The sequence below is a fragment of the Mytilus californianus genome, unplaced genomic scaffold (genome assembly GCF_021869535.1).
Source record: "Mytilus californianus isolate M0D057914Y unplaced genomic scaffold, xbMytCali1.0.p SCAF_2, whole genome shotgun sequence".
Taxonomy (NCBI): domain Eukaryota; kingdom Metazoa; phylum Mollusca; class Bivalvia; order Mytilida; family Mytilidae; genus Mytilus; species Mytilus californianus.
This window is the reverse complement of record NW_026262668.1, coordinates 28833552-28900060: the sequence shown is the minus strand read 5'-3', so window position 1 is coordinate 28900060 and position 66509 is coordinate 28833552. Positions and strand designations below refer to the sequence as shown.

Sequence of the window (66509 nt, the reverse complement as noted above, 5' to 3'; positions counted from 1 at the left end):
AAAAATACTTTTTTTCTTTATTTTGGAAAACCTAATGTTATTTATGAACATCAATTTTAAGTACAATGTATACACTCAAAAATCTTTAACAATCTAAATGGGAGGGTTTGCAAGGGGCAAGACTGTTTGTTGATAGAAGAAAAGAGCATACCAAATTTGTAGTAGACTGCAAGGTAAAACATGAAAAATCTATTGCTCTTTTTAGATCCTCGTGGGAACAATTAGCAATGACTGTTAAAAATAAGCCGGTCCGTTCGGAGGAATTTAATTCGTTTAAATTTGAAAGGCTTGAGTGATATGAAAATAAGGAGATGTGGTATGATTGCCAATGAGGCAACTAACCACCAGGGTTCAAATGAAATGGATGCAAGCAACTAAAGGTCACCGTACGATCTTCATAAATGAGAAAACCCCATAGTCAGCTGGGGGTTGGATGAAAAACTGAAATCACATTTCCATCTGCTATGTCAAACTTTACAGTTTGTTGTTGAAGTTTCTCGTAGTCTGTCTGATCATTTGATAATGTAAAAGAGTAGGTGTTAAGTGTTGATTCAAAAAAGGACTTTCATAATTTATTGCGTTGGTGGTGTCGTGGTGTCATGCTCGGATGGAGTGTGGTAGGTCTTGGGTATGATCCCCGTCCGGGTTGAGCTAAAAACTTTAAAAAAAAAAGTGAATGCTTCTTCTCTGGTATCGATGTGGCTGATTCATTGTAGGATGACATGTCTTCCTGTGTAATATGATCTGTAAGCAGCACGTTATAAAACGGGTAGACGTATTAAAGCTGATTGAAAGTTTTTAAATAGAGTGTAGTGATTAAGATTATAGGAAGAAAGTGGCAGATGAGTTTTGTCCTATTTGTCCGTTTTATGACACCGGAGTATTGTATTTAATATATATGTTCCAGACCATATGAGTGTTTGGATCATATGGTTATATACCCTTTTGGTTATTAAAGGGTTGGACCAATGAGTATTTAGACCATATAGTTATTTTTCGGATAAATTACAACTTCCTTCATAGGAACACATAGCTCGTTCTCCGATCCAAAATCGGCACAAGTAACTTACTGAAATACTTTATCTTTCAGAACTACAACAAAATAAGAAACTACATTACATCGAAGGGATGATTTCACCTTTAAGACATGGAACTTTTGGTTCAATAGTTTGCAATCCACCTAACACGAAAATCATGATAGGAAACTCAATCTCTGGAATATTGTGTCAACTGGGAGATATACTCAATGTGAGCTCTACTGTAATGTTGTTATATAGACATGAACATGGAAGGTGAATTGAGAAACTAAAATCATCTCTGTTGTTGTAAAAGTTTTTTTGTCAACCGATCCTCATTGTCAATGTTTAGATGTAAGTTAAGTTATGAGGCAGACTTATCGGTATCTTTGGTATCCTTATTTTCAAGTTCACTGGGATAGATTAGTTCACATAGTCATCAACCTTTGAATTATTTAGCGGGAGGACATCATCTATATGGCGAACGTGAATTTAAATGATAATGCTAGCTTCGTTTCATTCTTCCTGCGAAGCATCGGTAAGTAGTTTGTTTCAAATAAATAAAGTAACAAGTTGCCAAGTAGAGGAACCCAACTGTTTCCCATAGGAAGGCGGATTATTTGTTGAAAAATATGTCCACTAAACGTAATAAATATGTTGACAATCAAATGATGTCAGCTTCATAGAAATGTATGTCCGAAATTTGCACTCTAGCCGTCAGCGTTGAAGAAGTCCTTCCCTAGCTCAGCCGATAACGACTGGTTAAGAATATACTACTCAAGGGGAGCAATTTCCTCACACATCCCACCTCAAAAGTCATCATACAGTTATGACTCTTCAAAACACAAACCATGGCTAGATACCAACTCTAACCATCGTGGGTGTTTATATTGGGCACTAAATGCATGATCACATCGACGATAACTGTCTGCTTCATAATAAATGTATATCAATCTAACTCTGTACGAGCACACTCCTATTAATGATGTCCGTATAGTGTGAACATGTACGAGCGAAACGTAAGATATGTAAATGCCATACGATGGAGCAGAGGATATATTATACTGCTGAGAAATGGGATATTGACAATCGGAAAGTTGAAATCATCACGTATTTCATAGATTCAAATTCTATGAAGTCGTCAATCGTTATCGACATCGGAAAAAAGATAAAGATATGAATAAGACTTCTACCTTTGGTAGTATCCTTAATCTCAAGTTCGTTGGGAAATATCAGATGTAAGCACTCATTGCAATTTGGGTTTTTTAGTGACAGAACAACATTACCAATGTATCTAACAGTGACATTATAGATTATTTGTCTTTGAGAAGGATCTGTTTGAGTTCTGCTTCATATGAATACAAAAATAAATCCTCCCGTAGTTGTGCCCAATAAGTAACCATTGGAATACCGACTGTTTGCAGACATATCAATTTACCAAACTCAACAAATATGTTGTCGATTAAAAAAGTCTGGCATGTAGATGATAGTGTCGATGTAATGTTTGTGGGATTTAGTGGGGTTCTTCACAAATTTAAGATTTTTCATGACCTTAAACAAAACATTTGTATCTATGTTTCCAATTTGTTGAAGAAAATGCTCTCTTTAATGAGACAATGTAGTCGTTCTTTTAATTGAGAATAGGAGAATAGGTAATTGTAGTGAAGAAAAAGCAAAGGTTTTGATATAAGTGCAAAATTGTAAAGATTGCAATTGACGATTTTGGAGTATTAAGAATACACACCTGATTGACAAGACATATGAATAAACCTCATGATGATAATTCTGAATGCCATCTTTTACTGTAGAACCAATGGTGGAAAGAACTTTAGAAAGATGCTTGGTCGACATATAGACGACCCGGCTAGATATCGTTCTTTATTAGATTTTTTGTGAAGCGTAGGTATCCAGTTGAAAGATGAAACTTTAACCGAGCATCCGAATGTATTCTGGTAATAGAATAAGAAGAATTTACCTTAAATGGTCGGTTGTCCATCGACGACCATTATAACACGAAACAATTCTTATTATTACTCTATTCGTAGCACAATAAGAATACTCAAGTCAGGGTTTTCTCCATGGTCATACATGAAGGTCAGGATGGGGGATTCTTCTTTTCTGTATTCCTTAATTTTGGGGCATTATTATTTATCCTAACAAATAACGTTTATTCTGTAAAATTCTGGTGACAGTTATTTTACTATTAAATTTATCTGTATTTCTGTAATTATATGATTTTTGTATTCTGCACATTGTTCATTTCTGTAATTAGTATCATATGACCTTATTCTTTTATTTTTCAAGGTTATTCTTTATACTTTTGCGCCCCATTATTCTCCATTCTTTTTCTCTTTCTTTTGCTTATTTTTATATTTATTATTTTTTGCCACTATTCTGTATTCTGGAAACCCCACCCAGACCCTCATACATATCTCATCGTTCAGATATAAAAAGTTAATAACACTGTATTTGCTTTTTCAGTATGTTGTTGTCCTTAACCCAGTAGCATTTGATCAGGCTAATCTGAAAATTTCCATTGAGTTTGTCACAGCAAATTAATTTGCTTTTCAATTGGACAAAATTCACTCTTTGTGCGCTTCTCCTTGTTGACCTCTTCTTGTTTTCATATGAGTCGGAGTTCCATCAGACACTTGTCAAAAACAAGAAGATCAAATAAGCCCGTTCAATTAATTTCACATTAGACATATTGATGATGTTCTTTCCATTAAGAATCAAAACTTTTCTGATTGGGTTCCATTAATATATCCTCTATAACTATAAATTAAAGAAACAACAGACACGGTTTCCTCCGTCTCAATTTTATACTTATACCTCGAATTTGACATAAGCGGTCATCTTAGTACCAGAATATATGAAAAACGAGACGATTTTTATTTTGAAATTATAAATTTCTGACACCTTAGCAGCAATTTACCAACTTCATCTGCATATGGGATATACATTTCCCAATTCATTCGGTATTCAAGGGTTTTCAGCTGCTACTCAGACTTTATAAAACGTCACCAGTGTCTGAGCAGAAAGTCAAAGAACGTCTCGTCCTTTTTCTAAAAATAAAGTTCATCGGAAGATACCAAGACATTGTTGATAAATATTCCGTACCAACTTCACAACTAATACATGATTGTCTTGAAGTATTGATTCTAGGTACTGACGTTGTTTATCATCTTAATTGCGTGTTATAAGTGTTCCTTTTATTTGTCTTTGTATATTTTTAGTCCATTTTTGGTAATATCCTTTTGGCGTGGTTCGGTATTTATACATCCCACCATTGTGTTATTGTGCTATTTTAATTTTTTGTATTCTTGTCTTTTTTTGGCCTCACTGTGATTTTGAGATGAAGAAAAACAAAAAATGCTCTGTTCATATGTTATTGTTTTTATGTGCATGAATTGATACACCATATCCTGTATTGTCTATTTTTACATAAAGTTCAAAAATTACCCGCCCTATTCCACCAATGCTACATTAATATGTAGAATAAAAAAAAAAAATGAAATGACGATACAAGTGTAAAAATGACAATTTCAACATAAAATGCAAAAATCGGATGAATATTTATATTTCGGTTATGAATGAAACTACAAGTGCATGATCACAGTTGCACTTATGAAATACTTATTGCCTGTTTTAACATCAATCGCAGTACATAGGTTGCTAAAATTCGTTCCCTGCTAAAAAATAAAATGAATAGTAATTATTGTAATTATTGTATAAAAAATCTGTACTAAAAATGATTAAACTCGTGCTATGTGTGTACGACCCCCCCCCCCCCCCCACACACACACATCCCCTCACCCTCCCCCCTTTCCCTCTTTGCCCACTTGATTATTATATGTGTCGCATAAAAACATGCATAGAAATGCGCCTCACTTCAGCATTACCAAGGAAGTGATGTAGGTATTTTAACTACACATGGTCATGCACAGGTACACCATTTAGAAATGAAACCTTACTTGGGTAAGAATGATTGTTATTGATAATAATATTATCAAGGTTACTGGTCATAGTGAAACTGGTTTTACAAATCACGCAGAAGGTAAGAATGAATCCCAAGAAATAGCTCGATTATAAAGACCAAAAAAATATAACGACTTGGTTTAACGGAAAAATAAAACTACAATAGATCTATGAAATTAAAGAACCGACACAAGCCGTAAATTTAAAAAAAGATAAAAACGCTAACGCATATCTCAACAGCTGCAGTCAATACCCACACAACTCAAAACAATATAGATGAATGCATACACACTAATCCCCACTCATAATGTATATTTCATAAATTTACCGTTGATAATTTTTTAATGGTTAAGAAACTTCCTAAAAAAAGTTTCTAAATTCCTTAGGCAGGTCTGATGTTAGATTGTTTTGTCTGCTCTTTTCATATGCCTTCTGGATATATGGCTCCTAAAGTTTTTACATCATTTGCTCTATTTTTGTAGCGTCACTGTTGCTGATGAAGGTAAATATAGAAAATCTCTTCGAACGCGCCAGATTGATAATGTTTTTTTTTTTTATTTATTGTAGAAAGATTTTGAAAAAAAAAATGAATATTTTGTAGCGGCTGTAGACGTGAATTTCCCGTTAGATGTAATCATATCTAATACATTTACTAACAGTATGATTAAAAAATACGTTTAAAGGTACATTAAATATGTAACAAATATTTCGAAATATTCTATGCTACTTATATTTATTGCATTTCTGTTCTTTCAGACTGCGGAGAAATATTAACAACATCAACCGGAAATAGAGCTAGTCCGAACTGGACAAGGAAATATCCACATAATATGAGATGTACATGGAATATAACAGTATCAAAGTTTAAGGTATGGACCCTGTGTCAAATGATACGGTTTTATTGGCGTTCTACTGTTTGAAACTGATTGGCTCTTTGAAATTATGAACTGAAAATAACACTATAAAAATGTATACATTTGTTAGTCAACAAAACATAAATTCATGTTTGTCCCCCGCGTAACGCGTTGCGGGGGACATGGAAATACCGGGCGTCCGTCCGTGTGTCCGTGTGACCGTCCGTGTGTCCGTCCGTCCGGTCTTGTTAGCGCTCTCACAGGTACAATTTTTGCCAGATTTTTATAAAACTTATACTATAGGTTAATATCAGCAATATCTCGGACAAGAAATATAATTATGGCCGATCGACTATTTTAAAAAGAGTAATGCCCCTTGGAAATATTAAATTTATGGAAAATGGCCTCTTTAGCGCTCTCACGGGTACAATTCTTGCCAGATTTTTATAAAACTTATATTATAGGTTAATATCAGCAATATCTCGGACAAGTTCTATAATTGTGGACGATCGACTTTTTTTAAAAGAGTTATGCCCTTGGAAATACTAAATTTATGGAAAATGGCCTCGATAGCGCTACAAAAAAACAGCGTTTTATTCAGTTATTGCCCTTTTACCTTGGATATATAAAATATGTGCAACGCGGGGGACATTGGAACTCTGATCTTCTTTTTAACATGGGAATGAAAACAATGCAATTCGATGAACTTCAAACGCGATGAGACCTGGCGCATCAACAGGGTAAGCAGTACACAGTAACCGATAAATGTCACCAATTATAAAATAAAACAATTTGTATAAGCAAATGATGATAGAAAGATTTCAAGTCATGGTGTAAAATAATAATATAACACACCATCATCAAGATGATAAATAATTGAAATTCTCCAGTAATTCGTTTTTACAGTTCAAGTTCTAACTTCGTAATTAGTAACTATTTTCATCAATTTGTCAACTATCAACACGGAGATGTACTTTGTTCGTTTATATTTTTTATTGAATTGCCATAAAATACTATTTGATATGAAAACTGATATACAGTTTCATATTCTACAGAACATAAGACATCCCAGCAATACATGTATACTTAGCTTACCTTATAAGTCACAAATATAAAAAAAAATATAATATGATTTCTTAACTATAGTCTGCTATAACCTTAATATCCTAACATATTGATTATTTTTATAAATCTTACCAACTTATTTTCTACAATGCCCGAATGATGTCCCCGTGATTCTCCTTTTTTGTTGTTTTCGCACTATGAATGACATAATTTGTGAGAAGAGTTCATAATGCATCAATTGTCTTATTGGGAATATATGGGATAAATGTTTAATGTTAAGTAGAACTGAAATGTCTGATATATCATGGAAAGGTTTTGTACACTAAAGAATCTGGTGCAATCCTCTACCTTAATTCTAAAATTAAAAGTCAATCGCTCATTTATTTCAATGAGGATTGTCTTAAACAAACTAGAAATAACGTCTTATAAATGTTATGCTTCCAATGTTATGCTTCAAGAACGCTACAATCAAACTATTTGAAAGGATGTATAAATACATGCATATGGATGTAAAGAGATGTCACAAGACTAGCAAGAGTCGGTATAAGGTATTACTATTTGTAAAATAATAGAGTATGCCATACTATATTTTATAGGTCATACGACTTACCATCATCCAATTTAACCTCGGAAAGTATACAGTGTACAGAATTTCCATGTGATTTGGTAAATGATAGATTAATCATAACAGAGGAGTACCAACACCAGAACGACACCCTTTGTGTACAACACGATGTAGACACGTATACCAGTAAAACGTATAGTATCAGCCTCACTTTCCAAAGCAATTCCAAATTTGATGCTCCTGGCTTTAAATTGTTTTATCAGGAGGGTAAGTACAAGTATTCTTTATCAGTATCTTAGCTTATCTTTACATGCTTTACTTATACGGGTTTTCTGTAAGCTTTTTTTACACCACGGATCCTTCAATCATTTGATTGATTGGTTTTGGGTGTTTCATGCCACTTTAAGCACTATTGACTATTTTGTGGCGGCCAGTTTTTTTTGGTCGAGGAAGCCGGAGTGCTCGGAGAGAATCAACGACCTTCGACAGGAAAACAACCAATCCAAGTTAGTTAAGATTAGAGTTGAACTCACATCCCAAGTGCGGGGCTCGCACTCACAACATCCGTGCTGACAGGCTAGTGGACTAGTTGAATTAGTAAGACCACTCGGTCATCGAGGCCCATCAATCATTTGACTAAAAGCTTTAAATTCATCTTAGTTTTCTGACAAATTATATTAATATATGAATAATAAATGTGTGCAAAACTTGCACATTTCACAAATACGATATTTTTCGAAAGTAACATAATGTTTAAATTAAAAAAAGAAGAAAGAATCGTTTTTAAATATTTTTTTATAGATTGGGCATGTGGTGCTGTACTAACAGACGATAATGGCGAATTTGCATCTCCTAGATGGCCATATCAATATCCATCATTATCATTATGTGAATGGACTATAAGAGCTCCTAATGGATGTACAATATATCTCAGTTTCACGTCTATAGAATTAGAAGGGCATATAAAAAGAACTGTACTTCTGCATATGATCGCGTAGAGGTTTTTGACGGTTCAACAAAGAATTCTTCTAGGCTAGCATCACTTTGTGGAAAAAAAAGAATACATGCATATAGGTCATCACTAAATGTGTTATTCGTGACGTTTATATCTGACGACAGAGTACAAGAAAGGGGTTTTCATGCGGTTTATAAGTTCTTTTATCCACCAACTTCTACAATGGAATCAACAACAGCTGAAGATACAACCACTACTTCAACAGAAAAAATGACAAAAGAACAAACTACAAGCGCAACTATTACAACTGAAACAGTGGCAAAAATTTTCCCATTTAATGCCTCACATCTATCATTGATAGCTATGTTTGTAGAACCAAGACATAATAATTCTCCTGTAGACAAATCACAACAGTCACAGATGTTGGATCAAACAACAGAATCAGGTCTGTTTAAATTCATTCAACAGTATCTCAGTCTTTATATGAGCATGTACATCAGAATTGTTTTCCTTTGACATTTTCAGTGATAATAGCAGTATAACAAATTCATTTAAAATTGCATTGCTATGTTTCGGTTACCATTTGTCGATCTATATGTTAGTTATTTCACCTTTCCAGTGTTCAATATTTAGGATTTCCATTTTCACTTCGATTATTTGTATTGTGAGTTCACATAACTACGTCAGCTTGCTAGGATTATATCTACCTTGTAGCGAGTGCTTCGGTATTTGCTTGATTTGAATGATACGAATTGACTGAAAATCTTTGCTGAAGTATAATGCTCCAAAAATACGGTTGCAAATCCCTCAAAGTTGCCCGTTAAAGATCTAATCTATAAAGGTTCTTTTGTGTGATAATCTCACAAAATTTTACTTGCTTCCCGACATTTTGATCCCGAGCGTAAATGATAACAGTTGATCGAGGAACAAATGGCACGTAAACTTGAATCGGTATTATACGTTAACATAACTTTGGAGAGATATTGTCGAAATGCATAACTAGTACTTCAAAAAAAGATAGTTTAATATTCCTCACAATGGAATGCCCTTCTTGTCTTGGCAATTCTTCAACAAGGTATACCATGGTTTTTGCAAATCAACGAAAGCGAGAGGGTTACTTTGACAGTATTTAATAACTTTATTTTTTCAAGAAAATGTAGCGAAAATGTGCACCTCAGTACAGCATTTCATTCTATCATTCGGTAATGTCATAATCGAGGAAAGGAAGACAGGTTTGTGCCATCAACTTTTCCATAACGGTCATCTTAAAGGTTACGTCCTTAAAACATTTTAAGTGATGACTTAAACTTTATTATTTGGCTCAAAAGCTATCTTGAGAGCAGCAACCCTCTTTCAAGGAAATCATGATTGGAAACGTAAGTTCTGGAATATAGTCACAATAGGAAGATACATACTACATATACAAACATACTGTTGGAGCTTTAAAATATAGAAATGGAAAATTCCAAAATATGAAAGCTGAAATTATCTCTTTTGTCGTAAACAGTCACTCATTGTCAATTTCAAGATATAAGGTAATTTATCTTTCAATGTCGTATCTTTTATCTCAATTTCGGTGCAATAGATGCGTACAACATAGTTATCATGTTTTGTACTATTCGGTGAGAGGACATCACTTATAAGGAAGAACGTGAAGTTCAAGGATAATTTCTTTCCATTTTGCCTTAGAAACTCATGTTTAATGTCTTATGTGAATAAAGGAACAGTCACAGGAAGAAGGGCACAATTAGTTTTTAATAGGAATGTCGATTGTTTGTTGAAAAACACATCCTCTAAACGTAACAAATATGTAGCCAATAAAACAAATCAAGCATCTTGATGATGTTCTTTTCAGAAAACCGTTTACTTGAATCATAGTGTTTTAACAAAGTATGATTCATTCTTAACTAAACAAGATAAGTGTATCTATGTTGGTCACGGCCACTCTTTTTATGCAACAAAATTGAATTTATTTTTATCTCTTTGTAATTTTTTATATATTCAACATTAAATTACTCATCTCATTAATCGATTAAGAAGTCAAATCAAATTAACAAACAAAAAACGGAGGGAATCGAATTAACACCAAAAGGAGAGACACCGGGTTCGTCCACAGGGTAAACCTTTCATGCTAATCATGCATCACCCGTCATACGAATACACACCCAGTCAAAATGTCACAATTGGTAAAATTACTGATTATTCTACTTAATGATCAAGATAGCGAGAACATGTCGCTGGTATATAAGACATAGACAAATCATAACAGTCAACCAATTTATGATGATGACCGTAAAAATCCTACGTAGTTTTGTTTTCAGTCTTTCATCCTCATAACTCTGATAGAGCACATTTGTTAAGGACCATACATCTATTAATGAAGTGTAGTGTAAAAATTCACGAGCGTATCAATTAAGATATGGACAAAACGTACGATGGAGCAGAGAAATTTTAAGTTGACAATTCGGAAGATGACCTCATTATGTTTGTCATAGATTCCAGCTTTAAGTCGTCCATCTGGGTAAATATCAAGGAAAAGATACAGATATGAAGCAGATCTACCATGCTCGGTAGGATCCTTAATTTCAAGTTCACTTGGATAAAGGAGATGCAACCATTCACTGAAATGTTGATTATTGAGTGACATGACATAATCAATATATCTGAAAGTGAAATTAAAGAAGTTTGCAAAACAGTTCTGTGGATTTTTGTAAGTATACACATCTCATTCACACTGCCACTTGCATAGGACGTTTCACAGTAATTCTAAATCCCGGTTTGTTTGCTGCTAAATAAATATTAAGAATTTGGAAAGAGGTTTCCTGGAGTATAAGACAGACCCAGCGATATAATGTTGTTTGTAAAGACACTTATGTGTAATTAGTATCCAGTACAGCAAATTCTTACTTGATATTATATTTTAAGATCATAAGTACATGCTTTAACTTCGCAGTTAATTTGGCTTCGAATATTTTTTTTTATTCTGGAGTCTCTGATATGTCGTTTGTGTCTATATATACGTCATTTAATCTATTTTTCAAACAAAATTCATTGTATGTTCTGTGCTGTAGTTTTTCACTGATACAGACAACATTATACAAAACATTCAATGCATTTGATAACGATGGTGTCATACAAGTATAGATCATAAAAAATGATATTGTGAAGTATCAGGGGATTATCTGGTAAGAAATAATTATCTTACAAAGTTGAACGACACTCTACTGCGTTTCGGTAGTCTTGTTCTTTGCTTAGATATCAAAACTTTGGAGGATTACTGGTATTTTTACAACTGAATGTGTCAGTTACGTCTGCATTGACAGTCTGTTACGTAATCTGCAATCTGTTTTAACACCAAAGTAAAATAACTTTACGCCTGTATATAATCACACCTTTTTCATTCGCAGACTATGTTCTGTAGTTTTTGTTTTTGTTATTATATTATCCGAAAATTGCAGTTTAATGACAATGTCTATGAAGTCTATGTTAGATGGTGTTGTTGACACGATGTGTTACTGTTGTAAATAATTTAAGGCGTGATACAATCCACACCATAACTAAGGGATGATTATTTATGGCGTTTTAACACTAAAACCCAACAGAGGTGTAAATATTAACATGTTTGTCTGGTTTTTAGCTAACCAGTGAGCTATTCTCTTCACTTATCTTCCGTTTTCCGTCGTCGTCGTCGCCTGTTAACTTTATAAAATCTCCTCTGAATCTACTGAACGAATTGAAACTAGATTTGGCCACAATCCATATTTGGATATGTGTCCAATTATCTTTGCTGCATGGTCGACATGGCTAAGAATAGAACAAAGAGGAATGCAAGTTTTGCAAGTTTTGTCTATTATCTGGAAAATCGCTATAGATAGAGACACTCTGATAATGGCAGAATTGTTCAGAATGTTGTGATCAACTTACTATCTAGTTACATCAAAACTGTTATACAATTATTTACAAGAGTTATTGACCTAAAAGGACGAGTTTCACATTTTTCTCATTTCGCCTATATTATCTAGAAAACTAATGAAGATAGTGAGACACTTTTTTAGTACAAATGATCAGCAAGACAAGATGCATAAATAAGTTAAACATGACTGCATTTGTCAGACGACTCTGTATATGAGTTATTTTAATTTTTATCAAGTTGGCTTATTATCTTGAAAACTAAAATAGATAGAGAGAAACTTTAAGTTGCAAAAATGATTAGTAAGACAACATCTACAGATAAGTAAAACAGAAATTGTCAGACGACTCTTTAAGGAGTCATTGTCCGTGAATGACGTTTTGTACAAATTGTTTGCGGTTTTTGCATATTATCTTAAAATCTTGAATAGATTGTTAGACATTTAAAATAGCAAAAACGATCAGTAAGACAAGTCTACAATTTAGTCAACATAATGGAAATTAATTTTTTTTTAATTTATTTATGTTTTTGGTAGATACTATAGCAAATAGAGAGAAACTAAACAATAAAAAATGATAAGGATTACAAGATCAACAAAAAAAAACGATATTTACGTCATGAATTATATGATAGTCTACAATTTTAGAGAGTGGCCATTGTTGAATATGCACTTAGATCCAGATGAGCGACACATGCTCTTTTTAGAGCCTGTAGTTGCATTAGTAAAAATTGGGTTTTAGCTAGCTTTCAGTAACTGTGAGTACTATTAGATCCAATACAGCATCACTGGTTTTTTTTAACAAAATATAAAATAAATATTTCGCACTTACACATAATTGATCTGAAAATTTGTGTATTATTTGCCGCTTGACATTAAGAAGTGAGCATTTAAACGATTATACATTCATTCAAAGATATATTCTGCTAATAAGAACTGCAATTAGTTATTAAAATATATATGAACAATAGCATTGTGATCTTTAAATATTTTTAGACTGATGAGCATATGTTCATGTATGTAAAAGTGTACTTTTACCTTTCAGAAAATATTGCTGTTACACAGATGGACAAAGATTTAACTTCAAGGAATGTTCGACTATGGCATTCAATAATAATAATGATAATAATATTCATATTTATTGTAACAGTGGTGGTTGTAACGTTAGTTGTTGTTTGCCGATATTATAGGTAAGGAAAACTTTTTTTCTCTCCAGGCGGATATTTTAGCCATTTATAATCCAATAAAAATTTACACAGATAATAAAAGTTGTTTGGGAAGAATCATTAGACATTTTCACGAGTACTATACACAAACCGGTAACAAATTAAAATAAACGTAACACGATGAATGTTCACACACAGACAAACATTCACACCAGTAACAACTTAAACTAAATCTTAAGTGAAAAATCGTTTGTAAATTAGTCAAAACGATCATTTGTTGTCATTTCATTTTATAATGAAATGCACATCTTTCAAACACAGTAATATGTAATCGAATATATATTTTTAGCATGACGTGAATACCATTGATTTTGTTGTTATATAAGATTCTTAGTTCTTAGGTCACAAATGACGAGTGCATGCAGCTGCAGAAAACAAATTTTAATTGGTAACCTTATCAATAAAAGAAATAGAATCACAATAAATAAACAATAATCCAATGAGAAAATGTTAAACATGCTATAGAATAACAGTTGAGATCTCGTTTTGAAAATAAGACCAAATATTCCTTGGGTTATTCAATCTGTACTGTTAGTATTAGTATTTGTGTGACTGCTCGGCAAAATTTAAAACTATTTAAGGCTATAATGATTTAACTTTTGTTTTCGTCACAGGACCAGAGTACCAAAACGACGTAAAACAAGTAATCTGCCTTTTAGTGAAGAAAGTGAAACTTTGTATCGTCATGATAAGTATGTATATTAATATAAAATGTTTCAGACTTTTTATGGTTGGTTCTTATTTAGCTTTGATGACGTGACTGACATATCTGGTTATCAATTAAATGCATTTGTAATGAACAATTTAACATTGTTACCTGAGAATTGTTTTTCTTTCCATATCAAACTATCACGGTCATCACATGAATACTTCAATTCAGTTGTATATCATTAATGGCCGATCGTTTTATCAGTGAAAATGAACGAGCTACATAGAGAAAACGATCATAACTTTTTTGCTACATTGTGTATTTTATCGCCCAACCCCGCGTTTTTCAAGAATTTTCTTATTTACAATTAAATATGTTCTAAGTTTAGTTCAGAAATATGATTTCTTTCTTCAAATTAAGTTTGAAAATTGAGGTGCCATAACCACTCAGCCTTTATTAACTTCTTCGTTAAAACTCGATAAAATTGCAATGGGACCTTCTTATAAAATCAATTTTCTCAACTTATTTATTGTAAATAATAACCGCCCAACCCCTAAAAAGGTCGACAATACATTTATTTCAAAGAAATCGAAAACCAAATCAGTTTAGGTAACAAACTTTTTGCTTCAAAATTTGATTGAAAAGTTCACATTTTGGCATTCGTTAGCAATATTTTGAAAATGGCGGCCGCTGTCGGAAGTAAACAACGACACGACATGTATTCATTTAGTTATCAATCAAAAAGTTATATTGAAATATTTTAAATGTGTCTTATTGTTTTTAAGAATTACGTACTTCACCTTCACTTAAGTACATTTATTAGAAAGAGTCTCTCGCACGCAAACTAAAGATTTAGATGCTTTGATCATGCACTGTTTACATTGACATCGTAACTCGACTTGTGAAAAGATATTTTGTGAGATTTTTACGATGAAAACGCCAAGAAGATACACATGTAATCGAATTACAAACTAAGAAATTAAAAAAAAGAAAAATGTCAAATCAAAGGTTATATGACATGCATATGTGGAAACAAGGAAACACCTTTGGAAATTAAAACAAACAAAAAGCAAAAACGTATACAAATAGAAAGCACATAACTCTTAAATATGCATGAAATATTTGCCACAGGACATTAAGCAAGGAAAGCAACAATCAATCAATCGTGTTATTTCGGAGTAAAATTCATGTTGTTTGTTTTCTTAAGAAGAAGTTTCATAGCCTAAATATTTGTCATTTCAGTCACTTAAACGACAATTTAGACAAGGGGTCATCTGAAAGCATCCATCTTCCACAACCAAGGTTGGTATCATTTTAATTGTCAGTTTGACTGTTATTCTATACATCTTTGGAGAAAAATGTTCTCATATATCCTCTTTAACAGATAATAATGTTTTCTCAATTTCTAAGGAAGTAATGTTCTGTCATTCCCTTCTCTTTCTTTTTTGTGGACCTAACTACAAATTCGAGGACCTCGTTTATTTCAATATAAATATGCAACACAAACAAAAGGAGCAACATTTTCTTCTTTAGATAAGAGATGGGTCATTTGAATTATTTGATTGCGTTTCCGACATAGTAAATTAAATCAGTTATTGTTTTCACTAGAAATGCTTCTCTTGCATTAATGAAAAAATGTACTGCGATGGGATATGTTTTGTCCATACATTCTTGAGCAAGGACTTTAAAAAATAAATGAATGCTCGTAAATTATGTGTTTTGACGCGACCAATTTAAATTCAAATTAGATTTAAATTTGAAATCAACAGCTTAACAATAATGTATCCATGTGTACAAGAATTATAAACTTACGTAAACATAATTCATTTATATCGGATTAAAAAAAAATGTGTTAATATAATGAGTGACGCTTTAATTTCATTTACGCAAAAGATGCTACTTTCGATTAAAAACAACCTACCACTCGTTTACACCTTGTCCTTTAGCTAAATTCCAAACCGAACCAAAACTAGTGGTGAATAGATTTAGTGAATTGTACCTGTAATAACTCAATTTCAAACTCCATGTTTCATAAATTAACATTTGTCCGTGTCTCTATCTCGTAAACATTAATATGTCATGCTTTTTTACAGCCCAAGTGGTCCACCTCCAGATGTAACTTTTACAAACCCGATGTACGATAGAAAACATGGTACTTCTTCGTCAACTTTAGCGTCAAGTACTTATATGGAATATACTATATAATACAAAAAAGGTTTTAAATGAATGCTGTCATTAACGTCGATCCACAGAACTTTCAGTTGAAGACTTATTCAATAAATGGATAAGTTCAGGCTAAGGAGGTGGTGTTTAGTTGTGGACTCTGGACATAACATTTCCAAACTGGCCATAAGTATAGTTCAATTCTTATTGTTTGTTTGTATAATACACCTTCACGGGATTTAGATGATTTTACATTGAGGTATATAAAAAGACATTAAAGCAATAACCATCTCTATAGTTTGGTGGAATACTACGATGCAGAATATAAAAAATGGTAACATTAGTAAAACTGGAATTGTGAAAACAGTTTCATTCATAGTTTACAATCTCCTTTAACTTGACGAAAGGAATTTAATTTTCAATGAATGGTGAAAAGATCGACAAAAAAGATTTGTGATAACAAAACGACATATATCTTTGAAATTGTATTTTATAGTGTTACAATATTGTTAACAATTGTTTGTTTTCAAAATAAAATGTTCATAAAAAAATACTAAAATTGTATTATAAGAGCATATATTTGCTATTATTATTGTTATTATTATTAGATTGTGCGTTTATGATAAATCTTCAATCGTGTATAAAACAAAACAAGACAGTTGTCTATTGTTAATGGCGGTATGTTACTGTTGAACTTCTACAAATTTCTGGACATTTTGTTAAAGTCGAGGTACCGTCTCATTGACGTATACCCCACACCTCCTTTTTTCAAAATAATTCGAACACACACACATGCTAAGAACCAAGCATAATATTTCCTAATTTTAACATTGGAAGGAATGTTAGGTATCCTCAAGAAAATACCAACATTACATATCTGAATGGACAATAACAAAGAGATATACGAATTAACCAATGTGGACATGCCTGCACATTCTAGATGAAAATCAGGGAAACAATATTTTGTTATTGAAAGAAATTCACTTGTTTCATACACGCTTTGTAAATGAATGAAGACCAACTAGTATGCATTTACGATCAGTAAAAGTAAACATGAAATATAAAAAGAATGCTAATGAAATACAAGGTATCACAGAAAACTGCAATTACAACATCTAATTCGTCTAAGAAAACAATACGATGTATGAGATAGTATGAGTATATACAGTAGAATATTTTGGGTTTTAAATAATTCTTTCGTTAACTAACCATTGTCCTTTTTCTAAATCAAATGAAAAAAAAAGGAAAAAATAAAGAAAATGAAAATCATCCCTAATGACACGGCTAATAACATAATAAAGATTAAAATAATAATAATTATTATTATTATCATTATTGTTATAAGCTCACCTGACTTTCTGGGACATTGTGAGCTTTTGCTTTCACTTTGCGTTCGTCGTCGTCTGTCGTTCGTTAACTTTTACAAAAATCATCTCTGAAAATACAGGGCCAAGTTGAACAAATTTGGCCATACTTATCGATGGAATATAATGTTTAAATATGTGTCCGATGACCCCCGCCTGCTGACAAACATGGCCGACATGGCGAAAAAGAGAACATAGCTGGGTAAAATGCATTTTTTGTCTTTTATCTTCAAAACCGCTATAAATAGAGAAAATATATATATTTTATATTTAAGATTATAATTTTATGTGGATTCAAAGGACAGATTTCTGTTGAAAGAGTTAAACCTTTAATTGGCTCCATTATATTCATTTTTATCAAAGCATATCAAATCAATATTAAACATTTACAGTATGTTTGTGGCAATACAAATTTAAACAAACAATAAACAACAAAATACAAACAAAACAGTATGCAAAAACAAACGTAAGTGATAAATTTCAGTTCAGTTCTAATGACCTTTTTAAAATAAGCCAATAATTCAAACATGTCTAAAAGGAATCTGGGTTTAATAAATAAAATTATGTTTGTTCATCAGGGAAATGAATGAAATGTTCATCATCTAATTGTATATCATTATATAGATTTTGTCTGAAATTTTCGTTGACCTTGCAATTACCTTGCAATTCAAAATAAAATGAAATTCATCTTTGATGACTTGCAGGTATTACACAGTCTTTGTTCTCGATGAATTTTCTTGTAACGAAAATTTTTATTTCAAGACCAAGGTCATTTATACGAAGTTTAGAAAAAAATATTCCTGATAGAAAAATCCTTTAGATTTTTATCATGTTGAAGTTTTACATGCAGTAGCAGTTTTACAAGTTGCCTTTCGTATAATGTAAATATACATTAAATAAAACATTCGTTATTTTTTTAATCTGATAAATCAAATCTTTCCAACTCTGAAAATAACTGACTCCTGGTCTGGATAGATTTATTGCAATATTGAACAGTTAGATGACAATCAAGAAGTTAGGAAATCGCATGAACCCCTAAAGTCTAGTTGCCGTTTCATTGACGTTTACCCCACATCTCCTTTTATCGAAATGATTTGAACACACAAATGTTAAGCAGGTGATACGATATTCCAGGGTTTGTGTTTCCTATCATGATTTCTTTGATAGAGGGTTTGTTTTTGAAAGGAGTTGGATTGTTCTGATGCACCAGCAAGTATTCATTTGGCACCGATATCAATCAACATTGAAGATAAAAAGAATGACAATAAAATACAAAAGTGCGAATACAAACATTAACTAGAGGTTCTCAAGAGTCTGTGTCGCTCACCTGTGTCAACTGTTGTTTTGGAAATCATGTAAAATAAGGTTAAAATCATAATTAATAGTATTAGACACCCTAATAATGATTGAGGCTAAGTTTGGTTTAATTTGGTCCGGTAGTTAAATTTAAAGCAGATCATCCCATTGTAGTCTTAATAGTTACCGAAGACCCCTTATCATTATTTAAATTAGCTTTCAAGTTGTGACCATTTGAAAATTGTTATTTTTACCATTTTCCCTTAGACTTCTATAGAAAACCCCTATGTTCTATTTTTTGCCTTGGCGGCCATGTTGGTTGGATGACAGGGTCATTGGATGCATTGTTCAATCAAGATACCCTATTGAAAATTTTGGCTAAGTTAAATTCTATTTGGCCCAATAGACTAAGTGGATCTTTTACAAACATTTACGAAAAATTTACTATAAAGGGCAATAATTCATTAAGGGGTCAATTAACAATTTTGGTCAATACTGACTTATTTGTAGATCGTACTTTGCTGAACATTATTGCTCTTTGCAGTTTATCTCTATCTATAATAATATTTAGGATAATAACCAAAAACTGCAAACTTTTCTTAAAAATACAAATTCGGGGGCAGCAACCCAACAACGGGTTGTCTGATTCGTCTAAAAATTTCAGGGCAGATAAATCTCAATCTGATAAACATTTTTACTCCATGTCAGATTTTCTCTAAATGCTTTTGTTTCAAAGATATAAGCCAAAAACTGCATTTTGACCCTGTGTTCTATTTTTAGCCATGTCGGCCATAGTGATTGGCAGGCGGGATCATCGGACACATTTTTGAAACAAGATACCCTAATGATGATTGTGGCCACGTTTGGTTAAATTTAGTTTCAGGGGTGAAGATGTTTGTAAAAGTTAACGGACGAGGACGACGGACGAGGACGACGGACGACGACGACGGACGACGGACGCCAAGTGATGAGAAAAGCTCACTTGGCCCATTGGGCCAGGTGAGCTAAAAAAAACAATACATAAAGAAAGTCATTTCAAAACAATTAAGTACAAGATAGTGTAACTTAAAATATTTTTGGATTTAAATAATTCTGTCGGTAACCCTCTTCTTTTTTTCAAAATCAAATGTCATGAAATTCAAAATACAGAGAAGGAAACAATACCCAAATATCATTTGTATAAAAAGTTAAACAATTTATTATTATTATTATTATTGTTATTATTATTATCATAAAAAAGAAAAGAAAATATATATGAGGTATCCCTGAATGACACAAAATAAGTACATTCATTTTTCTCCTATTGCTTCACCGTACACAAGCACAATAAAGTGCAATTAAATATTCTTGATTTGTCAAAACGATATGAAACCCACACTGTTTCAAGATATTTTAATATTTTAGGTTAAATTCAAACTATTGCAAATTCAAATTTTGGGTTTTGGTGACCTGCACTTTTGCGGTAGAATCCATTCAAGTCCAGCTCTTTTATCAATGCACTTGGTAGGTATTTCATACGTCAGCATACGATCACCTGCTTCCTGAATAGTAGTAATAGACGTGTTTTTTGCACTTTCATAAATGATCGTGCAGTTATCGTTATAAGGTTTGTTACAAGAAATGTAGTAATATTTTTTTTTCTTTCTACACATCACAATTTCCCTCTCATCGTATTTAATTTTATGTAAAAGAAAATTGGTCGGAAGTTGCACTACCATTTTTAACTTTTCTTCCCATATTTCAATTTTTAAAACTCTATCTACAATAAATGAATACGTATCTTTATTTATGAGTCATCCAATTATTTTATTATAATAATAACTACTATAATATGCATAAACGTTCTATCAAATAAAAATGTGAATGACATAGTACATACATTTCTCTGAGTAAATTATCATTATTTCAAAAAGAATCTAAAATTTAAACCACAAATTATCCATCTAAGATATGAAGATCAGTATAAAAGTCCTTAGATTAAGTACAGCAAGTAGAAAAAGATACTTAGTGCAATATCTCTGTTGTCATTAGATTTGGAATTTTTGGGGTGTTTTGTTTCTTTCCAAATTGTTGTAAAATTTATCTTCTTTAAATAAACTTAAATGCATGTGGGACAGTTTGGAATTGTGCTATTTTCACTTTCGATTTATTCATTTAGTATGAAAAGATTTAAAACCCATAATTTTGTTAATTGTTTTTATTATTGAATTGAATATTTGTAATAAAATTAATAAATCTAATGTCTCGATTCCTCGGTAGAAAAATTTGCCTGCTATGTGTATTTTGTTTAGTTTTTTCTTTTTGTGTTTGTCTCATTGACATATACCTCACATACCTTTGGTCATAATCTAGGATGGTCTTGTTTTGTGTGAACAATAATAGGCCCTTTGGTAAATCTATACCATAAATCTATCACATCTTGTCAAATTTACCATTTGATCTTGAACGACCTTGTTGAGCTTTGCATAGAACTGTTGAAAAGTGCTCCAGAACCACGTTTTGTGCTTCCTGAAAATATTTTCAAACGTGTATGTAACTTCTCTTAGTGCGTCATACTATTTATTCATCACTTACCGATGTTCTTAATACCATTGCATTTGAGCATTTGTGGGCTAGGTATATGTTGGCAGCCTTTATCATTAATACAACTCTGTTCCTGTAAAAGTAAAAATACTGCAGTTAAGTTGAAGACAAAGTTATTATCGAATATTTGTTTCAGTTCAAAAAATTCAATAAAACTATCAGGAAATGTATAAAATACGTGGTATGACAAAATGTTAAGCAATCAGACGAAACGGCACAGACGCCTGAGTCATAACAAAACAAAAAAACGTAGAACAAGTATGACAGACAGGAATCCACGACAACTACTGAATTACAGTGTTCCCTATTCAATTTTGATATTATTTATGAAACTATAAATCGATTGTTGTATAAAATTTTGTTCTTTTAAAATAGCAATAATTCGTCGAACAAATTTCCTTAAGGGGAGAATATTTCTGATTTAAAGAAAATAAATAGCTAAAACCTATTTGGCTAACCTCTTTAGACATGCAGTAAATGTTTATACATATAAATATTATCAGTGGTATAGATAGGGATACAATAATATAAAAGCATCGTGGACGATCTTTGCAATGAGCAATCAGTCTACTTTCGTTATGAGATGCTTCCGTCTTTTCACTTTCATCGGATATGAGGTTTTTAGCAACGTTTCCATCTCCTGTGGAATTCTGTCCTTTTTCTTTACTTTTTGTGCTTTCAGTCATTATGAAAATAACATAATTGTGGTCCCTTGTTTACTATAAGAATCTGTTAGTAGCAACGTTCTGATTCATGTATTTGATTTGATTTAAATGGAAATTCTCTATTATATATCATATCTTAAATTTCCAAAGGTAATTACTATTAATATCCTTTTTGTTTAAACCAAAAGCAGATTTGGAGTGTACGTCTTATTCATGTTATTTTCGTTTTAATATATTTCATTTGCAAGAGTAGCAAAAAAAAGATTGGACAAAACATATAACAACATTAGAGACGTCCTCTCCCAATACAAAAGATAAACAAATATACATTATGTCATTACGAAAACACAAAAGTGCGTATTCGAATGATAGTTATATGTTCTGAATCATTATGATATTTTTGTATGTTTTTTTTGTTAACTTATATTTTTAAATCAAAAGCTGTATTCCTAATTATAACCGTTTGATACGTAAAAACTTTCAACAAAGTAGTATTTAAGTTTTAAAAGTGCAACTATGTGAACAGTAAACCAAGGTTGTTATAAAACCTCTTTGAGTAAAGTAAAAAATGTTCATTCAAAAGACCGATCCGAATAGTTTATCATATTGAAGTTATGCACACATTAACGGTTCAATGCTCATTGTTGAACTTGTTTTGAATATCATCGTGGTGTGAAATTCGTATCATAAATAATACTTAATCATGGTCTGTATTGACAGGCATAGACAAATTTAATTGATACGTAAGTATTGTAGTAAAAACATCAGAGAGAAAGGTTGTGGTACATGTATATTTTCAAGGGTCGTCCGCACATTGAACCTCGTTCAACATTTGTTTTTATTTTTTATATGTCTGTATTGCGGAAAATAGCGTGATAGTTTATTCCTTGAATGCCTACATCCTTTGGTCTGCTGAAAAAAATATGTTGGCATTCAAGGAATAGTGTCTAATAAAAATTAAGTGTGGTCATACAAATAGCAATTATAATGTGTACAGGGAAGCTTAGTCTTCCAATTTAAATGACTGGTAGTATTACCATTTTTTGCTCACCTGGCCCAATGGGCCAAGTGAGCTTTTCTCTTCACTTGGCGTCCGTCGTCCGTCGTCGTCCGTTAACCTTTTACAAAAATATTCTCCTCTGAAACTACTGGGCCAAATTTAACCAAACTTGGCCACAATCATTTTTGGGGTATCTAGTTTTAAAAATGTGTCCAATGAACCCGCCTGTTTATCAACATGGCCGCCATGGCTAAAAATAGAACATGGGGTTAAAATGCACGTTTTGTCTATTATTTTGAAAACTGTTATCAATAGAGAAAATCTGACAAGGGCAAAAATGTTCTGAATGTTGAGCTCTACCAATTATCCAAATACGTCAAAATTGTCAGATGACTTCTTATAAGAGTAATTGCCCTTAAATGACAAATTTTACCATTTATTTTTCATTTTTGCCTATTATCTTGAAAACTTAAATCGATACAGAAACATTAAATTGCAAAAATGATCAGCAAGATAAGTTCTACAAATAAGTCCACATTGCGAAATCGTCAGCCGACTCCTTATTAGAGTAATCGCCCTTTGATGATGATTTTTCCAATTATTTGCGCTTATATCTTAAACACTATAATAGATAGATAGAAACTTAAATAAGCAAAAATAATCAGCAAAACAAGATCTACAATTAAGACAATATAGAGGAAATCGTCTGACGTCTCCTTGGAATTATGATCCTTTAATGATGATTTTTATCATTTTTGGGGGGTTTTGCCTTAGATGATAAAAATTATAATAAATGAATAGACACTTTAAATCACAAAAAATGATCAGCAAGGCAAGATCTACTAACACGTTAAATTTCGCTGATATAGGTAGTAGACAGTCACTCTTTATAGAAATAATTGCCCAGCAACTTGAATAAGGATTTTTTTTACCCTCTTTTGTGTTTTGAGCAAAAACTTAAAGGAAGATAGAGAGAAACTAAACAAAATAAATGATCAGCAATACAAGATCAACAAAACAGAGGTTTTTGTCATGAACTCTATTCTCGTCTACAATGTTGGAGAGTGGCCTTTGTTGAATATACACAGAGACCAAGGTGAGCGACACAGGCTCTTTAGAGCCTCTTTTTTCTATTTGCAATGAATAAATATTTTTTACTATTTTCTGTTTGTTTAAAATGAGGAACTCTTTTCTTTTGGAAGATTGACAAAGAAACGTTTAGTTCTTGTTGATTGTTCTGTGAAAGCAGATGAAAGGTAACTAGAATAAGGAGAGCCAAAGTTTGACTGGTGAATATAGTGACAATTGCCCTTCTTCCGACCACCAGTAAAACCCTTGTCAAAGTTGGGTGTCCGTTTGGTTTTGCAGAAAATATAAATTTGCGGCCACGTTCGGTCTGATGCCTCGTGAGTAGAAAGAGTGCCACCCTGCACGCAAAGAAGCCCTGCAACAACTTTTTGAGGGGGCAAGGCAAAATGTCAGTTCCTATCTATTTTTCAAGCCAGTTCCAAATTGTTCTCCCTTCATCCCAGTCGAGTATTATTATAGGACCTACTTATTGCATGTATTGTTAATTTGTACCTTCGTGAACATACAATATTTGCCACTAGACGTTAAGCAACCAACAATCTATCAGAAACCTGTACTGTGACGTAAGATATCTTAGTCTGTATCAAATTATAGTGCCTAACATACAATAATTTATATAATAAATTGGAGTATTGCTCCATTTAGAAGACTGTATATCTATAAAGGGTGTTGTAGACAAAAAACTAAAAAGAATTTCCAAAAACTACAAAACCTGGTAGTATTGACAACTTTGTTTAAAATAAGGATATTGAAAAGCTGATTATAATTGATGATTTTGAGATTATTTTTCTGTTTAGAAGCATAAGATGTATTTGCTGATGGTAAATTCAAGTGGTGTCATCACTTGCTTTGATTTCGATTTTTATATAACAAATCTTATAAAATATATGATATATCTTACAAAGTATATAAGATATCTAATTTAAAAAAATATCAATAAGATATCTTATAAACTTACCTCAGGGAAGGTTGACTTTAGATGAATTTGGCTATTTATTTTAGGTATTTTTGTCATATAGCTCTTCAACGGTTTCGGTATTTATACATCCTCGGATTTCAAATATTTGGCTTTGAGCGTTCCTGATGAAGGTAAATCCAGAAAAGCGCTTCGGACGCATGAAATTATTAAACGTGGTCTTTTAAATTTTTTATAAGATATATTATAACTTTAGAAAATATCTTATAAACTTTATAGGATATCTTATATACTTTATAAGATATCTTAAAAAAAACTAAATTATATTAGATATCTTATACATTATATGAGATATCATTTATATTATATGAAATATCTTATATATTATATGAGATTTCTTATACATTATATGAGATTTCTTATATATTATATTAGATATCTTGAAGTTAGAATAAATATGAAAACGGCTTGCCAGAAATAATAGTTAAAAATCATTTTATCAATCCAAGCATACCAGTATTTTGAACCCTTGAAATAAAATTTTCTGTCAATAAATGTGCAATTCAAGTGTTTATTAGAGAGTGTCATGATCGTCAAAGTTCAAAATTCTAAATATATAGTGAATAGATGAACGCATGTATGTAATTGGAAGTGTACCGTTAAATAAAGTCTTACAATACATGAAAGTACTTAGGAATTGAATGCTTCTTTTTGTCATTTTATTGGAATGTAAAAGCGGTGACCGAAGCACACTAAAAATGTATGCACTTACAACGCTTTAACAATCCTATTCATTTACATTTGTTATGCTAGAACCATGAAATCACGTGTTAAATCCAGTCTTCCTTTTAATTATATTGTAATTTTTCTTAAATTTTCTTTTCTTTCTCATTAATTTCTAAGATGTTATGGGGTGGAAATGAAAGAAGAGAGTTGAAATAAATTTTTGGATGTGTAATTTTAATTGTTCAGTGGATGTAAGGAGTGATTTGGCCAGCTGCAAAAAGGTAATATTTACAGAACATCTCTTGACTTGTTCATATCAGTAGGGATGTGTATTTGCTTAATTTGTCAAGTAGGTCAGTGTCATTTTTCTAAATTTTGGATGTATTTTTGGACTTGTACGGAACATTGCACATACTAAAAAAAAATTGCAGAATCCACTGGTGGGATATTGTTAGTATGACAAAACGTAATGTAAAAGAACAAATCGGAGAACTTAATTGTAGTCTATGGCCGATTGCATTCAATGCGGAAATTAAATTTAACTTCTGGAATGTCTCAGCCAATCAAAATTCCGCTTCTATCTAATGTAATTATCTGAAAATAACCGGAGAGGTTAGAATAGTTTTTTGTTTACCTTTGATAGATATATAAATATAAATTTAAATTCCTATCAATAATAAATGGGTCGCTAAGATTTTTAAAAATGCATAATTTTTAGGAAATCTAATTTTCATTGAATCTCGAACAAACAAAAAACGACAATAGTCGTAAATATGTGGGTCATTTAAATTTCTTCACTGTGTAAATATTTTGAAAGTTGGAAAGGTTAATATACATGGTAATATATAATTGCTTGCAATGGCATTGATATGAATTTCTTCAGATGAAAACGAAAACAGACATTCAAGATGTTTTCCTTTATTCTCTTTTTAGCGTCGTAAACACGACATATAAAATTAATACATTTGACAAGTTAATTTAAAAAGAGTATTCCTGTATTTCAGTTTAAACTTTTACATTAATGTGTTAACAATTAAAGAGAGAAACAGAACAGAGACAGACAGAGACATGATTAAAATAAACTGTGTCCTACCTTTGATGTAAAATGCACAATTACGGCGATCATAGCTGCAGTTAAAATAAATATTATCACGATCAAAATGATATTTATTATCCTCATTGTCCTCATAGAATTGCACAGTTTTGTATATCGTACATCATTATGTGTCTCTATTTCTACGGTTTCTTGTTCCTCGTTGTTTTGTGATATGTTGATTAACGGTAAATTTTCCGGAGATTGCCCGTATTGTTCCAGAGGCGGCTCTGATTGATCTTGAGATTGCCCGGTTTGTTCCTGAGGCGGCTCTGATTGATCTTGAGATTTCCCGGATTGTTCCAGAGGCGGCTCGGATTGATCTTGAGATTTCCCGGTTTGTTCCTGAGGCGGCTGTGATTGATCTGGAGATGGCCCGGATTGTTCCTGAGGCAGCTCGAATTGATCCTGAGATTGCCCGGATTGTTTCTGAGGCGGCTCGGATTGATCTTGAGATTGTCCGGATTGTTCCTGAGGCGGCTCGGTTTGATCTTGAGATTGTCCGGATTGGTCCTGAGGAGGCTCGAATTCTTTTTTAGGTTGCACGGATATGGAATTAAAGAACTTTATTCTAGTGTTAACACCAGTATCACCATTTTCAGGCTGCCCGTCGCCATTTTCTTTGGCATTGTCATCCTGGCGGCTATCAAAAATTTCTGCCCCATCATCATGAGTATCGCTTGACAATCCTTCAATAGATTCAATATCGTTTGCACTCATTTCTCCGTCTTCAGGTTTGGGGCAGTTTGCTTCAGTCGCATTTGCCATTTTTTAATAATAAGTGTTTTTTGTACAATGTTGTAGGATTATTTTGTCACATACAGAAGATATAACATATATGCTTTGTCATGATACAATATGATTTATAACGCAAAATTACATAATCTACAATAACAAAAGTACTTTCTATTTTAATATATAGAAAAATACCAGTTTTCTTTATTTTGGAAAACCTAATGTTATTTATGAACATCAATTTTAAGTACAATGTAAACACTCAAAAATCTTTAACACTCTAAATGGGAGGGTTTGCAAGGGTCAAGACTGTTAGTTGATAGAAGAAAAGAGCATACCAAATTTGTAGTAGACTGCAAGGTAAAACATGAAAAATCGATTGCTCTTCTTAGATCCTCATGGGTGCAATTGGCGATGACTTTAAAAAAAAATAAGCCGGTCCGTTTGGAGGAATTTAACTCGTTTAAATTTGAAAAGCTTGAATGATATAATAATAAGGAAATGTGGTATGATTGCCAATGAACTAGGGTTGAAATGAAATGGATGCAAGCAACTAAAAGTCACCGTACGACCTTCAAAAATGAGAAAACCCCATATAGTATAGTCAGCTGGGGGTTGGATGAAAAACTGAAATCACATTTCCATCTACCATGTCAAACTTTACAGTTTGTTGTTAAAGTTTCTCGTAGTCTGCCTGAGGATTCGATAATGTAAAAGAGTAGGGGTTTAGTGTTGATCCAACAAAGGACTTTTATGATTTATCGCGTTGGAAGTATCATGGTGTCATGCTGAGATGGAGTGTGGAAGTCTTGGGTTCGATCCCCGTCCGGGTTGAGCCAAAAACTTTAAAAAAAAAGTGAATGCTGCTTCTCTGGTAAGGATGTGGCACATTCATTGTAGGATGACATGTCTTCCTGCGTAATATGACCTGTGAACTAGCACGTTAAAAACGGGTCGACGTATTAACAGGAGAATATATTTATAGCAATTATTAAAGCTGATTGAAAGTTTTTAAATAGAGTGTAGTGATTAAGATTATAGGTAGAAAGTGGCAGGTGAGTTTTGTTCTACTTGTCCGTTTTATGACACCGGTTTATTGTATTTAATATATATGTTCCAGACCATATGAGTGTTTGGATCATATGGTTATATACCCGTTTAGTTATTCAAGGGCTGGACCAAATGAGTATTCAGACCATATAGTTATTTTTCCGATAAATTATAACTTCCTTCATAGAAACACATAGCTCATTCTCCGAACCAAAATCGGCACAAGTAACTTACTGAAATCCTTTATCTTTCAGAACTACAACAAAATAAGAAACTACATTACATCGAAGAATGATTTCACCTTTACGACTTGGAACTTTTGGTTCAATAGTTTGCAATCCACCTAACACGAAAATCATGATAGGAAACTCAATCTCTGGAATATTGTGTCAACTGGGGGATATACTCAATGTTAGCTCTACTGTAATGTTGTTATATAGATATGAGCATGGAAGGTGAATTGAAAAACTAAAATCATCTCTGTTGTTGTAAAGGTTTTTTGTCAACCGATCCTCATTGGCAATGTTTAGATGTAAGTTAGTATAAGTTATGAGGCAGACTTATCGGTATCTTTGGTATCCTTATTTTCAAGTTCACTGGGATAGATTAGTTCACATAGTCATCAAACTTTGAGTTAATTAGCGGGAGGATATCATCTATATGGCGAACGTGAATTTAAATGATAATGCTAGCTTCGTTTCATTCTTCCTGCGAAGCATCGGTAAGTAGTCTGTTTCAAATGAATAAAGTAACAAGAGGCCAAGTAGAGGAACCCAACTGTTTCCCATAGGAAGGCGGATTATTTGTTGAAAAACATGTCCACTAAACGTAATAAATATGTTGACAATCAAATGATGTCAGCTTCATAGAAATGTATGTCCGAAATTTGCACTCTAACCGTCAGCGTTGAAGAAGTCCTTCCCTAGCTCAGCCGATAACGTCTGGTTAAGAATATACTACTCAAGGGGAGAAATTTCCTCACACATCCCACCTCAAAAGTCATCAGACAATTATGACTCTTCAAAACACAAACCATGGCTAGATATCAAGTCTAACCATCGTGGGTGTTTATATTGGGCAGTAAATGCATGATCACATCGTCGATAACTTTCCGCTTCATAATAAATGTATATCAATCTAACTCTGTACGAGCACACTCCTATTAATGATGTCCGTATAATGTGAACATGTACGAGCGTAACTTAAGAAATGTAAATGCCATACGATGGAGCAGAGAATATATAATACTGCTGAGAAATGGGATGTTGACAATCGGAAAGTTGAAATCATCACGTATTTCATAGACTCAAATTCTATGAAGTCGTCAATCATTGTCGATATCGGGAAAAGAATAAAGATATGAATAAGACCTTCTACCTTTGGTAGTATCCTTAATCTCAAGTTCGTTGGGAAATATCAGATGTAAGCACTCATTGAAATTTGGGTTATTTAGTGACAGAACAACATCACCAATGTATCTAACAGTGACATAAAAGATTATTTGTAAGGATCTGTATGGGTTCTGCTTAATATGAATACAAAAATAAATCCTCCAGTAGGTGTGCCCAATAAGTAACCGTTGGAATACCGACTGTTATTATGTCATTATGGGGTTCTTCACAAAGTAAGATTTTTCATGACCTTAAACAAGACATTTGTATCTATGTTTCCAATTTGTTGAAGATAATGCTCTCTTAATTGGGACAATGTAGTCGATCTTTTAATTGAGAATAGGTAATTGTAGTGTTAAGCGTAGAAAAAGCAAAGGTTTTGATATAAGTGCAAAATTGTAAAGATTGCAGTTGACGATTTTGGAGTATTAAGAATCCATACCTGATTGACAAGACATATGAATAAACCTCATCATAATAATCCTGAATGCCATATTTTACTGTAAAACCAATGGTGGTAAGAACTTTAGAAAGATGAGTAGTCGACCTCTAGACGACCTGGCTAGAAATCGTTCTTTATTAGATTTTTTGTGAAGTGTAGGTATTCAGTTGAAAGATGAAACTTTAACCGACATCCGAATGTATTCTGGTAATAAAATAAGAAGAATTTACCTTAAATGTTCGGTTGTCCATCGACGGCCATTACAACACGAAACAATTCTTATTTTTACTCTATTCGTAGCACAATAAGAATATACAAGTCAGGGTACTCTATATGGTCATACATGAAGGTCTGGATGGAGTATTCTTCTTTTCTGTATTCTTTAATTTTGGGGCATTATTCTTTATCCTAACAAATAACGTTTATTCTGTAAAATTCGGGTGAAAGTTATTTTGCTATCAAATTTATCTGTATATCTGTAATTATATGATTTCTGTATTCTGTACACTGTTCATTTCTGTTATCAGTATCATATGACCTTATTCTTTTATTTTCCACGGTTATTCTTTATACTTTTGCGCCCCATTATTCTCTATTCTTTTTTTCTTTTTTTTTTTGCTCATTTTTATATTTATTATTTTTTGCCACCTATTCTGTATTCTGGAAACCCCACCCAGACCCTCATACATATCTCATTGTTCAGATATAAAAAAGTTAATAACACTGTATTTGTTTTCCAGTATGTTGTTGTCCTTAACTCAGTAGCATTTTATCAGGCTAATCTGAAAATTTCCATTGAGTTTGTAACAGCAAATTAATTTGCTTTTCAATTGGACAATAATTCACTCTTTGTGCGCTTCTCCTTGTTGACCTCTTCTTGTTTTCATATGAGTCGGAGTTCCATCAGACACTTGTCAAAAACAAGAAGATCAAATAAGCCCGTTCAATTAATTTCACATTAGACATATTGATGATGTTCTTTCCATTAAGAATCGAAACTTTTCTGATTGGGTTCCATTAATATATCCTCTAGAACTATAAATTAAAGAAACAACAGACACGGTTTCCTCCGTCTCAATTTTATACTTATACCTCGAATTTGACATAAGCGGTCATCTTAGTACCAGAATATATGAAAAACGAGACGATTTTTATTTTGAAATTATAAATTTCTGACACCTTAGCAGCAATTTACCAACTTCATCTGCATATGGGATGTACATTTCCCAATTCATTCGGTATTCAAGGGCTTGCAGCTGCTACTCAGACTTTATAAAACGTCACCAGTGTCTGAGCAGAAAGTCAAAGAACGTCTCGTCCTTTTTCTAAAAATAAAGTTCATCGGAAGATACCAAGACATCGTTGATAAATATTCCGTACCAACTTCACAAATAATACATGATTGTCTTGAAGTATAGATTCTAGGTACTAACGTTGTTTATCATCTTAATTGCGTGTTATAAGTGTTCCTTTTATTTGTCTTTGTATATTTTTAGTCCATTTTTGGTAATATCCTTTTGGCGTGGTTCGGTATTTATACATCCCACCATTGTGTTATTGTGCTATGGTAATTTTTTGTATTCTTGTCTTTTTTTGTCCTCACTGTGATTTTGAGATGGAGAAAAGCAAAAAATGCTCTGTTCATATGTTATTGTTTTTATGTGCATGAATTGATACACCATATCCTGTATTGTCTATTTTTACATAAAGTTCAAAAATTACCCGCCCTATTCCACCAATGCTACATTGATATGTAGAATAAAAAAAAATGAAATGACGATACAAGTGTAAAAATGACAATTTCAACATAAAATGCAAAAATCGGATGACACACACACATCCCCTCACCCTCCCCCCTTTCCCTCTTTGCCCACTTGATTATTATATGTGTCGCATAAAAACATGCATAGAAATGCGCCTCACTTCAGCATTACCAAGGAAGTGATGTAGGTATTTTAACTACACATGGTCATGCACAGGTACACCATTTAGAAATGAAACCTTACTTAGGTAAGAATGATTGTTATTGATAATAATATTATCAAGGTTACTGGTCATAGTGAAACTGGTTTTACAAATCACGCAGAAGCTAAGAATGAATCCAAAGAAATAGCTCGATTATAAAGACCAAAAAAATATAACGACTTGGTATAACGGACAAATAAAACTACAATAGATCTATGAAATTAAAGAACCGACACAAGCCGTAAATTTAAAAAAAGATAAAAACGCTAACGCATATCTCAACAGCTGCAGTCAATACCCACACAACTCAAAACAATATAGATGAATGCATACACACTAATCCCCACTCATAACGTATATTTCATAAATTTACCGTTGATAATTTTTTAATGGTTAAGAAACTTCCTAAAAAAAGTTTCTAAATTTCTTAGGCAGGTCTGATGTTAGATTGTTTTGTCTGTTCTTTTCATATGCCTTCTGGATACATGGCTCCTAAAGTTTTTACATCATTTGCTCTATTTTTGTAGCGTCACTTTGCTGATGAAGGTAAATATAGAAAATCTCTTCGAACGCGCCAGATTGATAATGTTTTTTTTTTATTTATTGTAGAAAGATTTTGAAAAAAGAAAATGAATATTTTGTAGCGGCTGTAGACGTGAATTTCCCGTTAGATGTAATCATATCTAATACATTTACTAACAGTATGATTAAAAAATACGTTTAAAGGTACATTAAATATGTAACAAATATTTCGAAATATTCTATGCTACTTATATTTTTGGCATTTCTGTTCTTTCAGACTGCGGAGAAATATTAACAACATCAACCGGAAATAGAGCTAGTCCGAACCGGCCAAGGAAATATCCACATAATATGAGATGTACATGGAATATAACAGTATCAAAGTTTAAGGTATGGACCCTGTGTCAAATGATACGGTTTTATTGACGTTCTACTGTTTGAAACTGATTGGCTCTTTGAAATTATGAACTGAAAATAACACTATAAAGATGTATACATTTGTTAGTCAACAAAACATAAATTCATGTTTGTCCCCCGCGTAACGCGTTGCGGGGGACATGGAAATACCGGGCGTCCGTCCGTCCGTCCGTGTGTCCGTGTGACCGTCCGTGTGTCCGTCCGTCCGGTCTTGTTAGCGCTCTCACAGGTACAATTCTTGCCAGATTTTTATAAAACTTATACTATAGGTTAATATCAGCAATATCTCGGACAAGAAATATAATTATGGCCGATCGACTATTTTGAAAAGAGTAATGCCCCTTTGGAAATATTAAATTTATGGAAAATGGCCTCGTTAGCGCTCTCACTGGTACAATTCTTGCCAGATTTTTATAAAACTTATATTATAGGTTAATATCAGCAATATCTCGGACAAGTTCTATAATTGTGGACGATCGACTTTTTTTAAAAGAGTTATGCCCTTGGAAATACTAAATTTATGGAAAATGGCCTCGATAGCGCTACAAAAAAACAGCGTTTTATTCAGTTATTGCCCTTTTACCTTGGATATATAAAATATGTGCAACGAGGGGGACATTGGAACTCTGATCTTCTATTTAACATGGGAATGAAAACAATGCAATTCGATGAACTTCAAACGCGATGAGACCTGGCGCATCAACAGGGTAAGCAGTACACAGTAACCGATAAATGTCACCAAACATAAAATAAAACAATTTGTATAAGCAAATGATGATAGAAAGATTTCAAGTCATGGTGTAAAATAATAATATAACAAACCATCATCAAGATGATAAATAATTGAAATTCTCCAGTAATTCGTTTTACAGTTCAAGTTCTAACTTCGTAATTAGTAACTATTTTCATCAATTTGTCAACTATCAACACGGAGATGTACTTTGTTCGTTTATATTTTTTATTGAATTGCCATAAAATACTATTTGATATGAAAACTGATATACAGTTTCATATTCTACAGAACATAAGACATCCCAGCAATACATGTATACTTAGCTTACCTTATAAGTCACAAATATAAAAAAAAATATAATATGATTTCTTAACTATAGTCTGCTATAACCTTAATATCCTAACATATTGATTATTTTTATAAATCTTACCAACTTATTTTCTACAATGCCCGAATGATGTCCCCGTGATTCTCCTTTTTTGTTGTTTTCGCACTATGAATGACATAATTTGTGAGAAGAGTTCATAATGCATCAATTGTCTTATTGGGAATATATGGGATAAATGTTTAATGTTAAGTAGAACTGAAATGTCTGATATATCATGGAAAGGTTTTGTACACTAAAGAATCTGGTGCAATCCTCTACCTTAACTCTAAAATTAAAAGTCAATCGCTCATTTATTTCAATGAGGATTGTCTTAAACAAACTAGAAATAACGTCTTATAAATGTTATGCTTCCAATGTTATGCTTCAAGAACGCTACAATCAAACTATTTGAAAGGATGTATAAATACATGCATATGGATGTAAAGAGATGTCACAAGACTAGCAAGAGTCGGTATAAGGTATTACTATTTGTAAAATAATAGAGTATGCCATACTATATTTTATAGGTCATACGACTTACCATCATCCAATTTAACCTCGGAAAGTATACAGTATACAGAATTTCCATGTGATTTGGTAAATGATAGATTAATCATAACAGAGGAGTACCAACACCAGAACGACACCCTTTGTGTACAACACGATGTAGACACGTATACCAGTAAAACGTATAGTATCAGCCTCACTTTCAAAAGCAATTCCAAATTTGATGCTCCTGGCTTTAAATTGTTTTATCAGGAGGGTAAGTACAAGTATTCTTTATCAGTATCTTAGCTTATCTTTACATGCTTTACTTATACGGGTTTTCTGTAAGCTTTTTTTACACCACGGATCCTTCAATCATTTGATTGATTGGTTTTGGGTGTTTCATGCCACTTTAAGCACTATTGACTATTTTGTGGCGACCAGTTTTTTTTGGTCGAGGAAGCCGGAGTGCTCGGAGAGAATCAACGACCTTCGACAGGAAAACAACCAATCCTAGTTAGTTAAGATTAGAGTTGAACTCACATCCCAAGTGCGGGGCTCGCACTCACAACATCCGTGCTGACAGGCTAGTGGACTAGTTGAATTAGTAAGACCACTCGGTCATCGAGGCCCATCAATCATTTAACTAAAAGCTTTAAATTCATCTTAGTTTTCTGACAAATTATATTAATATATGAATAATAAATGTGTGCAAAACTTGCACATTTCACAAATACGATATTATCGAAAGTTAAATAATGTTTAAATTAAAAAAAGAAGAAAGAATCGTTTTTAGATATTTTTTTATAGATTGGGCATGTGGTGCTGTACTAACAGACGATAATGGCGAATTTGCATCTCCTAGATGGCCATATCAATATCCATCATTATCATTATGTGAATGGACTATAAGAGCTCCTAATGGATGTACAATATATCTCAGTTTCACGTCTATAGAATTAGAAGAGCATATAAAAAGAACTGTACTTCTGCATATGATCGCGTAGAGGTTTTTGACGGTTCAACAAAGAATTCTTCTAGGCTAGCATCACTTTGTGGAAAAAAAAGAATACATGCATATAGGTCATCACTAAATGTGTTATTCGTGACGTTTATATCTGACGACAGAGTACAAGAAGGGGGTTTTCATGCGGTTTATAAGTTCTTTTATCCACCAACTTCTACATTGGAATCAACAACAGCTGAAGATACAACCACTACTTCAACAGAAAAAATGACAAAAGAACAAACTACAAGCGCAACTATTACAACTGAAACAGTGGCAAAAATTTTCCCATTCAATGCCTCACATCTATCATTGATAGCTATGTTTGTAGAACCAAGACATAATAATTCTCCTGTAGACAAATCACAACAATCACAGATGTTGGATCAAACAACAGAATCAGGTCTGTTTAAATTCATTCAACAGTATCTCAGTCTTTATATGAGCATGTAAATCAGAATTGTTTTCCTTTGACATTTTCAGTGATAATAGCAGTATAACAAATTCATTTAAAATTGCATTGCTATGTTTCGGTTACCATTTATCGATCTATATGTTAGTTATTTCACCTTTCCAGTGTTCAATATTTAGGATTTCCATTTTCACTTCGATTATTTGTATTGTGAGTTCACATAACTACGTCAGCTTGCTAGGATTATATCTACCTTGTAGCGAGTGCTTCGGTATTTGCTTGATTTGAATGATACGAATTGACTGAAAATCTTTGCTGAAGTATAATGCTCCAAAAATACGGTTGCTAATCCCTCAAAGTTGCCCGTTAAAGATCTAATCTATAAAGGTTCTTTTGTGTGATAATCTCACAAAATTTTACTTGCTTCCCGACAATTTTGATCCCGAGCGTAAATGATTACAGTTGATCGAGGAACAAATGGCTCGTAAACTTGAATCGGTATTATACGTTAACATAACTTTGGAGAGATATTGTCGAAATGCATAACTAGTACTTCAAAAAAAGATAGTTTAATATTCCTCACAATGGAATGCCCTTCTTGTCTTGGCAATTCTTCAACAAGGTATACCATGGTTTTTGCAAATCAACGAAAGCGAGAGGGTTACTTTGACAGTATTTAATAACTTTATTTTTTCAAGAAAATGTAGCGAAAATGTGCACCTCAGTACAGCATTTCATTCTATCATTCGGTAATGTCACAATCGAGGAAAGGAAGACAGGTTTGTGCCATCAACTTTTCCATAACGGTCATCTTAAAGGTTACGTCCGTAAAACATTTTAAGTGATGACTTAAACTTTATTATTTGGCTCAAAAGCTATCTTGAGAGCAGCAACCCTCTTTCAAGGAAATCATGATTGGAAACGTAAGTTCTGAAATATAGTCACAATAGGAAGATACATACTACATATACAAACATACTGTTGGAGCTTTAAAATATAGAAATGGAAAATTCCAAAATATGAAAGCTGAAATTATCTCTTTTGTCGTAAACAGTCACTCATTGTCAATTTCAAGATATAAGGTAATTTATCTTTCAATGTCGTATCTTTTATCTCAATTTCGGTGCAATAGATGCGTACAACATAGTTATCATGTTTTGTATTATCCGGTGAGAGGACATCACTTATAAGGAAGAACGTGAAGTTAAAGGATAATTTCTTTCCATTTTGCCTTAGAAGCTCATGTTTAATGTCTTATGTGAATAAAGGAACAGTCACAGGAAGAAGGGCACAATTAGTTTTTAATAGGAATGTCGATTGTTTGTTGAAAAACACATCCTCTAAACGTAACAAATATGTAGCCAATAAAACAAATCAAGCATCTTGATGATGTTCTTTTCAGAAAACCGTTTACTTGAATCATAGTGTTTTAACAAAGTATGATTCATTCTTACCTAAACAAGATAAGTGTATCTATGTTGGTCACGGCCACTCTTTTTATGCAACAAAATTGAATTTATTTTTATCTCTTTGTAATTTTCTATATATTCAACATTAAATTACTCATCTCATTAATCGATTAAGAATGCAAATCAAATTAACAAACAAAAAAACGGAGGGAATCGAATTAACACCAAAAGGAGAGAGACCGGGTTCGTCCACAGGGTAAACCTTTCATGCTAATCATGCATCACCCGTCATACGAATAAACACTCAGTCAAAATGTCACAATTGGTAAAATTACTGATTATTCTACTTAATGATCAAGATAGCGAGAACATGTCGCTGGTATATTAGACATAGACAAATCATAACAGTCAACCAATTTATGATGATGACCGTAAAAATCCTACGTAGTTTTGTTTTCAGTCTTTCATCCTCATAACTCTGATAGAGCACATTTGTTAAGGACCATACATCTATTAATGAAGTGTAGTGTAAAAATTCACGAGCGTATCAATTAAGATATGGACAAAACGTACGATGGAGCAGAGAAATTTTAAGTTGACAATTCGGAAGATGAAATCATTATGTTTGTCATAGATTCCAGCTTTAAGTCGTCCATCTGGGTAAATATCAAGGAAAAGATACAGATATGAAGCAGATCTACCATGCTCGGTAGGATCCTTAATTTCAAGTTCACTTGGATAAAGGAGATGCAACCATTCACTGAAATGTTGATTATTGAGTGACATGACATAATCAATATATCTGAAAGTGAAATTAAAGAAATTTGCAAAACAGTTCTGTGGATTTTTGTACGTATACACATCTCATTCACACTGCCACTTGCATAGGACGTTTCACAGTAATTCTGAATCCCGGTTTGTTTGCTGCTAAATAAATATTAAGAATTTTGAAAGAGGTTTCCTGGAGTATAAGACAGACCCAGCGATATAATGTTGTTTGTAAAGACACTTATGTGTAATTAGTATCCAGTACAGCAAATTCTTACTTGATGTTATATTTTAAGATCATAAGTACATGCTTTAACTTCGCAGTTGATTTGGCTTCGAATATTTTTTTTATTCTAGAGTCTCTGATATGTCGTTTGTGTCTATATATACGTCATTTAATCTATTTTTCAAACAATATTCATTGTATTCTGTGCTGTAGTTTTTCACTGATACAGACAACATTATATAAAACATTCAATGCATTTGATAACGATGGTGTCATACAAGTATAAATCATAAAAAATGAAATTGTGAAGTATCAGGGGATTATCTGGTAAGAAAAAATTATCTTTGAAAGTTGAACGACACTCTACTGCGTTTCGATAGTCTTGTTCTTTGTTTAGATATCAAAACTTTGGAGGATTATTGGTATTTTTACAACTGAATGTGTCAGTTACGTCTGCATTGACAGTCTGTTACGTAATCTCCATTCTATCTTAACACCAAAGTAAAATAACTTTACGCCTGTATATCATCACACCTTTTCATTCGCAGACTATGTTCTATAGTTTTTGTTTTCTTTTTATTTTATCCGAAAATTGCAGTTTAATGACAATGCCTATGAAGTTTATGTTAGATGGTGTTGTTGACACGATGCGTTACTGTTGGAAATAATTTAAGGCGTGATACAAACCACACCATAACTAAGGGATTAACAATAATTATCATTTTTTTTTTATCTGCATGTCAATAAAAGGAGTTGTCGTTTTAACGGCTTATGAACTAATATTTTGGCATTGCACATGATCAGGCTCTTCTCAGAATATTTATGGCGGTTTAACACTAAAACCCAACAGAGGTGTTAATATTAACATTTTTGTCTGGTTTTTAGCTAACCAGTGAGCTATTGTCTTCACTTATCTTCCGTTTTCCGTCGTCGTAGTCGTCTGTTAACTTTATAAAATCTCCTCTGAAACTACTGGACGAATTGAAACTAGATTTGGCCACAATCCATATGTGTCCAATTATCTTGCCTGCATGGTCGACATGGCTAAGAATAGAACAAAGAGGAATGTAAGTTTTGCAAGTTTTGTCTATTATCTGGAAAATCGCTATAGATAGAGACACTCTGATAATGGCAGAATTGTTCAGAATGTTGTCATCAACTTACTATCTAGTTACATCAAAACTGTTATACGATTATTTATAGGAGTTATTGACCTAAAAGGACGAGTTTCACATTTTTTCTCATTTCGCCTATATTATCTGAAAAACTAATCAAGATAGTGAGACACTTTTTTAGTACAAATGATCAGCATGACAAGATGCACAAATAACTTAAACGTGGCTGCATTTGTCAGAAGACTCTGTATACGAGTTATTTTAATTTTTATCATGTTGGCTTATTATCTTGGAAACTAAAATAGATAGAGAGAAACTTTTAGTTGCAAAAATGATTAGTAAGACAACATCTACAGATAAGTAAAATAGCTAAAATCGTCAGACGACTCTTTAAGGAGTCATTGTCCTTGAATGACGTTTTGTACAAATTGTTTGCGTTTTTGCATATTATCTTGAAAACTGTAATAGATTGTGCGACATTTTAAATAGCAAAAACGATCAGCAAGACAAGTCTGCAATTTATTCAACATAATCGAGATTGTTGGAGTTATTGCCCTTAAATGACGATTTTTGTTAAATTTATTTTATGTTTTTGGTAGATTCTATAGCCAATAGAGAGAAACTAAACAATAAAAAATGATATCATGAATTATATGATAGTCTACAATTTTAGAGAGCGGTCATTGTTGAATATGCACTTGGATCCAGATGAGCGACACATACTCAGTTTTAGAGCCTGTAGTTGCATTTGTAAAAATTGGGTTTCAGCTAGCTTTCAGTAACATTGAGTACTCTAATTATTAGATCCAACACAGCATCACTGTTTTGTTTTTACAAAATATTAAATAATTATTTCGCACTAACACATTATTGATCAGAAAATCCGTGTATTATTTGCCGCTGGACATTAAGAAGTGTGCATTTAACCGATTATACATTCATTCAAAGATATATTCTTCTAGTAAGAACTGCAATTAGTTATGAAAGTATATATGTACAATATCATTGTAATCTTTAAATATTTTTAGACTGATGAGCATATGTTCATGTATGTAAAAATGTACTTTTCCCTTTCAGAAAATATTGCTGTTACACAGATAGACAAGGATTTAACAACAAGAAATGTTCGATTGTGGCATACAATAATAATAGTGATAATAATATTTATATTTATTGTAACAGTGGTGGTTGTCACGTTAGTTATTGTATGCCGATATTATAGGTAAGGAAATTGTTTTTCTCTCCAGGCGGAATATTTAGCCTTTTATATTCCAATAAAAATATACATAGATAATGAAAGATGTTTGGGGAGAATCATTAGACATTTTCACGAATACTATACACACACCGATAACAAATTAAAAATAAACGTAACACGAAAAATGAATCTTCGTACGAAATGTTCACACACAGACACACATTCACACCAATAACAGCTTAAACTGAATCTTAAGTGAAAAATCCTTTGTAAATTAGTCAAAACGATCATTTGTTGCCATTTCATTTTACTTCCAAACCCAGTAATATGTATTCGAATATTATTTTTAGCATGACGTGAATACCATTGATTTTGTTGTTATATAAGATTCTTAGTTCTTTGGTCACAAATGACGAGTGCATGCAGATGCAGAAAACAAAGTTTAATCAATGGTAACCTTATAAATAAAAGAAATATAATCAATAAATAAACAATCAGGTTAAAAATGCTATAGAATAACAGTTGATATCTCGTTTTGAAATTAAGACCAAATATTCCTTGAGTTATTCAATCTGTACTGTTAGTATTGGTATTTGTGTGACTACTCGGCAAAATTTAAAACTATTTAAGGCTATAATGATTTAACTTCTTTTTTCGTCACAGGACCAGAGTACCAAAACAACGTAATATAAGTAATCTGCCTTTTACTGAAGAAAGTGAAACTTTGTATCGTCATGATAAGTATGTATATTAATATAAAATGTTTCAGATTTTTTATGGTTTGTCCTTATTTAGCTTTGATGACGCGACTGACATATCTGGTTATCAATTAAATGCATTTGCAATGATTAATTTAACATTGTTACCTGAGAATTGTTTTTCTTTCCGGCGAAAAATATCAAATTATGGCCTCCTCGTTTAGACGAATGTCCGGAAAACTCTCAGTAATGCTAAGCTAAATTTTTTAAATTATTTTCAATGATTTTTCTTATACTAAATATCTCTCGTAATAAAAATGCATGTGAAGTAATTACCAGAACTACGGGAATTTAACCATATCACGTTAATATCAATTTGGCATCCTGGAGATTCGATAGTTATATATATTAAAAAAAAAACGCCAGGAAGATACACATGTGATCGAATTACAAACTAAGAAATTCTAAGAAAAAAAAAGAAACATGTCAAATCAAAGGTTATATGACATGCATATGTGGAAACAAGGAAACACCTTTGAAAATTAAAACAAACAAAAAAGCAAAAACGTATACAAATAGAAAGCACATAACTCTGATGTTGATTCATCGTCTTAAATATGCATGAAATATTTGCCACAGGACGTTTAGCAAGCAACATTCAATCAATCGTGTTATTTCGGAGTAAAGTTCATGTCGTTTGTTTTATTAAAGAGAAGTTTCATAGCCTAAATAAATGTCTTTTCAGTCACTTGAACGACAATTTAGACAAGGGGTCATCTGATAGCACCAATCTTCCACAACCAAGGTTGGTATCATTTTAATTGTCAGTATGACTGTTTTTCTGTACATCTTTGGCGAAGAATGTGCTCATATATCCTCTTTAACAGATAAAAATGTTTTCTCAATTTCTAAGGAAGTAATGTTCTGTCATTGTCTTTCTCTTTCTTTTTTGTGGACCTTACTACAAATTCGAGTATCTCGTTTATTTCAATATAAATATGCAACACAAACAAAAGGAGCAACATTTTCTCCTCTAGATAAGAGATGGGTCATTTGCATTATTTGATTGCGTTTCCGGGGTAGTAAATCATCTCAGTTATTGTTTTCACTAGAAATGTTTCTCATAGCATTAATGAAAAAGGTACTGCGATAGGATATGTTTTGTCCATACATTCTTGAGCAAGGACTTTAAAAAATAAAAGAATGCCCACAAATTATGTGTTTTGACGCCACCAATTTATATCAAATTAAATCTAAATTTGAAATCAGCAGCCAAACAATAATTTATCCATGTGTACAAGAATTATAAACTTACGTTAACATTATTCTTTTCTATCGGTTTAAAACAAATGTGTTAATATAATGAGTGACGCTTTAATTTCATTTACGCAAAAGATGCTTCTTTCGATTAAAAACAACCCACCACTCGTTTACACCTTGTCCTTTTGCTAAATTCCGAACCGAACCAAAACTAGTGGTGAATAGATTTAGTGAATTGTATCTGTAGATCTAACAACTCAATTTCAAACTCCATGTTTCATAAATTAACATTTGTCCCTGTCTCTATTTCGTAAACATTAATATGTCATGCTTTTTTACAGCCCAAGTGGTCCACCTCCAGATGTAACTTTTACTAACCCGATGTTCATAAAAAATAATACTAAATGTTTATTATAAGGTTGCTAATATTATTATTATTATTATTATTATTATTATTATTATTATTATTATTATTATTAGATTGTGTGTTTATGATAAATCTTCAATCGTATATATAAAAACACGAGACAATTGTTTATTGTTAATGACCATATGTTACTATGGATCTTCTACAAATTTCTTGATATTTTGTCGTTTCAATCACATTTACCCCACACTTCATTTTTTTCATAATAATTCGAACACACACATGCAAAGAATCAAGCATAATATTTCCCTTCAACATAGGAAGGAAAGTAAGGTATCCTCGAGAAAATACCAACATTAAATATCTGAATGGACAATAAAAAACAGATGTACGAACTAACCAATGTGGACATGCCTGCTCATTCTAGATGAGTATCAGGGAAATAATGTTTTGTTATTGAAAGAAATTCACTTGTGTCATGCACGCTTTGTAAATTAATGTATGTATTTACCATCGATAACGGTAAACTTGAAATAGAAAAAGAATGATAATGACATACAAGGTATCACAGCAAACTGCAATTACAACATCCAATTCGTCTAGGAAAATTAACGATCAACAAGATAGTATGAGTATTTACATTAGAATATTTTGGAGTTTAAATAATTCTTTCTGTAACCATCGTCCTTTTTCGTAATCAAATGTTGTCTTCCGGAGCACCTGAGATCACCCCTAGTTTTTGGTGGGGTTCGTGTTGCTCAGTCTTTAGTTTTTTATGTTGTGTATTGTGTACTGTTGTTTGTCTGTTTGTCTGTTGGTCTTATCTTTTTTAGCCATGGCGATAACAGTTTATTTTCGACTTATGAGTTTGAATGTCCCTTTAGTATATTTCGCCTCTCTTTTACAAACGGAAAAAAATAAAGTAAAGGAAAATCAATCCTATTGACACGTATAATCAAGATTTAAATTATTATTGTTATTATCGTTATTATTATCATTATAAGCTCACCTGGCCCGAAGGTCCGGTGTGAGCTATTGCTTGAACTGTCGTCGTCCGTCGACCTCGTCGTCGTCCGTCGTCAGATAACTTTTACGAAGATCATCTCGGAAACTACAGCGCAAACTTTAACCAAACTTGGCCATATTTATCAATGAAGTATCTAGTTTTTATCTGTTGACCCCGCCGCCTGCCCACAAACATGGCCGACATGGCTAAAAATAGAACATGGGGCAAAAATGCATTTTTAGCTCACCTGGCCCGAAGGGCCAAGTGAGCTTTTCTCATCACTTGGCGTCCGTCGTCCGTCGTCGTCCGTCGTCGTCCGTCGTCGTCCGGCGTCGTCCGTCGTCCGGCTTCGTCCGTCGTCCGGCGGCGTCCGGCGTCGTTCGTCGTCCGGCGGCGTCCGGCGTCGTCCGTCGTCGTCGTCAACTTTTTACATTTTGAACTTCTTCTAGAGAACCACTGAATGGAATGAAACCAAACATGGCATGAATGTTTCTTATGAGGTGCTGACCAAGTGTTGTTAATTTGTAGCGGATCCATCATCCAAGATGGCCGCAAACAGGGGACTTAGTTTAACATAGGACCCTACGGGAAATACATACAAATGTCTTCTTTTAGAGAACCACTTAATGGAATGAAACCAAACATGGCATGACTGTTCCTTATGAGGTGCTGACCAAGTGTTGTTACTTTGAAGCCGATCCATAATCCAAGATGGCCGCCAGCGGGGGACTTAGTTAAACATGGTACCCTATAGGAAATACATACAAATGTCTTCTTTTAGAGAACCACTGAATGGAATGTAACCAAACATGGCATGAATGTTCCTTATGAGGTGCTGACCAAGTGTTGTTATTATGAAGCCGATCCATAATCCAAGATGGCCGCCAGCAGGGGACTTAGTTTAACATTGGACCCTATGGGAAATACATACAAATGTCTTCTTTTAGAGAACCACTGAATGGAATGAAACCAAACATGGCATGAATGTTTCTTATGAGGTGCTGACCGAGTGTTGTTACTTTGATTCCGATCCATAATCCAAGATGGCCGCCATCAAAGCTTAATTTAACATGGGACCTTATGAGAAATACATACAAATGTTTTCTTTTAGAGAACCACTGAATGGAATGAAACTAAACATGGCATGAATGTTCCTTATGCGGTGCTGACCGAGTGTTGTTACTTTGAAGCTGATCCATAATCCAAGATGGCCGCCAGCGGTGGACTTAGTTTAACATGGGACCCTATGGGAAATACATACAAACGTCTTCTTTTAGAGAACAACTGAATGGAATGAAACCAAACATGGCATGAATGTTCCTTATGAGGTGCTGACCAAGTGTTGTTACTTTGAAGCCGATCCATAATCCAAGATGGCCGCCAGCGGGGGACTTAGTTTAACAAAGGACCCTAAGGGAAATACATACAATGCCTTCTTTTAGAGAACCACTAAATGGAATGAAACCAAACATGACATGAATGTGCCTTATGAGGTGCTGACCAAGTGTTGTTACTTTTAAGCTGATCCATCATTCAAGATGGCCGCCAGCAGGGGACTTAGTTTAACATGGGACCCTATTGGAAATACATACAAATGTCTTCTTTTAGAGAACCACTGAATGCAATGAAACCAAACATGGCATGAATGTTCCTTATGAGGTGCTGACCAAGTGTTGTTACTATGAAGCCGATCAATAATCTAAGATGGCCGCCAGCGAAGGACTTAGTTTAACATAGGACCCTATGAGAAATACATACAAATGTTTTCTTTTAGAGAACCGTTGAATGGAATGAAACCAAACATGGCATGCATGTTCCTTTTGAGGTGCTGACCAAGTGTTGTTACTTTGAAGCTGATCCTTCATCCACGAAGGCCGCCAGATGGGGACAATGTTTAACAAAGGACCCTATGGAGAATACATACAAATGTCTTCTTTTATAGAACAACATACTGAATGGATTGAAACCAAACATGGCATGAATGTTCCTTATGAGGGGATGACTAAGTTTTGTTACTTTGTAGCGGATCAATCATCCAAGATGGCCGCCAGCGGGGGACTTAGTTTAACATTGGACCCTATGGGAAATACATACAAATGTCTTCTTTTAGAGAACCACTGAATGGAATGAAACCAAACATGGCATGAATGTTTCTTACGAGGTGCTGACCAAGTGTTGTTACTTTGAAGCTGATCCATTATCCAAGATGGCCGCCAGCCGTGGACTTAGTTTAACATAGGACCCTATGAGAAATGCATACAAATGTCTTCTTTTAGAGAACCACTGAATGGAATGTAACCAAACATGGTATGAATGTACCTTATGAGGTGCTGACCGAGTGTTGTTACTTTGAAGACGATCCATAATCCAAGATGTCCGCCAGCGGGGGACTTAGTTTAACATGGGACCCTATGGGAAATACATACAAATGTCTTCTTTTAGAGAACCACTGAATGGAATGAAACCAAACATGGCATGAATGTTCCTTATGAGGTGGTGACCAAGTGTTGTTACTATGAAGTCAATCCATAATCCAAGATGGCCACCAGCAGGGGAACTTAGTTTAACAAAGGACCCTAAGGGAAATACATACAAATGTCTTCTTTTAGAGAACCACTGATTGGAATGAAACCAAACATGGCATGAATGTTCTTTATGAGGTGCTGACCAAGTGTTGTTACTATGAAGCCGATTCATAATCTAAGATGGCCGCCAGCGGAGGACTTAGTTTAACATAGGACCCTATGAGAAATACATACAGATGTTTTCTTTTAGAGAACCATTGAATGGAATGAAACCAAACAAGGCATGCATGTTCCTTTTGAGGTGCTGACTAAGTGTTGTTACTTTGAAGCTGATCCTTCATCCACGATGGCCGCCAGATGGGGACAATGTTTAACAAAGGACCCTATGGACAATACATACAAATGTCTTCTTTTAGAGAACCACATACTGAATGGATTGAAACCAAACATGGCATGAATGTTCTTTATGAGGTGCTGACTAATTTTTGTTACTTTGAAGCTGATCCTTCATCCATGATGGCCGCCAATGGGGGGACTTCCTTTAACTTAAGATCCTATGGGAAATACATACAAATGCTTCTTCTAGAGGTGCACTGAATGGAATGAAACTAAAACATGGCATAAATGTTTCTTATGAGGTGCTGATGAAGTGTTGCCACTTTGTTGCCGATTTACTGTTCAAGATGGCCACCAGGATTTTTTATCAAATTACAGGACCAATATTAAACCAAATTTGGCCTCACTCATTATTAGGGTATCTGTTATGCTTTTAATCTATTTTTTTACATGATTTCCAAAACCAAAGTAGAATCAGGTGAGCGACACAGGCTCTTGAGAGCCTCTAGTTGTTGTTTATTATCTTGAAGACCGCTATAGACAGAGAAAATATGACGAGGCAAAAATGTTCAAAATTGTGAGATCTACAAAATCATGAAATCAAAACTGTCAGACGACATTTTATAGGAGTTATTGCTCTTAAACGACGAATTTAAATATTTTTTTTGCATGTTTGCCTATTATCTCGAAAGTTATAATAAATAGAAAGAATCTTTAAACATAAATGATCAGCAAGACAAGATCTACAAATACGTCAGTTTGAACGAAATCATTAGTCGACTTCTAATTGAAGTTATTTAATGATGATTTTTCCCATTTTTTGCATTTTTTGCCTATTATGTTGAAAACAGTAATAGTTAGATAAAAACTTTAAATAACAAAAATGATCTGCAAGACAAGATCTACCGTAATTAGAGTTATTGCCCTTTAATTATAATTTTTCCAGTATTTTTTTTTTTTTGCATTCTTTGCCCACTATCTTGAAAACTTTAATAGATAAAAAGAAAGTTTAAAAAAAGAAAAATGATCAGCAGGATAAGATCTACAAATACGTCAACATGACTGAAAATGTCAGCCAACTCTAAATAGAGTTATTCCCCTTTAATGATGGATTATGTTTTTACTCAAAAGTGGCCATTGTTGAAGATATAGGTGAGCGACACAGGCTCTTTGTGGCATCAAGTTATTATTATTATTATTGGATATGAATTTTTCTCTGTGACATTGTGACTCTGGAAACCAGCAAAATAAAAAGCAATTGCTTTTCCTTAATTGTTTTCTGGTAAAACGATAGTAATTTTTCAAGTAATTTAGATACTCTATGTTGAAATCAAACTATTGAAAATTTACATTTTGGGTTTTGGTGACCTGTACTTTTGTGATTGAATCCATTCAAGTCCAGCTCTTCTATCAATGCATTTAGAGATATCATAAGACAACATTCGACCACCTGCTTCCTGAATGGTTGTATTTTCTCGACTTCCATGAATGATAGTGCTGCTATCAATATAGTGTTTAAAACAAGAAATGTAGTAATGATTTCTGTCCTTTCTACACAACACAATTTCTCTCTCCTCGTCGTATGAAATCTTGTGTAAAATATAATGTGTTGGAATTCGCACTACTAATTTTAACTTATCTTCCCATAAGTCGAGTTTTAAAATCTTTTCTTCAACAAATGAACGCTTGTTTTACATTTATAAATTATCCTACACGTATATACATGAGTTAGAGGCAACAGGTAGTTTACAGATATTCAGATGAGAAGATACAAATCAAGGTAAGAAAAAAGCAACGACCGTGTATAGTCATGTATCTGTGAATGACTTGAATGCTCATATTTCTCTGAGTAAAATGTCATTAGTTCAACTGGAATTGAAAGCCACAAATTATTAGACATATGAAGATCAATTAAAACCATAGAAAAGTACTTTTTATTCGTCATTGGATTTGATTACAGGATTTCACCACGAGAAAGTAGATAATAATACTTATTCAGTAACTGTGTTGTTCATATAATATACATGTTTTATTACTTTTTAAAATTTGTGAACTTAATTTGCTACAGTCATGGGTTTGTATCGTGCTAGTTTCACTTTCGATTTAAGATTTAAATGCTGTGATTTAAAAGACTGTTACAAAATACCCTATTATTGTTTTAGTTGATAAACTGAGTATTATAAAGACAAAATATGATTACAAAAAACAAGTGGAACAAAGATTTAATTTCTCCTCAGGAACAAATGACCTTTGGTGTTTTTTTTGGTTTTTTTTTATCAATATAAGGAACTTATATGATTGTCGTATACATCATGCATTATACAATTGTCGTATGCATGTCGTATGCCTGTCGTCTTCAAAACATTCGGTCTCGAGAGACATATATATTAACATTTTCATTGTAATACTTTTTCTCGAATTCTGTTTAAACTTAAACCGGTTCCGACCAGATTAATAAACTTGATAAAAAACTAGTTGATTGCATATATTTTGTTTCGTAAATTTTCCAACCATATCCATTCTATGGAAGCGTATAATAGTCACGAGTAGTTGAGTTGACTCGGTTTTTCCCGTTAGATCAGTAGAGATACAGATTATATCACACTACCACGCTAATTACAATATTTATCTCATTCGATAGTTAAATTTGAACCTTTTTGAATGCTTGGTAAACCACGCATTTTAAAGTTTGAATACTGAACTATTTCGAGTGGATAAATATCATAATCAACGAGGTTTTATAGTAGAATCTATATTTATGCTATACATACCAATGTATACAAAAATCATTATTTGTTGGTTTTCTCGAATAGTTGTAACCATTGTGTTTGTGCATATGTGTGCTTGTGACATTTTGACACCTCACATCATCGATGCAACTCTGTTTCTGTAAAAGTTTTTTTTTAACTATAGTGCGCCTTAACCGAAGACAAAGTTCCTATTCAATATATATTTCCGGTATTTTTTATAAAACACTATTCAGAAAAGAATTGTGTTATGAATTGTTTTTAATTATTGTCATTTATTGATTTGGTATGGATTTAGTACGTTAAATGGGAATCGATTTGAGGAAGAATATTTCTACTTTTAAGAAAATGAATTGATAAAACATATTTGTCGTACCTCTTTATGGATGAAGTAAATGTTAATGCTGACAGATATTATCAGGAAAATAGTTAAGATTACAAGAGTATATAAGCAGAATGAACTCTCTTCTTTGAAACGTTTTAAGTTATCAAATCCACTTTGAATAGGTTTCGTCATTTTTTCCATTCCACCAGGCAGGAGAGCTATATGAATGTTTTCGTCTCCTTCCGATTTCGTTTCTTTTTCTTCAGTTTCTGTCAATTTTAGAATATTGTGTTGACTGTGAAAAACTATTACATGTAGTATTTACGTTCTTGTTCATGTTATAGTTGTATTAACTATTTTTACAAGTGAAAATTTCCTATGACATATCAAAGCTAAAATTTCCAAATATTCACGTGTTGTACGCCGAATTATCCCTGTGATTTATGTGTTGTTATTTTTTTCTTTCAGGTATAAATTAATACATGTCAAATATTGAATAAACTTTTATACGATAATTTATGATACCGACAAAAAAAACCGGTTACAGTTATATACTTTGTGTGTAAACAAAATAAACATAGGGTATACGTCATTTATACCCTAAACGTAGCTACATATATTACAGAAAAGCATGCAAAGGGCAGAAGAAGGTCTTAAACAAAAGACAGTAATTTATTTTGTCTTGTCGTTTCTCATTTTCCTACTAAAATATCTACACTTAAGCATACGTAGCTTATTTTTAAACAGTCCGTAAAGAACATACTATTTGCGTTTTTTTTCTATTTCATTAAATTTTTAAATCCTGATTCTTGTTGTTTAGAACCCAAAAATAGACTGCTTAAAGTGTGTATTTTATATTTAAGCTTATAATTTTATGTACATTCCGAGGACAGATATATTTTGCAAGAGTTAAACCTTTAATTTAGCTCAATTTTTTTTTCATGTTGAAGTTTTATATGCAGTAACATTTTACAACTTGCCTTTCTTATTATGTTTTGTTGGGGGAGGGAATCCTGAATGAAATTTGATTGTTATTATGTACACTTTGTAAAATGAAGACTAGCTGGTAGGCATTTGCCACCTATAACAATAAACAATAAACATGAAAGATAAAAACAATGATAATAAAAAAATAGGCATCACAGCTAACTGCACTTACAAACATCAGTACGTCTAACAAAAATAATTAACATTGAAAAACATTGCAAGGCAATTTATATACAAGATAGTATAAGTATATACAGTGAAAAAATTGTTGAGTTAAATAATTCTTTTGGTTGGTAACCATTGTCTTTTTTTTATCAAATGTTATAACATTACAACATGTACAAATAAAGAAAAGGCAAATATGCCCTCATAACATGGATCTTAACACAATAAAGGTATTTTTATTATTACATATGCATTGTTCTATCATCGGTTCACTGTTCACTGTTCACTAGCAAAATAAAGAGCAGTTGAATATTCTTGATTTGTCAAACGATATGAAACACACAATTTTTCAAGATGTTAAATACTTTATGTTAAAATCAATCAATTGCAAATTTAAATTTTGGGTTTTGTTGACTTGTACTTTTGTGGTTGAATCCATTCAAGTACAGCTCTTTAATCAATGCACTTAGTAGATATGTCATAAGTCAACATTCGACCATCTGCTTCCTGAATGGTCGTATTTTCTCCACTTTTATGATTGACAGTGCAGTTATCGTAATAAGTTTTGTTACAATAAATGTAAAAATGATTTCTGTCCTTTCTACACAACACAATTTCTCTCTCATCATCGTATGACATTTTATGTAAAATAAAACTAGTTGGAAGTCGCAATTCTATTTTTAACCCATCTTTCCACAATTCCAGATTCAAAATCCTTCCTGTATGAAATAATAAGAAATAAAAAAAAAGAATTAATACTCTACAATTCGTCCGTGGATTTTATTACAGCAAGTAGAAAATAGTACTTATGCAGTATCTGTGTTGTTGTCATCATATTTTCGTGTTTTATTATTTTGTAAGAATTTTAGTTAGATTGAACCTCTTTGAATAAAATTAAATGTATGCAGAACAATTTTGCAATTGTGCTATTTTCACTTCCGATTTAATAACTTAAAATAATTACATTTAAAATACGTACTTATTTATTGTTTTGGTTAATAAATTAAATATTTTTAATAAATAATAAATCAATGATCTCGGTTCCTTGTAGGAAAAAAATGTCTACTATATGTCGTTTAGTTAGTTTTGTCATTGTCTCATTGACGTTTAACTCACATTTCCTTTTAAGTCATAATCTAGGATATTTTTATTTTGTGTGATCTATATTAGTCCCGTTGATGGTCTTATACATATTTCACACATTTGGAACCACATGATTTGCTCCTTGATATTATGAAACGTCTGTATCTTTATGCATATTAACTTCTTTTTAGTGTGTCATGCTATACATTCCTAACTTACCGATGTTTGTAATAACATTGTTTGTTGATTTTCTTGAACAGTTGTTACCATCGTGTTCATTGAACATTTGTGGGCTAGTTATATTTTGACAGCTTTCATCATAAATGCAACTTTGTTTCTGTAAAAGTGTTTAAGATATACTGCAGTTGAATGGAAGACAAAGTTTATATCGAATATATTTTCTTGGGTCTTTGATTCAAAACTATTGGGGAAAAGTGTATTACAATGCCTTGTTACAATTAATATCATTCATTGACTGTAAATTAATTTTTGTATGGCTTTTTTTAAATTAAAACAATAAATTGTCGAACGACTTTAGAAAAGAATGTTTCTACTTTTAAGAAAATGAATTATCACAAATTTGTCTTACCTGTTTATAGCTGAAGTGAATGTTTAAGCAGACAGATATTATAAGTAATATAGATAAAGATACAACAATACGAAAGCAGCCTGGGTTATCTTCTTTGAAATGTTTTTAATCAGCAATTCTCTTTTGAATTTGACCTATTAAAGTTTCTTCCGTGTTTTCCATTTGACCAGACAGAGGGGATGCTTCACTGGTTTCATCTCTTGTTAATTTTGTTTCTTCTGCTTCAGTTTCTGTCATTTTGAGAATATTGTGTTCACATTATGACTGTAAAAATCTACAAGTATTTACCATGTTTTCATTCATCTTATAGTTTCTTATAATGTGATTCCCATTAATTATTTTAAATCATAGTGATTGGAAATTCCCTTGTCGATTATAGATATAAAATTTCCGAAGGTATTTAAATCCTTTTGTGTTACCAAAATGAAATGTAGATAAATATCAATGAGACAGCAATAATAACCAAAAGACCAAAAGTTACTATAATAGATAGTTATTTCATTCATTAGGTCATTTATTTACAGACAACTTATGGAGTACATTATTAATGTATACGTTTTTGTTAACTTCTATTTTAAGTGGAATTTCTTATTTCTAACTCTGACCGTTTATTACGAAATAAAACGTCCCTGAGATGTGTATTTAATCAATTTTTTATTTTAAGATATATTGATGTTTAAAATTGATCAAAATATTTTATCATGTTGCAGTTGTACACACAGTATCAGATTTACACTTTTTTCTTTTTTTTTTTTAAATTTTGTTGATAAAAAATGTTTATCGGAATTTAGAGGTAAACCGTTAATCAAGTTCTAAAAATCTCCCCGAGTCTGCAAAGCTGTAGATCAATTTAAATGATATTTCCAAAAATAATGGAGACAAACAGCTAGACACCGACAATTTATTTTTTGGGTTGATTGGTTTTATTCAAAATAAACTCTTTAATTTTATCTTGTTGAAAAATATAGTTTGTTTCAGAAGGGAAGTGAAAAAAATAGTTTGTTTCCATCAAAACATAAATTCAACATTGAGCTTTCAAAATCATGGAAAGAGTTCCATATGGCATCCTCACAGAAGAAACTGTAATAGGCTACTGTTTTCATTAAGTATGGTGGGGGTACCATATGGAACTCATTCCAAACTTATTTCTTGTTTCTGTATGGTATTGCATATCCTTTTTGGCCTTTTTAAAGTCGAAATAAATTGTTTGTTCCGAGGAAAAGTACTATGCCCCTATAAAAATATAAGTTCCCTATACGGTCACGGTTCCAGACGTGGGCCAGCTACACTTACATTCCGGTGGGTTTAATATAATTTATAGATAGTCGTGGCATAAACAGATCATTACGAGAAAACTAACCGTTTGAATAGTATGAATTCTTATTCACATGAAATGAGATGAAATGCGTCGGTAAGAAAAGCAACTCCTGCTATATCAGCTATACATACATCATCAGATTCAGATTCAGATTCAAAGATAATGCAAAGTAACATAAAAAGTAAAATCACAAAAATACTGAACTCCGAGGAAAATTCAATCGGAAAGTCCCTAATCACATGGCAAAATCAGATGACAAAACACATCAAACGAATGGACAACAACTGTCATATTCCTGACTTGGTACAGGCATTTTCAAATGTAGAAAATGGTGGATTGAACCTGGTTTTATAGCGCTAAACCTCTCACTTGTACGACAGTCTTATCAAATTCCGTTATATTTACAACGATGCGTGAACAAAACAGACATTATAAATAAAATAGTCAAAATATGGGTACAGCAGTCATCACTGTGTTACAATATCAAAACAAACAATTATTTACAAAAAAAGCACAAAAGCATCTATCAAATTAAAAACCACATTCATTGCTTCGCGTGTCTGACGTCAGAAAATGTAAACGTCACATAAGAAAAAAGTTTGTCATTCAATGTTTATTCAAAACAATTTTATAATTTCACATGGGGAATGTTGGTATACAGGGTTAAAAAATCAAAAGTTATGTTAGAATTAATTTCAGAAATAGTCACAGACAAAAACATGACACTTCCTGTAACAATATAACAAGATCAGATGAATAATAATTGATAACTGGATCTATTACAGAATAATAATAGGTCATGTCTAAATAAAGTAGATTCTACAAAAACATTATAACAAATAACCTTTATTCCCTTTAATGGAACAAAGACTGTTGTGGTTTTATTTTATGTTTTTTCCTGTATAGTATTATTTTTTTTTCTAATTTCAATATAACATGTACAATATTTTAGTTTTTTTAATAAAGGTAATCTGTCACTAAAGGTATATTTTATTACATTGTAAGCGTACACAAATATACTGAACTAGCTTTCGAATATATGCCATGAAACATTAAAAAATGCTGGATGTTTTGCAAAAACAACAACTTTAAAAATATATATTTATATTTGTAAAATGGAAGACCAGCGATGAATAACGGAAAAAATGTATTATTACAATAGAAAATTAGTTTAATTTTGTCGTTTAAAATAGTTTTTTAAAACCCTAAATTTTGTATTTCTTTTAGTTTAGCATAGCTTTTTTGGAATTGTGCATCGGAAAAATCGATTGTACCAATCTAATTAGTAAAATTTAATTTGCCCGAATTTTTATGAATTCTATGAGCAATGAAAGTTTTTCATTTTCTTCGATATTGTTCTTAAAGATATACGGTGGAATTGTAACACCATTCCAAATTATCCTAAAAATAAGCGGGAGCGATAGGCGAATGAAAAAACTTTATTAGGAAAAAGATGACAAGATTCAGATGTAGGATCGTGTCAATTAGACAAAAAGATAACACCCAAAAAAATATTCAAAAAACACAAATCGATTGATTTCCAGAAGCTCATTGGCATTGATGTTCTCGTTTTTCTTTTGGCATCCGGAGGACATGCGTGTGAAGATATACACTAACTAAACATTTAAAAAACAAGTTGTCAATATATAATTTCAGTAGAAACAGTCCATGCACATAAACGTATGGTATTGTTCATTGTCAGGTTTAGGCGGCATTAGTGATCATTTGATATGTACAGTGCAACTTTTTGTTAAATAATTTGACCCATGTGTAGTTTTATTCTCAATGTTATAAACTTTTCTGAATGCACGCCTTTGATTTTCATGCTTTTTCCTAGACATCCATAGAAGCCATTTTAACTTGCATACGGTAATCACAAAATCCAATAAGTGAAGAAATATTTAGAAAAAAAAAACCAAATATAAAACGTTATTATCTTCAATAAACTAATCGGAAAACCTATTTTATTGTAGAATTCTATATCGCAATTCTTTTGTCCAAAGAGAGACAACTGGTATCCAGCTGAAGTAGGATCAATTGAATTCCAGAAACACTAATATCGAACTTTGAACATTCTTCATTACACTCAGAAGATTCACAATCTGTTACGTAATCTCTATTACAATATAATTTATAATGGTGTTTGTTTTCTACTGCTGAACATATCTTTGTTACATTGTTTGTGATCATGTTTCCACGCTTTGCTTACAAGGATTTCTCAACTCTCCGTTTTACTCTCTGTTTTAAAGACCTTTTGTGATCCCATGGCTTCATCGTAATGATACGAACAAAATATTGGAATATGAAATTTCATCATCCGGTGTAATAATTTCTAGAACAGAATATAGGACGGAATGTTGTCATGTCGAGGCAATACTGACAGTTTTAGCAATTGTCCCGATCAATGTGGATACATTTATCCCTCATGTCCATGATAATTGATGATATGGCATCTACTATGCCAGGTACGCACTTAAGGATTACCTTTGGGCAGGTGTTAATTAGAATGCAATATTTACTATATCAATGTTATTAAAGCTGTAATAAACCTTTATTCAATAACAAAAAAAGTCACACTTAATTATAGTAAACAACGATACAATATGCACACTACAACTCGCGTGTTTGTTTACAACCGTAAGTATTAAATGCATGATGGCGTCAAAATCTCGCATGACCTCTCTGTCAATTTTACAAACTTTTCAAAAAGTTTTTGTCAAGCCGAAACAGTATTCAAAACAGTGTATTTCTCTCAACTGCACCAATAAAGTTAAGCATATGGCCTCTGTATGACTCCCTACTTCCAAATTCAGGGCTGATTGTAGACACTCTTGAATTGAAGAATGACGCCTATATGGCTTCCAAACCCCTGCAGGACCAAACTGATTCCGCTCTACCAGTAAAGTGTTACTTGATCTCTTTTGTCGAGACCTACGTTTACCCTCAAGGGTTATTATTCTAACTTGGCTTGGTGTAAATAATCCTTTACCTTCATACTAGGTGTCTATTCCTGCATCACTCACTTGGTCCCAAATCTATGGCGCTTTGTCTTCTTGTTTGTTTCGGTGTAAGAGAGGACCCTAAGTAGAGGCTGGTCGTAGCCATCTGTGACCCTTATGTCTAGTATCCATTCATGTGCCAGTACCATCACGATAGGCTGAACAAACTCCTAAATATTGGACAAATACACTACAATTTGAATAACATTCGCTAGTTTCTGTAGAAAACCACTGTATATTGAATAAAGATATATATATTGTGTGCACATGAAAAATGGAAAAATAAGTTCATGGTTCGATTGTGCGAGTATAATTGTTATTGTAAAAAAAAAGTTTTTACTATATATAGTGCCTCACAAGATATTGTGAGATAGACGACCACGGCCTTGAAATGATCAAATTGACTTTTAATATGCAAAAATAGGCAGATCGGTCATTACTCGCGGCTTTCATTTAAATTAAATTGGAAAGATGACAACTTGATAAGATGGAACAATGCTATTTTCTGTTAAGACACACACGTTTGTTACCTTGCGTAGAGGTGCGTAAAATGTATGTCAAAGTTTTCATTCAAACTATAACTTTTCAGAGAATGAATACAAATGATCTGCAAGGTTTATCAAATGTCTGAAGAATGCGCTTTTACAATATTGTAAAAATTCTCTATATTAGGAAAATTTGGAAAACAGGTAAGTTCTGGCAAATCGAAACTTGTATACCTTTTGTTTTATGATAAAAATAACATGAACTCGTACAGTGTACATTTTGACGTCAATTAATATTACTGAACACGTGTGTGTGTTTAAAAAAATTGTTTTCATATATACAGAATATAATTATATTTTTAAAACATTAGAATTAGGAATTCCATCAAAGTTAAATTATGACTTATTAAGTATAAGGGTCCGGATGGGGATCTTCATTTCTGTATTCATTAATTTTTATGCCATTTTTCTATATTCTTTATTTATTTTAAAGTTTAAGAACATTGTTTTTTTTATCATATTTAAAAAAAAATATTGAGAAAATTTGTTCTACTTGATAATTTAGTATGAAATGAGGAATTAGAAACTAAAGACAAATCATAACAATAATAGTTAATTCACAAACAAGAGTAATTTTCATAATTAAAAAAAATAATTTAACTTCAGAACTAGGGTTGCCATCCCTGTTTTATAAACAATTATCATTAAATAATAAATTTCACGACTTAAAACACCAAGAATAACTTTAAGCACGTGAACAGGACATGGTTAAGCAATAATAACTTCCCCCAATCGAATTGCACAAAATTCAATAACAATGACCAGACCATTTCAAAATAAATCATAGGGGTAAATCGGGTAGGGAGAAAATGACAGATTTTCCAATACTTTGTTTTGTAAATACTACAAGATACTCATCGCCTAAATTTTTTGTTTGAATTTCGAAACCTATTTGTCTGTATTGGCAACGTGTTTCGATCTTTCATTAGCGTATTAAAGCAAAATATGGTTACATTGTCTTCAAAAATAAATAACATTATTGTCTTTAAACAGAAAATTCGCCGTCTCAAAGTGCTAATTCATGAACAAATAGTACACGGATACATAGCACAATCATTTCTTAAAACACTACAAAAATTTTCCTTTTGTCTTATTGAGTGGTATTGTCATAAAATGCGTTTAAGTGAACCGTTGTAAAGCAAACATCGATAAACTAAAAAAAATATTATCACACACTATATTAATGCGCATACATATGACAATTATTATCAATATGGTTATCTTGACGTGCCTATTTTAAACTCACCAACTTGTTTTGAAAGTCAACAACGCTTTGTGATAAAAACGGTAAGTTATGTGTTATTTGATATTGAACAGTAATCTGCTTGATTTTAGAAAATTTTTCATGTTTATTCCAGATTTTATGAAAAATCTGACATATAAGTTAGCAAATCTAACGAAACATAAAAACAAAAGTAATCTTTTGTGAACAAGGTTATGTTTGGGCTGCACAGTAGTAAATCAAACTGACAAACGTTTTTGGTTTTTGATATATATCCCTAGCCTAAAACATTTGATAAGCGTGAAATATGACAGATCTGACTTGCTTAACAGAAAAACTATTTTAACAAACAAACACAAAAAAGAACAAATTTTCAAATTTTGATTATCTTTCTCTTTCCGGTTTTCAATGAGAAGAATAAATTTTATTAAAATACACCTGTGAGGTAAATCTTTTGTTCAAACTCTCCATTATTTTTCAGGAATGGAAAGTAATTTTCTTTGTTCATCTTCATTCATCCGGACGTTTTGCCCATTGGGTATTTCCATGGGCACTTTCTTAAAAAGTGTTCTCCCATGGAAATATTCTAAAGAACGTAATGCGATATTGAATGAAGGTGAAAACTTACTAAAACGGCTGATACTGGAGTTATTTTTTAAATTGTGATCGTAGTAATACAATGAACACCAACTATCTCATTATAAATAAACAGCTTTTATTTGCGAGTCGTAATTCCATCGTATATAAACATATAGTATCGTTTTCACTAAAATTCCACAACATTATCCACAATGTGTTTTCCGATGCAAATTTTGGCTGAATTTCTGTCACGGATAGTATCCAAGCGGGTAGAATGGTTTGAAATATAGAATAATATTTTGTTTCAGATATGACTCATAATCGAACACACCCTTATTAGTTAAATAACCTATACTAGAGTGTTACATACCTGGAAATTTAATCTAGTTGTACCATGTCATTTTTATCAGACGATTCTACATCCAAGATTTATCAAACGAAAAACACACATAATCCATTAACATATATGCATAAATACTAGTTTTGTTTCTCTCTCCCGAAATACCACTAAAGACACAAATAAATATCCTTTCAATCCCACCACAAGAAAGACATGAGTATCCAATGACTTAAAACATACATCTGGATGAACCTAATTCAAGATCTTTTTATAGTACGTATTCTACTGTTCATAAATACTTCGTTAAGAGAGTAGATGGTCAGCTTGATCTTTCATTTTGCCTGTGGATTATTGGGTACAACACGGGGGCAATGAAAAGAAAACCATAACAAAATGAAATAAAATTCTTTAAACGGTTATAATCTGAAGATTCGTTCTTAATATTTAAGGTGTATTTTAAGTTAGCGAATGTCCAAATAACTGTCCATTCCCCCCTATACCTCTAGCCAATGTAGAATAAACAAACACACGTTAAAGTCAGTTTAGAAAAATTCCGAGTCCGATGTTAGAATAGGTAACAGAAGCAAACTAAGCAAAATGACAATGACCAACATAAATTAACAAAGGACTACTAGCAGTTACTGACATGCCAGCTAGATATACGAGAAGAACATAACCCGTATTGTGCTTTGTATATAATATTACCATAACAGATGGGATGTGAAATACCTGACGTAAGATGTCTGCACGTTGATTTATATTTATGAATGATATCCTTGTACCGATGATAAAATTTAGGAAACGTTTTGACAAGTTTGTGATATCGAAAACCGTGGTGTTATAATTTTTCAGTAATACTGAGATACCATTCGTTTAATTTCAAATACGAGCGAATCGAACAAGTTGAGATATATATAAACACCACTATAAAATGGATAATCAACAATAGGAAATGAAAAATCATCACTTTAGGCGTAAATTTTAGTATAAAGCTTCCCGTTAAAGATATAGAAATCAAGGTGCAGGAAAGGACAGTGTTCATTGTTAGTATTAGCTTTATTTAAGTCTCTGGAGTGTACATGCCGAAGTCTTTATTATTGAAAGCCAATATAACAGGTCTGCAATAAGTGGTGCGCAGTTAGTCCACATTGGAATTCAGATAACTTGACGATATACTGAATCTCCATAGCGAACTTAAATGTCATCTAGTAATTCAAGTGAAGTTATCGTGTCAAAGCATGTCTAATTGACATAGTTCTTTTGTTGCTACTGCAAAAATGACCTAAAAGACTTTGAACATACATATTCGCATTCTCACTTTTAAAATGCCCATTTTTTAGGTATGTGAAGTTTTTCTCAATGAATTTATGAGGTAAAGTGGTATATAGGGTAGACAAATCAAAACTTTGAACAGATTCGAAATCACCAATATGAGCATGCAATTAATCAAGTACTTCCAACGATTTTTTGACACTCCAAAAGTAATTAATTCCACTATTTTCAACGGCGTTATTTGAACAATGGCTTGAAAACGAAATAAATCTATATTTGTAAGTAGTTTTATGCAGCTTTCGAAGCCAGTACATAGCTTGAACTTTTATTTTATTCGGTCCATCTTGTAAAGAGGTATCTTAAAGTTTATGTTTGTTACAGTTGTCAGTTTCCGAAAATTAAGTCAGTTGGAATTTTGGTAGATTTCCTTTTTGCAGAACTTCAATGTAAAATTTACGCCAAACAATAATGATATAAATGGCACAAAAAAAAAATCCTTGTTCTTTAGCTTATGCTTGATACGAGAAATAGGGCTATTATGGTTGTTGTTTGGAGGAAAGGTTCTTTAAAATGTTTAATACGAATATCAACTATGTTCATTACTGAATTAAAAAAGAATCTAATCTAATGATTATTCTCATGCATGATTTCTTTGTTTTTTTTATAACTCATATAACCTTCATTTTATTTGCGCTACGATACTGATATATGACAGTATTACAGATAAATTTTGACCTTTTTATTTAATCTGAAATCCTGCACCGCATAAAACAAACAAAACTCATTCCTAAGTAGACAAGGTAAACACTTATACATAAAAAAAATGTCAAAATGTTATAGTTCGTGTAAATATACATAAAATAATAGATAAACACCTCATTCTATTAAGGAAAACTTCAAGTTCTTCCTGGCGAAACCATTCGTATGAAGTACATTTAATTCTTTTATCTTGAAACTTTCCCGAACCTTTCATATATGTGCAGTATCGCATTTTCTAGACGATCCGATTCCTATTAAATTTGCTGATTTATATATAAATAAGAAGATGTGGTATGAAAGCTAACGAGACAACTCTCCAACAGAGACCAAATGGCATACAATTTAACAACTATAGGTAACCATACGTCTTTCAACAATGAACGATACCTATACCGCATAGCCACCTATGAAAGGCTCCGAAATGAAAAATCAAAAACAATTCAAACGAGAAAACTCACGGCATGATTTATGCACAAAATAATGAACGAAAATCAAATAACGATATATAGCAACAAATGACAACCACTGAATTACAGGCTCCTGACATGGGACCAACACATACAGAATATGGCAGGGTTAAAGATGTTTGCGGGCGCAATAAAAAGACTATTATATATTACCTTGGACTCAATTAACACAGAAGTCACACACCATATTACAACACGAGAATCTCCGTCACCATACGTAACAACCTATTTTTTTGGAAAACTGTAAAGTAAAAAAAATTATTGTGACAATTCAATTTTCCTTGCAATGCGTTAGTTGCTAGTGAACAGTTCGACAATCTATGTTATGCAATATGATCGGACTCCGATGTGGAACTTTGGTCTAAAACCTGGACCCGGAATGGATTTTCTTCCTCATCTTATTCTGTCGGAACACTTAAATACGGTTATCATAATCAATAAAGTCTGACAATATAGTGGCTCAGCTGTAGTCATCATTTATAGGTGTATCGAAACTCTGTTAAACAGGAGACGGATTTAAACTGTATTTTTCTTTATATATTAAAAGGAAGAAATCGACATTTTATACGTTTATGCATAACCCAGCTAGGACTTGTGATCTTACTAGAAGTAAACTCATAAAATAACTGATATAGAAACAACGTTCATAGTTACTTCTATTAAATATCTTTCTTTCCATATCTGTCTTTTTTTATTTTTCTGATTTTCATCTAAATAAACAATAAATAAAACACATTTATCTTGGAATCAAAGAATAATTCAAATGTTGAAAAAGTGAGTCCAGCATATTGCCAGATTGACAAAGACTGGTTATATATATCATCTACAGGACAACATATTCGACAATTATTTTTATAAAATGACTATTTCATTTTTTACATTTGTTATTTAATTTTTTCGGAATTTCACCAGACGAACATCGTAACTAAGACATTGTATCAACGAAATAACTTGAAAAGGCGATTCAGTCTTGTGAGCTGATATGACACGGAACTAGAAGTTGTCTTGACAATAAATTTGCTAGAGGAAATAATGAAAATTATAATCTTTATAAATATTCCTTTGTTTCAATATATTTATCTTTGGACAGGAAATAATTTATTGTTAAAAGCTTTATTCATTTGTTTCACTATTACGAGTTTGTTTCCTGTTATGTTATCATTTGTTGGGGCTGCTAGTAGTCTATGTGATATGTGAGGCAAGTGAAGGTAAAATATTCTCATATTTCATGATCTTATTAACCCATTTAGACCGGAACAGATCAAAGTTGTTATACACAGAAAACACTTGGCGTTTAAAGAAATATAGATGAGTCCACGCTTTGACCTGAAGTTTTTCCGGACTTGGAGTATATGAAATAAATGTACAACGACAAAGATATAACTTAAATAGCTATTTGGTGCAACATTATTTTACCCCTTTTTATTTATTTATCTTTTTTGTTGATTTAAATGCAACAGAAAAATCAATTAAATGTTATTTATCAGGAAATTAAAGAAATGATACAATTTTGAAAAGGTGAATACGGGCTGTGACCTGAAATGATGCCGCACTAGGGGTATACGAAACAAATATACAATCACAGAGCTATAAACTAAGATAACAATTTGATGCAACATGTTTTTTCCTTGCGTTTGGTCTGATAATTAACGAAATAGTCCAATCTGTACAAGGTAAGTCGATGCTGTGACAAAGTTACATCTCTGTCGCTGTATATTTATTTTGTATTCTCTTTTTAAGTCTGGGTTCACTTCAGGCCATAGCCTGAACTCACCTATATTTCTTCTTACGCAAAGTATTTTTTCTGTATAACAGCTTTGATCCAATTTATCGGCAACATGCCTCATTACAACAAACAGTGTACACACAATAAGTTATCCCAATGCAATACACGTCTGTAACTAAAATTCAAGTCCAGGGTTATTTCAGGTTCCAGCCCGGGCTCACCTTTTCAAAAGAGTATTGTTTCGTTGATTTCCCGATAAATGTAGTTTAAATGAGTTTTCTGATGATGATCAAATCGACAAAAAGATAAACAAATAAAAATGAAAAAAAATGTGCCGGCAAATAATCATTCAAGTTACATCTCTATCGATGTATATTTATTTCGGATTTTAAGTCCGGATTCAATTCAAGTCACAGCCCGGACTTACCTTTGTTTCTTCCTACGCCAAAGGATTGCTTTTTCCTTCTTTTTATGAAAGAGGATATAACGCAATAATATTTCTGGCTTGTGTTGAACTTTAACTGCATATTAGAGCGTACTGGTTCCTGGAAGTTTGGAAGTACAAAACAGGTACTTCTGATCTGAGCATCAGGGCCAAAATCCTCCTATTTTATTTTTTTTTATTTTAAAAGAAATTACACCAAGGGGGATTTACAATAATTCAAAGTCCATAATATCTTATTTAATTCAGTTCAAATAGATTGTGCTTGGAATTTCAAATTGTAAATTTATTGCAATAGACTAATCTATTCCTGATTATAAACAAAATGTAGTTTATTTACACTACAAACCAGTAAAAGTCTGAAATGGCCTATACCTGTACTCGACTGTACTGATTTTTACTCCACCAGTCTGAATTGGTCTGAAATCTACTTGATATTACTAGACTGTAGTCTGAACCATACTTAACAGTCTGAACGTGTACTCGACCTTTACTTGACCAGTACTTAACCATTTTATATGTGTCTGAACCATTTTCGACCAAGTCTGAACCATGCTCGACCTAGTCCGAACCATACTGGACCTAGTCTGAACCATACTCGACCTAGTCTGAACCATACTCGACCTAGTCTGAACCATACTCGACCGAGTCTTAACCAACTTAGACTTATCTGTCCTTTCTGTATCTATCTATTGTATTTCATCAATTTAGGAACTAATTTTAACAACAGCTATTTCCCTTGGCCAGAACAACAATTTGAAATCCAAAATGTATTTAAAAAGTAAAATAACAAAAATACCGAACTCCGAGGAAAATTCTAAACGGAAAGTCCCTAAGCAAATGGCAAAATCAAAAGCTCAAACACATTAAACGAATATCTAACAACTGTCATATTCCTGACTTGGTACAGGCATTTTCTTATGTAGAAAATGGTGGATTAAACCTGGTTTTATACTTAGCTAAACCTCTCACTTGTATGACAGTCGCATGAAATTCCATTATATTGACAACGATGTGTGAACAAAACAAACAGACATAATAGGTAAAAACGTCAAAAAAAAGAGGTACAGCAGTCAACATTGTGTTAAATCCCAATCACTATAAAAACAAACAAATATGTCAACAAAGAAAAACAAAAAGGCATATAGACAAAGCACATTAGCAAAAACGAAAGACAAGAATACAAAAATTTACCACAGCACAATAGCGCAATAACGGGAAATACAAGTACCGAGCCACGTCAAATGGACACTACTAAAAATAGACTAAACAGTAAAAGTAATAATTTACAAAGACAAATAACAGAATACTATAACATGTTATTAAGATAATAAACAACGCAAGTACCTAGAATCTCTACTTCAAGACTATCGTGTATTATTTGTGAAGTTGATATGGA

At 32.5% G+C, this 66509-nt stretch overlaps 2 protein-coding genes and 1 long non-coding RNA gene across 3 annotated transcripts; 1 reads left to right on the top strand and 2 right to left on the bottom strand.

Moving 5' to 3' along the window:
• The first annotated feature begins 8289 nt into the window (after positions 1-8289).
• LOC127729650 (uncharacterized) lies at positions 8290-16775 on the top strand. Its single transcript, XM_052237502.1, has 5 exons — positions 8290-8878; positions 13387-13531; positions 14182-14259; positions 15459-15518; positions 16310-16775. The coding sequence occupies exons 1-5, from the start codon at positions 8395-8397 to the stop codon at positions 16419-16421; spliced, it is 879 nt and encodes a 292-aa protein (XP_052093462.1). The 5' UTR covers positions 8290-8394; the 3' UTR covers positions 16422-16775.
• A 74-nt stretch (positions 16776-16849) lies between these two features.
• Positions 16850-27932, bottom strand: LOC127729648 (uncharacterized). The gene is made up of 3 exons (XM_052237500.1): positions 27112-27932; positions 21614-21695; positions 16850-20798 (listed from the first exon to the last, which is right to left on the bottom strand). The coding sequence occupies exons 1-3, from the start codon at positions 27877-27879 to the stop codon at positions 20467-20469; spliced, it is 1182 nt and encodes a 393-aa protein (XP_052093460.1). The 5' UTR covers positions 27880-27932; the 3' UTR covers positions 16850-20466.
• A 23175-nt stretch (positions 27933-51107) lies between these two features.
• LOC127729653 (uncharacterized) lies at positions 51108-53749 on the bottom strand. Its single transcript, XR_007994751.1, has 3 exons — positions 53442-53749; positions 53072-53189; positions 51108-52488 (listed from the first exon to the last, which is right to left on the bottom strand). It is a non-coding gene; the product is annotated as an uncharacterized LOC127729653 (long non-coding RNA).
• Between the last annotated feature and the right edge of the window lie 12760 nt (positions 53750-66509).

Bases quoted from the DNA above. Each gene is read 5' to 3' on its own strand.
- LOC127729650 (XM_052237502.1), top strand. From the start codon at position 8,395: ATGTACAATATATCTCAGTTTCACGTCTATAGAATTAGAAGGGCATAT. The intron at 13,532-14,181 runs GTAAGGAAAACT...TTTTCGTCACAG, and splicing joins GTTGTTTGCCGATATTATAG to GACCAGAGTACCAAAACGAC. The intron at 15,519-16,309 runs GTTGGTATCATT...GCTTTTTTACAG, and splicing joins ATCCATCTTCCACAACCAAG to CCCAAGTGGTCCACCTCCAG.
- LOC127729648 (XM_052237500.1), bottom strand. From the start codon at position 27,879: ATGGCAAATGCGACTGAAGCAAACTGCCCCAAACCTGAAGACGGAGAA. The intron at 21,696-27,111 runs GTAGGACACAGT...TTACTTTTACAG, and splicing joins TTGTGCATTTTACATCAAAG to GAACAGAGTTGTATTAATGA. The intron at 20,799-21,613 runs GTAAGTGATGAA...CATTTATTGTAG, and splicing joins CAATGGTATTAAGAACATCG to ATAGAGTTTTAAAAATTGAA.